At 30.8% G+C, this 72,089-nt stretch overlaps 7 protein-coding genes across 9 annotated transcripts; 4 read left to right on the top strand and 3 right to left on the bottom strand.

Annotated features, from left to right (window-relative positions):
* Positions 1-39,975: 39,975 nt before the first annotated feature.
* On the top strand, positions 39,976-46,871 carry LOC119612253 (glycosaminoglycan xylosylkinase homolog). Of its 3 annotated transcripts, none has more exons than XM_037968025.1 (5): positions 39,976-40,177; positions 42,049-43,497; positions 44,945-45,522; positions 45,583-45,783; positions 45,854-46,871. In XM_037968025.1, the coding sequence occupies exons 2-5, from the start codon at positions 43,222-43,224 to the stop codon at positions 46,059-46,061; spliced, it is 1,263 nt and encodes a 420-aa protein (XP_037823953.1). In that variant the 5' UTR covers positions 39,976-40,177; positions 42,049-43,221; the 3' UTR covers positions 46,062-46,871. The 3 variants fall into 3 exon arrangements, with proteins under 3 accessions (XP_037823953.1, XP_037823946.1, XP_037823955.1); XM_037968018.1 differs by having other exon boundaries at positions 39,976-40,190; XM_037968027.1 differs by lacking the exon at positions 39,976-40,177 and adding an exon at positions 41,109-41,512.
* Positions 46,872-46,882: 11 nt separating this feature from the next.
* On the bottom strand, positions 46,883-50,275 carry LOC119612245 (exosome component 10). Its single transcript, XM_037968006.1, has 4 exons — positions 50,030-50,275; positions 48,172-49,971; positions 47,219-47,962; positions 46,883-47,141 (listed from the first exon to the last, which is right to left on the bottom strand). Exons 1-4 carry the CDS (start codon positions 50,132-50,134, stop codon positions 47,064-47,066), a joined length of 2,727 nt encoding a protein of 908 aa, XP_037823934.1. The 5' UTR covers positions 50,135-50,275; the 3' UTR covers positions 46,883-47,063.
* A 287-nt stretch (positions 50,276-50,562) lies between these two features.
* LOC119612305 (phosphatidate cytidylyltransferase, mitochondrial) lies at positions 50,563-52,643 on the top strand. Its single transcript, XM_037968072.1, has 2 exons — positions 50,563-50,710; positions 50,764-52,643. Exons 1-2 carry the CDS (start codon positions 50,574-50,576, stop codon positions 51,770-51,772), a joined length of 1,146 nt encoding a protein of 381 aa, XP_037824000.1. The 5' UTR covers positions 50,563-50,573; the 3' UTR covers positions 51,773-52,643.
* Positions 50,587-54,092, top strand: LOC119612315 (GPALPP motifs-containing protein 1). Its single transcript, XM_037968086.1, has 3 exons — positions 50,587-50,710; positions 52,689-53,449; positions 53,510-54,092. Exons 2-3 carry the CDS (start codon positions 52,752-52,754, stop codon positions 53,895-53,897), a joined length of 1,086 nt encoding a protein of 361 aa, XP_037824014.1. The 5' UTR covers positions 50,587-50,710; positions 52,689-52,751; the 3' UTR covers positions 53,898-54,092.
* LOC119612317 (cyclin-C) lies at positions 54,022-55,329 on the bottom strand. Its single transcript, XM_037968102.1, has 2 exons — positions 54,605-55,329; positions 54,022-54,333 (listed from the first exon to the last, which is right to left on the bottom strand). Exons 1-2 carry the CDS (start codon positions 55,190-55,192, stop codon positions 54,118-54,120), a joined length of 804 nt encoding a protein of 267 aa, XP_037824030.1. The 5' UTR covers positions 55,193-55,329; the 3' UTR covers positions 54,022-54,117.
* A 4,412-nt stretch (positions 55,330-59,741) lies between these two features.
* On the top strand, positions 59,742-61,973 carry LOC119612286 (mitochondrial-processing peptidase subunit beta). The gene is made up of 5 exons (XM_037968046.1): positions 59,742-59,969; positions 60,269-60,481; positions 60,543-60,871; positions 60,939-61,315; positions 61,379-61,973. Exons 1-5 carry the CDS (start codon positions 59,901-59,903, stop codon positions 61,813-61,815), a joined length of 1,425 nt encoding a protein of 474 aa, XP_037823974.1. The 5' UTR covers positions 59,742-59,900; the 3' UTR covers positions 61,816-61,973.
* A 394-nt stretch (positions 61,974-62,367) lies between these two features.
* Positions 62,368-64,205, bottom strand: LOC119612274 (2-(3-amino-3-carboxypropyl)histidine synthase subunit 2). The gene is made up of 3 exons (XM_037968037.1): positions 63,898-64,205; positions 63,671-63,823; positions 62,368-63,602 (listed from the first exon to the last, which is right to left on the bottom strand). The coding sequence occupies exons 1-3, from the start codon at positions 64,054-64,056 to the stop codon at positions 62,424-62,426; spliced, it is 1,491 nt and encodes a 496-aa protein (XP_037823965.1). The 5' UTR covers positions 64,057-64,205; the 3' UTR covers positions 62,368-62,423.
* Positions 64,206-72,089: the final 7,884 nt, after the last annotated feature.

Here is a 72,089-nt window from a genome sequence, read left to right as displayed (position 1 = left end):
TGAGTTTTCTTTTTACAAAAGGTACTTTTTGAAATTTCTATAATATTGAACCTAGAAATATGAAATTAAGCATGAAGAATGTATAAAATGGGATACAATTGGTATTTTTTGATTTTTTTGTAATAAAATTCGTACTGACTGTTTTTTAACACATCATGGTGAAGGGTATATAAGATTCGGCACAGCCGAATATAGTACTCTTACTTGTTTTTATTACTTCTTGCAAGAAAATCTTCAGAAATATATGAAATTTTAAAGCGTTAATTATATGAATGGAAGGTGATGGATACCATAATATATGTACAACGTACAAAGACTGACTTGTCTTGTTATCATAGGCTCTATGAACTCAACGTCTAAAGGTCCATCTGGAGACAATAATACACGTAAATGCCCTTTATATATGTACTATATACAAAATTTTGTTTACTTTTATAGAAAATTAAAATTGATTTAAAAAGTTTTTAATGTTTCAGTTTTTTACGTTCAATATCACATGAATAAATTCGCATTCAAGAAGAATCTTGTATTTTTAGTTTCATTCGTTTAGCTGCCACATTATAGAAAATTTTAAAATTACTACTTGAAAAAAGTAGTAATTTATAGAGAAACCAAAAGGTACCATTTGAAAAAAGTACCATTTATGAGATAAAAAGTACTAAAAAGATCTGTCTTAAAGAATCTTATTCAATGAGGACCGTGTATGTTTAATAATCATGTGTTTTGAATTCATATTATAAAACATACAGAGTATCATTTGAAGAAAGAAAAAGTACCAAAAGTGAAATAAATTCTACCTTAGTGAAAAGTACTAATAAAAATAGTTCGCTTAGAAATATACTTTTTGAGAATTAAGTTTACAAAATGTTCCGTATTTAAATCCATATATCACAGATAAAACACAAACGATTCAAATCTGCATTCATTTGTTCCAGAAAAATTGTGCTTTCAAAAAGGTACCAAACAATTTACTCGAATTTGGTCCTATATAGGCCTTAGTACTCGAATTCCAAAATAATATACCAATAGCTTATTTTGTGTGAGTAAAAACTACTTTTTTAAATTTTATAAAAATTGGCTCAATGAGTTTGAATAAAATTAAATTTCCCGTTTTTCCCTTTTTGGTACTTTTCTTTCTCCCCAGTGAAATAGCAAATATTTTGTTTCAACAAATATTACAGAGTTAGTCCGTAATTTAATAGGAATACTTCAATAAACCGAAAAAGTTTTCTTAAAGTGCTAAAAAAAAGTACCAAAAATACAGTTTTCTCAAAATATTTATAAAAATATTATTATGTTAATTAGTACAAAAGTTATAAAGGGCCAAAAAGGTACCAAAAACACGTTTGTTATACATTCTTACCCCTTAAAAGTACGAATTTCGAAAAAGTACCAGACACCCATCTGCTCATTTTAAGAGTAGATACAGGTGAATTTAAAATTTTTCTTTTATCACTAATATTGTGTAAGATAATTAAGAAAACCTGTTTTACCCTTTTTACCCCTAAATGTACAAATTTCCAAAAATCCCTCCTTAGTGGATCTACATAACCAAAAGCACATCTACTGTCAAAGTTTCATGATTCTAGGTTCAGCCGTTTGGGCTGTGCGATGATGAATCAGTCAGTCAGTAACGCTACTCTTTTATATATATAAGAAGATAATAGGTCAATGGCACCATACTATAAAAACGATTTAGACCGAATTCGAAGCAGTAGACGTATTATACATATGCTACCAGAACTCAACTTTATTAGGTCCTTCCGTAACATTTTAAGTAATGTGAAAGAATATATTCATATACATTAGGGTCTCCCGTAGATCGCTTTTTTTATCGGAATGTCTCTCAAACGATATTAGTCCTATTGGACAGTAGTTTCGACAGCATCGGTCAAGAACTTTCTGAGTTACAGTAGGTCAAGTTTGATATTTATGCCAAACATATGTTTCTTAATTTACGTAACTTATTACCTATTGTGATATCTGAACTATATACATATATCCACATAGTTCAGATATCAATTTCTTTAATTTTTCGGTAAAAAATATTTACAAAAATGAAAAATCAAGAGTAAGGTTTTTCAATTTTAAGCAAAATCCAGAAAAGATGCCAGATCAGGTTTGTAATTTTTTGAGCAAGAACATTTAACATAATTATGATCTCAAAATTTTATACACATCCGTTGTCTAAATGTTAAAAAACGTGGTAAGCTCACTATTGACAAACAATCCGTTTCCAATAGTGAGCTTACCACGTTTGTTAACATTAAGACAACGGATGTGTATAAAATTTAGATTTCGACAACGAATTGTTGCAATGTTGTCAACATTGCAAGGTGTTGTCGTACGTATGTATATTATTTGACAACGGATGTTATTGAAAAAATTCAAATTGACACCAAAGAGGTCAATTTAGTACCAAGCGTTTATATTTCCTTGTCCCTCTGTTTACATATGAGAAATAGGTCATGAATGACATTTTAATATTAAACTGCAAACAAAAGTAATAGAACTTATTTGAAAAGTTTAACAATCTAAAGACTCCACTTTGAGAATTGTTTTTTAATTTTTCCTTCTATATAAAAAGTCTTTAAATACTTAAAGTTATACAAATCCATTACTTCAATTATTATTATTTTTCATAAAAGGTATTTTTATATAAAACCTTGAACAAACATAAATACTTATGAATGACTAATTGTTTCAACAATTTTCTTATCACGATGACACTCATACTTTTACTTTTTTTAATGTTAAAAAAAAAGTAGAATTATAAAATTAATAAGTAATAAAAAATAGAGTACAAAAACGCAAACAACCACATATGTATGTATAAGTATTTAAATATTTATTATTCTAAATATAATTAAAGGGAAGTTAAGTTGTCATATGGTTTGTAGTCGTAATTTATAATTAAACAACACGAAATAATTACAATTTTTGTTTCCAAGTAATTAATTATAATAAATCAACCAGATGATAAATACTACGTATGAGTAATAAAAAGTAAAAGAAAACAAATGGTAACAGAGCGTATGATTAATAATTAATTTCACGCATAGGTTTTACTAGGCGTATGAGAAATTTAATTTATTTTTTTTTTTTATAAGAATATAAAGAAATTTTAAATTTTAACAAACTTTAATAAGTTGAATTTTTAAAATATGCTAAGTATTTAAATTAAATTTTAACACTGACCAACAACTCATTTATATTTATTAGTAAACATTATAAAGTTGGCGTATCTTTGTTGAGAAATCTAAAACTTAAATTTCCTGGAAAATATGTTCTTTATTATTTTCGCTGTAGATCTGTGCTTTTAGATTTCCATGAATTCATTTTATTCTTTTGAAATGTTGTGGTGAACGATTACAATATATGTAAATAAAGGGATTATTGATGTTGAACAGCTTTATACATTTAAAATTTTTGCTTTGAAGTAAAGATGAAGAATTTTTTCAAAAATACAAGATTCATATTTTTATTTTTACAATCAAAAGGACATTTTTTGTGTTTATTGTTCATATTTTAAAGATATTGTCTTAACGCAAATGCTCATATTTGACATAAACTTAGTTTTAAGTTTATGTGGGCGGTAATACTATGCTGTACTTTGTATTTTGAATTACGGGTTTTGAAAATGTTCTTAAACTATATTTTACTAAAATCAGCATTTTGCTTCACAAATTTAACTAAAATATTAAGTATTGACCACGCCCACTTTTAATACTTTGAAATATATTCTTTAATGTTTAAAATAATCAACTATTATCATTAATATTATAAATTTTTATATACATTAAACCGTTTTACTAAATTATTAACAAAATAATAACGAAAAGTGGGCGAAATGTTTGCTGATGGGCATGGTTACCATAAACATTTTATTAGATTACGGTTATATTTTTGACTACATTTTAAAAATAATTTACAAAATTGACACGTATTTTTTCTATAAAAAGTAGGCGTGTGGCCATTACAACTACGCATACTTATTTAAAGCATTTTGATCTTATAAGGCTTGATTCAGTTTATCTGTTTTTAAGTTATTGCTTTTTAGTGTACTCAAGAATACCAAAATTAACACTAATATACGAAGTGGACGTGGGCAGATATAACCGCCCATTTTTTAGTATGATTGTTCTAACTTTTAGTTAATATAAAGTCTGTACTTCTAAAATTAAACATTTTACGTTCAATATTATTAAAATTTATCACGTAAATAAAATCGCATTCAGTAAGGAACGCGTTCGAATTTCGAATGTACTATTTGAAGAGGGAAAAAGTACTATAAAGTACCTCATAGAGATTTTCATTCAATCAAAAATTATATGTTTCTATGTTCAATATTATAGAAAATTAAAAAAATATAATTCAATAAACGAAAAAGTACCAAAAGTCCCTTTTTATACCGTCCACCACCATCAGTGGTGATAGAGGGTATATATAACTGTGTTCGTCCGTCCGTTCGTCTGTCTGTCTGCATAAAACACACTCACGTTAAAACGAAGCAATAGAAATTCCCGAAATTCACCCAAAGCATTCTTTATTATACGTTTGGTATTGAAAATCAGCAAAATCGGTTCACGATGTAAATAGTTATAAGTAAAAATTTTCCTAATTCTTAAGTAGTTTTCTCAGAAACTACCAAAGATATTTCGATGAATTTTGTCACACATTTAGGGATCAAGTATGTTAAAACTCATAACAATTGATCCAATATTTTCCATAGCCCCCATACAAAGGTGTATATTCCTGGAAATTATTTTATCGTTAACAACTCTCATATATATATATATATATATATATATATATATATATATATATATATATATATATATATATATATATATATATATATATATATATATATATATATATATATATATATATATATATATATATATCGGTATCTACACAAAATTTTGTACATGCAAATATAATACAAACAGAAATCAGACTATCAACGTAGATCTTTGTCGGTTCATAATTGGTCATAGCTACCATATAAGGCCCACTTCCGGAAATCACCTAAACACACATATTTCATTGATAAATAAAGCTATTGTGATAAAATTCGAGCTGAATATGTTTTGTGTACATACAAATTATTCTACCAAATTGTTTTTGGATCGGTCTATTAATAGTCATAGCTCCCATATAAGGCCCACTTCTGAAAATCACTTAAACGCACATATTTAATTGTCAAATATAGCTATCTTGATAAATATGTTTCGTATATATATATAAATCACTCTACTAAATTTTTTCCGTATAGGATCTTAATTAGTCATAGCTCCCATATAAGGTCCACTTCCGAAAATCATTTAAACGCATATATTTCATTGATAAATAAAGCTATCGGTATATAATTCAACATGAACATGTTTTGTGTACATACAAATCATTCTACCAAATTGTTTTTGGATCGGTCCATTATTGGTCATAGCTCCCATATAAGATCCCCTATCGAAAATCACTTAAACGCATATAATTCTTAGAATAATAAAGCTATCGGGATGAAAGTACTACTGGAATATGTTTTGTTTGTATAAAAATTTTGTCAAGTTATCTAAAAATTAGACAGTTAAATGGGCTTTAATAAAAAGAAGCTTACTGGTGGAGGGTATTTAAAATTTGACATAGCCGAATATAGCACTCTAACTTGTTATTCTTAACTTTCGACTAAGGCACTTTTATTTAAAAAAATTACCTTTAAAGCAAAACATCTGATTTTGAAGTATTTCTTAAATACAATAATTAAATATCTACAACTTTTGTTTTTATAGAGAAAAAAAAACTTCCTCTTAAGCACTTGAGAATGTAAATAATTTCTAAAATTAGAAAAAATTCCCAGAAATTGTTCACCAAAATATAAGCAGATATTTACAAAAAGCCCTTACAAATTGTGTAGATTAAAACTGGCAGGCTCTTATACCCAAAAAAAACACAAAAAAATAGCTTCTATATACCGAAAAATTTATGTTGGGCTAAAGACTTAACAAAAATTAAACTAATATTAATATTTTATTTTATGTATTTTTGTTTAGGATTATGTTTTACTTATCCTAAGTTATGTATTTGCTTTTAACTTTCCTGCTCTTAATATATTTTTTATAATTTTATTTATACTTTTATGGGTAACTTTGTTAATTTAAAATGCACTCATAAACAAATTTACATTTTGTAGAATTGTTTGTTGTGGCTGTTGGTCGTAAATATCTAAGTAAGGCCCTACGATTCAGGGTTAGTGTTTGAAGTTATTAGAAAGCAATTGGTACTATTCACAAAAACTAACCTACATTTACAATATCATTGTAAAAATGTCAAACTTTTATTATATTAATGAAAGATATTCTAAAGTTCTATAATCAATGAAACAAATTCATGAAATAAATGATTTATTTCATTTAATTATTGAAAGCTTTTCATGACATGTTGACGAAATTTTATCCTTGATTTAATGATATCACAGTGGGGCAGAATGGAAATTTTTTGGAAATAAATCTGGCATTTCTAAACGGCTGATCCGATCGGGATAAAATTTGGCGTGAGCGTAGCCAAGGAGTATTCGAGTTTAAGTTTTGAAGATGAACCCTGCAGATGCCCCAGGGACGGCGCTGTGGCGGCTCAAAGTAGGGTACCTACGACATGTAAAATTTTTAAACTCGTGCCATTTTTTTGTTTTTCACCCAAATACAAAGATTTTTATATGTGAAAGCGCTCGACGAGATCTTGAAAAAACATGCTTGGACATACTACTTATCTCTTATAATATCCGAGTTATAGGCATTTAAAAATTTAGTGATACAAAATTTACCATACCTTGATCCGCCTTTTTTTGAATACCGGGCGTAATTTTGGACCAAATGGACTCAATTAGTTAGACAACAAAATTTCCAATAATATACAAAAAATTTCAGATCAATATCGTTTACAGATCCAAAAATATACGTTTTTTAATTTAAAAATTCAAAAAATTTTAGATTTTTGGCGTTTTTTTGCCAAAAATGTGTCTTAACTCTTTTATTAATAAAATAAAATTTTTATTAAGAACATATAACAATTTTATAGTTTTCTAAAAGGTATCTTTACGCAGAACGCTTTGGCGTAAAAAACTTGTCCTATTTTTTGAAAATGTTGCCACTGCGTCCTTCCGAATATGACCTATTTTTTATCAAAACTTCAACTTTGGGCGACATGTTCTAAAATCCCAAAGCTGGGATCAGAAAACTGAAAGCAGTTTTGGAAACCTCAATATGTTTTCTATTTACTCCAAAAGTATTTTCCCAGCCCTGAAAGAAATGTGGACCCTATGGGCAAAAAAGTAAAAAATCCCATTTTTGGGATTTTCATTCCTATTTTTGGGAATTGCGGGATGCCCTTTGACCTTTTCAATTTTTTTTTGCATATTCTTATTTGAAATGACAAATTTAACAAGCGTTGAAAATTTCATTGAGTTTTGTTCATAAATAAAGATTTTGTCATATATTACATATTTGTTTAATTTCTAAAACTATGATTTATATCAAAATTTTAATAGGATCGCAGATAGCTACAACAATTTAGTCCATATTTATCCCTTAATGTCATTTTTTAGTTAGATATGGAAATTCTCGACCCTTTACAAAAAATTTCAAGCCAATATCTCAATTACATTCAAAAATATGTTCATTTAAACCTGTGTCCTTTAATTTCATCTTTTTCATATTTTAGTATTAAGTATGACAGCACATATTTAAATCTTATATTTACCTATTTTCTATTTGTTTGCTTATCCTTATAATTGAAAGGTCCTATTATGCTTGAATTTTCAAAAATTTATAACCATTTTTTACCTAAATTTTTTCGACAGATCATTTCGTTCTGTTTCGTTTATGATCATGTAGGTAAAAATATACAGGTAATGATAATTTCGATTCATTCACTAATAAGAAATATCAATGACTGAATTACAGGTTATAGTAATATAGTCCTAAATGTTAATAGGTAGACAATTCGTAATTTTTTACTTTGAAATACCTGTATCGGAAATGACAAGAATTGGTATATAAGTAAACTTCTCAGATTTTAAGTACCATATTTAATAAATCTACAATGAAGATTACATTAAAGTACGAAGAGTTGTGTTCCGTTTTATGGAGTATATCTTCAAAAGGGCCAGAAAGAATTGAAGACATTTCAAATTATATAAAAACTACATATAGTAGAAAAGTAGACAAAACAGGCATATCAAAAATTGAAAACTTTTTAAAACTTTTTGATGTAAAAAGTAAGTCTGTGGATGGAAATCAAAAGAAATTTCGATTAAAATTTTGTAGTTGGATGGAAACTACTACGGAAATCTCAACTTACAACACATCAACAGGAGCGCCTTGCAAGTCATACGAAGACTTATGTTCAAGGTAAAAAAAAAGAGGGTCACACAAAAACTTTTTTCAATCTCAAATGAGGAAATTGTTGATACATTTAACGAAATGCTGAAAAAGGAAAACCAACATATGGATGTCGTACATATTGCAACTATTCTTCCTAATGCATCACCAAAACGACTTAAGCGAATTGTGGAAAGTATACCAACTCCAACATCATAATCAAATTTTACTGAAGAGGAAGCAATAGCGCTTATGTTGGAACTGGGTCTCAGTCGAAATAAGTACCAAATATTAAGGAAAGCTCTGCATGAAAAAGGACACAATATATTACCATCATACAAGGCGATCCAAAAAAAAAACAAACTATCCTACTAAATCAACAAAAAATAATGAAGAATTGAAAGAACTGAGAGCTGCGGAAAAAAGCATATTCCAAGAAGAATTTAAAGTTCAGATGGGATTAAACATCGACAAACCACTTTCAAGTTGCGGTAGTACAAATGACGGTAATACGTCGAGAAGGTTTTTTCGTGATTTTGAAATTACTTCAAAAATAACTGGAATCGACAAGGAGTTGCTTCGAAGAGTTAAAACTATTTTAATGGCACTGAATAGTAAACATAAAATTAATGAAAATCGATTTGGGGAATACACATCTGAAATTTCTAAATTACTTGTATCTCTGTATCCATGGAGGGAACTAACACCAACAGTACACAAAGTATTGTGTCATGGTCAAATAATAATTGAATCGAATATTCTTCCACTTGGAGAGTTAACAGAAGAAGCCCAGGAAGCGAGGAATCGAGATTTTAAGCATGTTCAACTATTCAGCTCAAGAAAATGCTCCAGGCAATCACAGAATGAAGATATTTTTAATAGTTTACTTCTATCTTCTGATCCTGTTCTTTCAACTATGCGAAAAAGATGGATTTGTTATGAAACTCTATCATCTCAAAACAAGGAAGATTTAAAGGACTTATATTACCTTCTGGATATGTATACCGATATGACAGATTATTTTATAGAAAATAAGTAGTGTTAGGAATTAACTATATAAGTAGGTTGTAAGAATTAATTGTATTATGTTTAAGATAAACAGTTCAAATAAAAAAAGCTATTATACTAACTGATGATATTGTATTAAATTGTGTTTTATATTTCGGTGGGCGGGAAAGGTAATTTGTGTGGGGTGATTTAGGTGTTGTTGTGCGTGGCTCATAATAAAATTATAATTTTTTTATTTTATATACAATATTATAATAAAATAATTAACTAAATAATTTTTAAAAATTGTCCAAATATTTTATTCAACACCAAATGTATGTTCTGTCATACTTAATACTAAAATATGAAAAAGATGAAATTAAAGGACACAGGAACATATTTTTGAATGTAATTGAGATATTGGCTTGAAATTTTTTGTAAAGGGTCGAGAATTTCCATATCTAACTAAAAAATGATATTAAGGAATAAATATGGACTAAATTGTTGTAGCTATCTGCGATCCTATTAAAATTTTGATATAAATCATAGTTTTAGAAATTAAACAAATATGTAATATATGACAAAATCTTTATTTATGAACAAAACTCAATGAAATTTTCAACGCTTGTTAAATTTGTCATTTCAAATAAGAATATGCAAAAAAAAAAATTGAAAAGGTCAAAGGGCATCCCGCAATTCCCAAAAATAGGAATGAAAATCCCAAAAATGGGATTTTTTACTTTTTTGCCCATAGGGTCCACATTTCTTTCAGGGCTGGGAAAATACTTTTGGAGTAAATAGAAAACATATTGAGGTTTCCAAAACTGCTTTCAGTTTTCTGATCCCAGCTTTGGGATTTTAGAACATGTCGCCCAAAGTTGAAGTTTTGATAAAAAATAGGTCATATTCGGAAGGACGCAGTGGCAACATTTTCAAAAAATAGGACAAGTTTTTTACGCCAAAGCGTTCTGCGTAAAGATACCTTTTAGAAAACTATAAAATTGTTATATGTTCTTAATAAAAATTTTATTTTATTAATAAAAGAGTTAAGACACATTTTTGGCAAAAAAACGCCAAAAATCTAAAATTTTTTGAATTTTTAAATTAAAAAACGTATATTTTTGGATCTGTAAACGATATTGATCTGAAATTTTTTGTATATTATTGGAAATTTTGTTGTCTAACTAACAAGAAAAAATTGAGTCCATTTGGTCCAAAATTACGCCCGGTATTCAAAAAAAGGCGGATCAAGGTATGGTAAATTTTGTATCACTAAATTTTTATATGCCTATAACTCGGATATTATAAGAGATAAGTAGTATGTCCAAGCATGTTTTTTCAAGATCTCGTCGTGCGCTTTCACAAAATATAAAAATCTTTGTATTTGGGTGAAAAACAAAAAAATGGCACGAGTTTAAAAATTTTACATGTCGTAGGTACCCTACTTTGAGCCGCCACAGCGCCGTCCCTGGGGCATCTGCAGGGTTCATCTTCAAAACTTAAACTCGAATACTCCTTGGCTACGCTCACACCAAATTTTATCCCGATCGGATCAGCCGTTTAGAAATGCCAGATTTATTTCCAAAAAATTTCCATTCTGCCCCACTGTGTGATAGCTTACATGAAAAATATGTTATTTATGACATAATTTCATTATATATCAACACAAATTTTAGATTAATAAAACCATTTTCATTAGGGCAATGGCATCGATAATAGGACTGACTATATACCTAGCAAAATATTTGTTCGGTTCAACCTAGTAGCTAAACAGTAGGGAAAATAATATATCGACTCCTTATAAAACTGCTGGGGTATTTATGGACATACATTTGTATGTATGTTAATTTGTAATTTTGCCTTTATGTGTGTGTCAACTTGATAATTATTATGGCTGAATAAAATGGCTTTGTTTTCTGATCTTTTATTGCTGTTGTTTTAATTCAAATTCGTTTCAAGTTTTCACTTTAAAACCAAAAGAAACAACCAAACTAACACCAGCTGCAAATGATGTTGATTCCAAAGAACCCAGTTAAAAACATAAAGCAATAAAAACAAACACTACAATAGATAAATACATACACGAACACATTTTTTTCATCTTTCTTATCCGGGTAGAAAAGCGGAAATAAAAGTATGATAACTTGTTTTAATACAACTATACACTGTTTTTTTTTTCTTGTTTTTTTTTTTTCTATTATTTACACAGAGTACGTGAAAGTACGTGAAAGACTCGCAATTATTTAACAAGCACAAACATGTTTGTTTTCAATTGTTCTGTTAGATTTTTTTTCTGATTTTTCAACACTGTCAACAAAATGTAAGCTTATACTCTTCATTATTATTTATTTATTTTTTGACATACAATTTTTGACTTTCTGAAATCATTTTGAACTTAAAAACTCTTTAAACACTCTGCTAAAAATTTAAATTTTCTAACAACAACGTAAGCGCGCTACTTTGAACATAAAACTGCGTGGCTGTTTTGGCCAAAGGATAAAAACGTTATGTGAAACATGTTGCTGCTGTTTGGTTTTATTAAAGCAACTGTTGCTCATTTATGTTCAACTACTGCTATTGTTGTTGTTAGTTTTGGCTCTTCTTTTCGTTTTTCCTTCTATTATGTCTTTTCGTAATGTTATTTACTGGTAACATCCAAGTTTATTGGCTCAATGTGTCAAGGGAGAAAGGAGAAAAGAAAACATGTAAACAAAAATACAACAGCAATATTCATAATAACAGTTATGTTAATGTCGCAAACTCATATGTAATTTTAACAGTTGCCACAAAAATTGGTTGAAATTTATTAATGTTTTCAAAAGAAATGATCGAATTATATGCGTAAATGCGGTAAATTTATAATCGTATTATGATAATGTTTCAAAGTTAAATATTACAGTGTTATATAAACAAATTGAGGAATAGTTGTGCTTAGCAATTTTCGTAGAATACTTAATAACGTAGTTGACTAACTAACTAACTAACTAACTAACTAACTACTAACTAACTAACTACTAACTAACTAACTAACTAACTAACTAACTACTAACTAACTAACTAACTAACTAACTAACTACTAACTAACTAACTAACTAACTAACTACTAACTACTAACTACTAACTAACTAACTAACTAACTAACTAACTAACTACTACTAACTACTAACTAACTAACTAACTAACTAACTAACTAACTAACTAACTACTAACTAACTAACTAACTAACTAACTAACTAACTAACTAACTAACTAACTAACTAACTAACTAACTAACTAACTAACTAACTAACTAACTAACTAACTAACTAACTACTAACTAACTAACTAACTAACTAACTAACTAACTAACTAACTAACTAACTAACTAACTACTAACTAACTAACTAACTAACTACTAACTACTAACTAACTAACTAACTAACTAACTAACTAACTAACTAACTAACTAACTAACTAACTAACTAACTAACTAACTAACTACTAACTAACTAACTAACTAACTAACTAACTACTAACTAACTAACTACTACTAACTAACTAACTAACTAACTAACTAACTAACTAACTAACTAACTAACTAATACTAACTACTAACTAACTAACTAACTAACTACTAACTAACTAACTAACTAACTAATCTAACTAACTAACTAACTACTAACTAACTAACTAACTAACTAACTAACTAACTAACTAACTAACTAACTAACTAACTAACTAACTAACTAACTAACTAACTAACTAACTAACTAACTAACTAACTAACTAACTAACTAACTAACTAACTAACTAACTACTAACTAACTAACTAACTAACTAACTAACTAACTAACTAACTAACTAACTAACTAACTAACTACTAACTAACTAACTAACTAACTAACTAACTAACTAACTAACTAACTAACTAACTAACTAACTAACTAACTAACTAACTAACTAACTACTAACTAACTAACTAACTAACTACTAACTACTAACTAACTAACTAACTAACTAACTAACTAACTAACTAACTAACTAACTAACTAACTAACTACTAACTAACTAACTAACTAACTAACTAACTAACTAACTAACTAACTACTAACTAACTAACTAACTACTAACTAACTAACTAACTACTAACTAACTAACTAACTAACTACTAACTAACTAACTAACTACTAACTAACTAACTAACTAACTAACTAACTAACTACTAACTAACTAACTAACTAACTACTAACTACTAACTAACTAACTAACTAACTAACTACTAACTAACTAACTAACTAACTAACTAACTAACTAACTAACTAACTAACTAACTAACTAACTAACTACTAACTAACTAACTAACTAACTAACTAACTAACTAACTAACTAACTAACTACTAACTAACTAACTAATCATCTAACTAACTAACTAAGACAACGGTGTAATACCTTACACCGTTTATGTCCAAAATGTGGATTATTTTGTTTAATAATAAAATATTGAGCTGCTTTTTGCCTTATTTTCGAAATACTTAAACAATTTGTAGACAATAAAACTGATTTTCTTAAATATGGGTTAATTTTGACTTATACAAAACTAAGTTGTGCCGATTTCTGTCGAGATACCTAAAATTTTAACATAATTATGAGCTTAAGAGACCTATTCGGGGGATTCGGTTGTATGGAGGCTAGGTGAAATATTAAACCGATATCAACTATTTTCAATAGGATTCCTCATTGGAAGGAGTATGTGTCAAATTTCATCAAATTATATTAAAAATTATGTCTGGAAAAGGTATGTCATTGTCCAATGCATCCATGGGAAGTTACAATTTTGTATGGATTTTAAATTGACTTTTCGAAAACACTGATAGAAGAGCCATTTCGGTCAACCGAAAAGCCAAAACAGCTAAATTAATAATGTGAATATTTTTTATTTAATTTAATTTTATTTACTTTAAACTAATAAAATACATGAGAATGACTATAAGAAAGATTTTTGAAAATTTTACAACAAAATCAACAAAAATGTTTGAATTATCTAAAATTTTTAAATCTGGCCATATAGAATGTTAACTATGAAAATATGGTATTGTATTGCAACAACGTGTTGCCATTGTTACAACTACCACCATCTTACCTGAGATATACCTTAGTGAACATACATACATATACGTATGTATGTATGTATGTACATATGTAAATATGGCGTATATATATATTTACATATAGAATAGAATACATGAAATATTCCTAAAAGTTGTTGTAAATTCTATAGAACAACCGCTTTTAAAATTTTCTTTTCCACTTTATTTCTTAATAATAATAAAGACCTTTAACAAACTCTCAAGTTAACAGGAGAGAGCAACAGTCCCTGAGAGTACATAATCACTAACAGTAAAATACTCATTAACATTAAATACTCAGCTAAAGGACGATTTATTCAGTTGTTTCCTACACATACAAGAGAACACAAAAGATGCTGTAAATTGCTGTGTTAACAGGTTGCCAAGGATTTCGAGAAAAAAGAGCAAAAGAGAGACAGAGAAAACATTAAAGTAAAGCAAAGTTAAGCAAAGAATATGATAAATTAGGTCAGGAATAGCAGCAGATGATAATAAATCAATAAGTGTTGTCAAATCGATATTAAGTTTTAATAACTGTTTTTGAATTATGATTTACGACCACATTTATGTGGGGACATTTGATAGAGTGTGTTTTCTGTTATGACTTAGATTTTTAATTAAAAGAAGAAAAATATGTATAAAATAAGCTGACATAAAAATGTCATAACTTTTTCTTATTATATTTTCATTTCAGCATATTCCTATTGGGTGATATGAAAGTTGATAAGAGTTAATAAACAAATCGTATTTTGCTAGCAAGTCTGTAAATTTAATGCCATATAAAGTATGTACTGGGTTGATGTTATGGAAAGTTATTTGTTTAAAGATTGGTTGGAATTGAATTTAACATACATATTTTTAGTTTAAATAATATATTTAAGCCACATACTAGGTAACTCATTTATTCGGATCTTTGTCTTATTTGGTTTTTGAAATTCGGCCGTTTTAGGGCGGGAATTTTTAATTCATTCTTAACTTATCTAAAAAACTAAGAATATAAATTTAGTACTTTTTTAATATTCGGAGGTTTAAGGGGTGAAAAGTTTACCTATTTTAGGAACTTATTTCATAAAACATTCTGTCCTATTTAATGACTTATAGATATGAATATTTAAAGATGCATTCCCACTACGATATTGCAACTTTTTGGAATACCATTTTTATTTCTTCAATTGAGAGAAAAAAGTACCTTAAGGGGGGAAAACGGGAAATTTGAGACAATTTTGATAAAATTTGGAAAATTGGTTTATATACTAGCACCAATTATCCTAATGGGTACCAAAGACTATTTTTTGATACTTTTTCGTTCTTCAAACGTTACTGACTGACTGATTCATCATCGCACAGCTTAAACGGTTGAAACTAAAGAGCTGAAATTTGGACAGGAGGTTGGTTTCTCACCAAATAGATCCACTAAGACGGGGTTTAAAAAAGGGTAAAAACGGGTAAATTCGATAACCTCATATCTCCTAGACTAGAAAAGATACAAAAACAGTTTAAAGCTTATCGTCGTTCATTAAAAAAATAAGCGAACAGGTGTCTGGTACTTTTTTCAAATTCGGCCCCTTTAGGGAATAAACGTATTTTGGTACTTTTTTTTGCACCCCATGTATCTTTTAAACTAGTGAACATTCAAACAATATTTTTAACTCCTTCATAACTTGACGAAAAAATAAAAATATGAATTTAGTACTTTTTGAATATTCGGACGTTTAAGGGGTGAAAATTGTACCTATTTTGTACCCTTTTTCATAAAACATTGTTTTGGTTTATTAATTTATACATACTTTATACATACTTTTTATACTTTTTCGTTCTACACAAGTATTTTTTGAGTTTTCTTTAAAATTAAACCTAGAAACATGAAATTAAGCACGAAGAGCCCGGAGTAAATGAGAATCTATAAAAGGGGACTTTTTGGTTCTTTTTCGTTTTTCTAAAGGTACTTTTTGAATTTTCTATAATATTGAACCTAGAAACGTGAAATTAAGCATGTAGAGCCAGGATTAAGTGAGAACCTAAAAAGGGAGATTATTTTTGGCACTTTTTTGTTCTTCAAAAGGTACTTTTTGAATTTTCTATAATATTGAACCTAGAAACATGAAATTAAACATGTATAGCACGATACTTTTTCTTTCTTCGACTGGTACTTTTTGAGTTTTCTACAAAAATTGAACCTAGAAACATGAAATTAAGCATTTAGAGCCTGGAATAAATAAGAATTTATAAAAGCGGACTTTTTGGTACTTTATCGTACTTCGACTGGTACTTTTTGAGTTTTCTATAAAATTAAACATAGAAACTTAAAAACAAACATGTAGAGCCCGGAGTAAATTAGAATCTATAAAAGGGAACATTTTGATACCTTTTCGTTCTTCAACTGGTACTTTTTGAATTTTTTATAATATTGAACCTAGAAACATGAAATTAAGAATATAGAGCCCTATAAAAGGAGACTTTTGGTACTTTTTCGTTCTTCAAAAGGTACTTTTTGTGTTTTTTATAATATTGATCCTAGAAACATGAAATTAAGCATGGAGTTAATGAGAATCTATTAAAGAAAATCTATAAAAAGGTTCTGTCTGGTACTTTTTTGTTCTTCAACTATTTTTTTATTTTTTGTAATATTGAGGCTGGAATCATAAAATCAAACTTAAAGAGTTATCTAAAAGGGAACTTTTTGATATTGCAGATACAATACAATATCGCATAGCACCCATAAATGTGGCCCCTGTATGGGTGCTATGCGATGAAAATTTTGTGTGGATCGGTCCATAATTGACCTTACCCCCCATATAAGGTTCGATTCAGAAAATGACTTTAACGCTCAGTTCTATCTCAGAAATGGGACTACATGAAATTCGACATAAAAAAGTTTTGAATAAGCCAAAGTCTTTCTGCCCACTTTTGTGAGGATCGATCCATAATTGACCCTACCCCGCATGTAAGGTCCCCTTCATAAAATGACTTTAATGGTCATTACTGGTTTAAAGCGATGAAATTCAACATAAAAAAGTTTTGTACGAACCAAAATATTTACAAAATTTGAAGAGGATCGGTTCATCGGACAATCCCCCTCGCATAAGGTCATCTTCAGAAAATTACTTTAACTGGCTTAAAAATGCGAGTACAGCGATGAATGTTATTATTAAAAACAAAACAACTTAATCAACAACTTCTTTGTAAGCGAAATTTCAAGTACTTCATTAACTCCCTATTTGTAAGCGAGCGTGGAAGTACTTGTTAAAATAATGAGTTAAAATGCTAACGAAGAAGTAATGTAAAGAGGTTTTATAAGCATTTTAACTCATTACTTTTCAATGTTAGTTTTTCCTGGGTATGTATGTTTTTTTCAAGGTTGGCAAATAACGTTATCAATATTCACATTATCGTTTAATATCTCTAATTCTTTTATATGCTACTTTTTGTATAACATTACGATAAGGGTAACAATATGCAGATTTTTTTTTTAAATAATTGACCATACCATCTCAACATTCAATTAACTAAAATTACAAATAACAACATTTTCAATTTAACCCTAAAAACGCTTACTCTTTTCTTATTGAGGGGAAACAAATGGGAGACAATGTGTCACATTTGACAAGACTATTACCATAACATGCTAAAGCAACATCAGTTTCCTGGGTCAAAGTGGATTATTTTATGAAAACTTATGCTATTACTTTGAAGTACTATACAACGAAAATTTATTTATGTATTTAGTATTAAGCTATAAATGAATATACTTGAAGTGAGGTTAAATTTATGTATATTTTCTATTGGTGAACGGATGGATGCTTGGTTGAATGTATGGTTAGTTGGTACAACTGTCAAAAAAGATGCCATTAACATAATTGAATTGACAGTTGACAGTTTTGTTGCTTTACAGATATAAAAGTTTTTCTTTTATTTTTATTGATTAGTTTCTATTTGTCACACGTTGATGGATTTGTTTCTTGTTAACAAATTGATTTGTTTTCAATTCTTTTGTTTTGCTACGATTTTGTTGGTTTTAGATTCTATTTTATTTATTTTTATCATCCTTATAAGAGTTTGTAATATATATTTTTGTTATTATTAAAGTTTATTTTTGTTGTTGTTTTATATACAATTGACGCAACAGTTATGTTAGCAACCAAAAGGATTTTTAAGTTCTCTCAAATTGAGAGCTATGTAAAAATAACAGTTTCTTTTTTAACGACGACACCGGGTCTAAACAATCGAAAATGTTGGTAAACATACAGACAAAAATGTATGTATTATTAACAACAACAACAACAACAACAGCTCATTGACTTATAAGTTTAGTCTAAAAAATGAACGCTTTTGAAATATTCACAAAAATCAAATGGTCCAAAAGGAAATTGAGGAAATGGCAAAACTTTAACAACCACAAAAACAAAACAAAAAATAGATTCTTAACATCTTTGGGGAGATTAACACTAAAAAAAAGTTTTAAAAAATTGCACACGTGAGACAAAAGGGTAAAATAAATAAATTTTCGTGGAAAGGGTTGTTGTAGTTGTACACAGTATTAAACGGAAATAAGCCAAGATAAATGGAAAACACTCAATATTTACAACATTAGGGTGGTTTTGTGAAATTTTAAATTTTGGAGAACAAGTCGAAATAAAAGTAAAACATCAAAATCGGAAAAAAAAACCAACCATTGATACATTCGTTGCTAAAAGTAAGCACACTACGTTTGTTAATTCTGACAAAAGATGTGAATAAACTTTGATTATCACCTAGTTGTGATTTTGAAAACCATTGCTATCATTTTGACAACTAACGGTGACCACTTTTACAACACATTGTTGTCAATTTGACAACGCATCGTTGTCGTTTCCTCCATGCATTGTTGTCATTTAAACGACGCGTTGTGCACAATTTTCTCCGATTTCATGAGAGTTAATATTTTCCAATTTGACTCAAATTTATAGAGTATTATGATTTTTTAACTTCTACTTCTTGCAATTAAAAAATGTTATGAAAAATACCCTAATAAAAAATACAACGTTACACAGTGGGGAAAATTTGAAAATAAGTGGTATAAAATTAACAAATATCTAACATATAAATAGAACACTTCATGTTTGCGATCCGATTTCAAAGATTTTAACTCAATAACATTTACTTTCAAATTATAGAAAATCAAGGTATTAAAATCGGAACAAACGATTAGAAATTACAGATTCCCCCCACTGTGCAACATTCATAGCACAAAAAAAAGGAAATACAAAACAAAGCAACAAAGTTAAAAACAGCATCATTGTATTTAGCAAAGAACAACAATAAGACAACAGCGAAACAACAAAATCAGCCTAAAGGTAGATAACAACAACAATAAACCAAACATATATACAACAAAAACAAACATTAACTTTGTTTTTGTCGAGCCCAGGAGTAGCAAGCGAAAAGAAAATATGTACCATGATAAGGATGTTAGAGGCACAAAAAAAGTTGCCGGGGTGGGAGCTTATAGGAAAAGCACTTACACTCACACCAACACATATACACACATACAATGAAGTAAATGAAGATGAGACGAGATAAAAACAGCAGAAAAAAATTAAATGTATTAGAAACGTTTTCAGTTTTTTTTCTTTTGTATTTTGCGCCATTTCCAAACACTTCAAGTACAGCAACAACAATAAAAAACAACAAAAGGACAAAGTAACAAAACAATGTTTTAAATTCTGTGGAAGTATGTGCTCAAATGAATGAAGGCATGTGTGAGTGTGACAAATAAATATAGGGTCCTTTTTCTCCTTGAATTGAACATAAACATTTATACATACATCTCGTTTTAATGGTATAGGAATTTGATTTAAAAGTGTATGGAAAGGTAGATTGCTCCAGGATAATTAATTTGTTAATTTTGATTATAATTTTTACCCTAGAATCATTCCTGGAATTAAATACAATCTTTCCTGGAGTAAGTTTACGAGGAAATAAATATTTTTTTTAAAAAATTGCAAATAATATGTTAATGAATAAACAATATCCTAATTATTTAAAATCTGCAGTGAATAACTTTAACTAAATAGTCCAAATAATCCAAATCCGTGTTCTCCTAGGGGTCCATAGCAACAATCCAGCAGGTCCACAAAATGGTGTACCAAAATGAAAAGAATTGTGAATATTCAACATTTGTTAAAAAATACCATAACAATTTCTTAATAACATATATAATCTGAATTATCGTGTACTCCGTATCCCTCTCTCAATTACCCGAAAACGTTAATTTTCACTACTTTAACTGACTATTTACTTACTAAGTAATCTCATGTAACATTACTTAGCGAAGTAGCGAATGTGAAATGAGATGCTTAGAGCACAAGCCGTTCCATTATGGGTCATAGATAAAAACCTTACTCGTTAGATTAGAGTGGAAAAATGTACGGGTAAAAGTTCTCATGATTATAAAGACGTCATTCGGACTTAGCTGGAGTCTGTTCCAACATTTGTCCTGCAAGGTCTTCAATTGTAAGAGGCATGACTATTCCGGCTATTCACCTGTTCGCCTAACTCCTCTTATGGACTAGGCCTATAGGAGTATCACAACTTCTAGTCCTTTTTATTTTTTTAGAACCAATGGGAGGTTCGCGATATTAAATATATTCCTCAAGGGGTCTATGAAGCAAAAAATTGTGGGAACCCTTGCCCTACTTTGTTTGGGGGCTAAGGTCAAATGAGTATTATTTAAATATATGCATATAAAAATAATTGTGCCAATTATTGTAGGGATATTAGAATTCATATTTAACATAATTATGTGCTCTAAATCCCTAGAAGATCATATTCCAAATTACGTTGTATTATCTTCATTAATTTGATTACATAATGTAATTAAACGGACAGGCGGACGGATATAGCAAAATCGATTTAGAAGGAAATTGTGAGTTTGATAATACTTAGTGCCGTAACAAACATTTTCACAGACCCATTGACGCCCTACTATTGTGGTGAACATATATACAAATTTTGAATGGATCTGGTCCCCTCGGTAACAAAAATTACATAACTTTTGTTCGCTAAAAATATTTCTTGCAAAGCAAGCTTTTTAAAAAGTATAAATACGATCATATTTCATAGATAAGAGCTTTTTAAATTGGATCAGGAACAAAGAATTGGGATCGTTTTCTATTTTGGGAGCCCATGCATGTGGGATTATTCAAGACTTTTGAATTGACATTTTCATAGATATGAGCTTTTTAAATCGGATCAGGAAGAAAGAATTGGGATCTTTTCCAATTTTGGGGGCCTCTGGGCCTGTGCAGGTGGTATTATTAAAGAATTTGTTTTTTTTTTCAAAATTTCACACAGTGTATTGCTATTCTTATAAATTCAATAGCTGCCCCTAAAACTATACTAAGTAATAAAACAGGAAATTAAATATTTTCTTGAAACGGTTGTGTAAGTGAAAAATGTATGATAAACTGAGTTATGAACAATATTATATTAGCTGCATTTTTGGATCACTCTAGCATTTCTCCCACCAGATGGTGCTGATTATACTCCATACACTCTCACATGTATGTACCACAATCTTTATACAAACAAATTTATACATCCACACATACTAATAAATGTATGAAGGAATCAAGGAATGTTTTTTGCAACATTTTACTGCCAACCAATAAGTGTTGTATTGCGGCCATTAAATAATTCATGAGTTTTCTTTTTTGTTCTTCTGCTCTTCAGTATTGTTTTTGTTTTATTTATTTTCTTTAATCGAATACTAGAGTTCAGAATTGTTGCTTCAGTGTTTATTATTGTCATTCTTTTCCATTGTATTCTAAAAGAAAACTCACAGGCACCCACATTCAAGGTAAATTGTAAAAAAAATAATAATAAGGATGAACATGAAATTTTATTGCAAAAAACCAAATAAATATGTGTATATTTTTCTTTTATTGAAGAAAAGAAATTGTCGTATTTACTTTTGTATTTGTCATTTGCTCATACATAAATAAATACATTTTTGAACAATGGACCTAAAGTGCAGGGCATTTTCCTGTGGTGTGATAAAGATCTTAAAATAAAAATTACAGTGTCACTTAAATGATGTGAAAGTATAATATTTTATTTAACTAGACAAGCTTAAAATTTTTATAAATAATCACAGTGGGTAAAAATAATTTGGCTGTGGTGTATTTAATATTTTTATGCATTCCAAGGACCTGAAGTTCTCTTCTGTTTGTACTCGTTCTAGAATAATTTTTTTAATCATATAATTTACTTACATTTATAATTATTCTTATTACTTATTCATTATTTTTATAAACGTCAGTTCTACGAATGATAAATATGAATTCATTTAAATTAATATTAATCATTCGTCAACAGGATAAATTTAGATACATACACAGTGAGACAAAATAAACGAAAATAGAAATACCAGGAAAGTGATACTATTTTTCTGAAAGGTAAATCCGAGTAGAACAAGAATCTATTTTTGAAATTTGCCAAACACCTACAAAATCTTAAGATACGGAAAAAAATCGGGTTTTCGTATCTTTAAGCACTTATAAGTCAATAACTTTGTTGAATCTCAACCGATTTGAAGTTTCTCAACGGATTTAGAAGCTGAGGTCTTTATAATGACATATAAATGTTGAGATAACCTGGAGAATTATGTGTGCATTTCATCGACAAACATACATTATTTTGATTTTCAGTAGTTTTGCGCCGTTTTCCAAGTTTGGAGATGTTTTTACAAAGTATTTTATATAGGAACCGTATGTACCAATAAATTTTAACCTTATTTTATGAAATATTTTGATACCTTTCTTTCTGAACATATCGACCTTAGCATCCGAAATACATATATTCAATATTTTGGAAAAATCATGAGTATTTTCGATATTTTGTTCATATTTCCTTTATTTATGAACAGATTTTGCAGGAAATTTCTCGATGTCTCATAGAATTATTGATATGCAGAAAAGTTATTTCTAGATATATAGAGACAGTGCTATTTATGTGGATTCACAATATATAAACTTTATAGGATCGAAATTGTGGAAATTAAAAACGTAATGACAAACATATATAATAATATAATAATAGTCCAATCAATAGATCTGTGAATAGACTAGTTCATAGATAAGTCTATGAACCAACAAAATTTGAAAAAAAGTATACATTTCTGAATATGGGCTCAGAATTACCTCACATAATTTTTTTGATATATCGTGAGAAATTTTGAGAAATCGGATCTTAAAAACTGACATATTTGAGAACTTATATCTTCAGACCTTAAGAGGTCTGAAAGTCTAATATGTTGACTTTAAGCTTTAAACATTTATTTTTAAGTCAACATATTGGTCTATTGTTGTACCAAAGAGTTGGTTCCTTGAAAACTCCTTAGAAGTACATATTTTAGAATATCAAAAACCTTCTAGAGAATGTGTTCTAAAAGGAATTGCAATATCACTAGTTCCATGGAAAATATTTAAGAATATGAAGTGGTGCTGGTTGCACTAGTTTTAGAATTATTTTCTTACACCAAGTTTTTATATTTTTTTTTAAATTTACTTATTCGAAGAAATACATATTCTTTAAAATTTAGTTATTAAATTATTATTTTGTGAATGATTTTCTAAAAATAACTTAAGTAATGTGTGAAGTAATCTCTTGTTAAAATGTAAACTTACTTTGTATAAAATTTTCTAAGAAGTTGTCGATGCAAACTTTTAACACAATTCAAATTAAAAATTATGTTTTATACCTAGTTTATTATGTTATTTGTCACTTGTATTTAAATTTATTTTCAAATCAATTTAATTTGAAAATTGTATTTAAAAGCTTTTGCTAATATTCCGCAATATTAACAAAAATTAATTTTTAATGAATTTTAATAACTTGTTTCATCTACTCATCTACAAGTATTTAATTTTTGTAAACTACAATTTTAATTTTCACCAATAAAAATCATTTTATTTTATTTTATAATTTGCAAAATTTTTCATAATTTTAAATTTTAATAATATTTTCACTTTATTTGATAATTTTTTATTAAATATTTCTTATGTTTTATCTCTTTTTTCACCCGTTAAATACAATGTTTCTTCTAAAAACACACGCGATAGTCAGCGCAGTACGTTCTAAACTAAACAACAACAATCCGGGCACTGAAAATTTTCCCTCAAAGATTAATAAAAAACAGACATCAGACTCACTCACAGACACACACGCAGGCACTAGTAATAAAATTTACGTATATTTTCGATCTCAATAGTTTAAGTTTAACAGTTTGGTTCGGTTCAGTTCAGTTTGCCTGGATGTTTTGCTTCTATTGTTCCTGTTATTTTAACTCCCAGGAGTTTAACAGAGTCGTACGAAAAAAAACACAAGTAATGGTTACAACAACAAAAACGAAAAGCTTTACAAGTATATATGTATATGTGTGTTAGTATATGCGTGACAAATATGTATGTATTTGTGAGTTAATATATATATGAGTAGTCACCCAATATTCAACCAAACCATTATAAATGTACATTTATAGACTGTTGCTTGTTACGAGGTGTGATTTTAAGTTAAGGTAAGAAAGTTTTGAAATCAATTGCTGATTCAGATTAGTGCCATTGACATTGTCGAATGATTAATGTGCCTTCTATTCTAGTAAGAAAACCTTCGGAAAGTGATGGTGTCTTAAACCTTATATTGTACACTAGATGTATGAAGCAGATATAAGACCTATTCTTACCTATGGTTTACTATCACATCTGTCCAAATTGTACAAGGTGCAAACATAGTCTTTGTACCTCGTATTGCTATTTCATAATTTATGAGCCCAGCGGCTCATTCCCGTCTGCCCTTCGGGACAACGGGTTCTCTCAGTTCACACTAACTGTTCCATTTCTCCGATATGCATTGTCTCCTTACCTCCATCAGATTTGCTTTATTTTTATGACAGAGTTTTCGCTATCGATACGAGTCTCTATAGTCTCGTCTATGGTCTTGTCTATAGTCTCGTCTATAGTCTCGACTATAGTCCAGTCTATAGTCTAGTCTTTAGTCTATAGTCTAGTCTATAGTCTAGTCTAGTCTAGTCCTATAGTCTAGTCTATAGTCTAGTCTATAGTCTAGTCTATAGTCTAGTCTATAGTCTAGTCTAAAGTCTAGTCTATAGTCTAGTCTATAGTCTAGTCTATAGTCTAGTCTATAGTCTAGTCTATATTCTAGTCTATAGTCTAGTCTATAGTCTAGTTCTATAGTCTAGTCTATAGTCTAGTCTATAGTCTAGTCTATAGTCTAGTCTATAGTCTAGTCTATAGTCTAGTCTATAGTCTAGTCTATAGTCTAGTCTATAGTCTAGTCTATAGTCTAGTCTATAGTCTAGTCTATAGTCTAGTCTATAGTCTAGTCTATAGTCTAGTCTATAGTCTAGTCTATAGTCTAGTCTATAGTCTAGTCTATAGTCTAGTCTATAGTCTAGTCTATAGTCTAGTCTATAGTCTAGTCTATAGTCTAGTCTATAGTCTAGTCTATAGTCTAGTCTATAGTCTAGTCTCTAGTCTAGTCTATAGTCTAGTCTATAGTCTAGTCTAGTCTAGTCTATAGTCTAGTCTAATAGTCTAGAGTCTATAGTCTAGTCCTATAGATCTAGTCTATTAGTCTAGTCGATAGTCTAAGTCTATAGTCTAGTCCTATAGTCTAGTCTATAGTCTAGTCTATACTAGTCCTATAGTCTAGTCTATAGTCCTAGTCTATAAGTCTAGTCTATAGTCTAGTCTATAGTCTAGTCTATAGTCTATCTATAGTCTAGTCTATAGTCTAGTCTATAGTCTAGTCTATAGTCTAGTCTATAGTCTAGTCTATAGTCTAGTCTATAGTCTAGTCTATAGTCTACTTAGTCTATAGTCTAGTCTATAGTCTAGTCTATAGTCTAGTCTATAGTCTAGTCTATAGTCTAGTCTATAGTCTAGTCTATAGTCTAGTCTATAGTCTAGTCTATAGTCTAGTCTATAGTCTAGTCTATAGTCTAGTCTATAGTCTTAGTCTATAGTCTAAGTCTATTAGTCTAGTCTATAGTCTAGGTCTATAGTCTAGTCTATAGTCTAGTCTAGTCCTAGTCTATAGTCTAGTCTATAGTCTAGTCTATAGTCTAGTCTATAGTCTAGTCTATATGTCTAGTCTATAGTCTAGTCTATAGTCTAGTCTATAGTCTAGTCTATAGTCTAGTCTATAGTCTAGTCTATAGTCTAGTCTATAGTCTAGTCTATAGTCTAGTCTATAGTCTAGTCTATAGTCTAGTCTATAGTCTAGTCTATAGTCTAGTCTATAGTCTAGTCTATAGTCTAGTCTATAGTCTAGTCTATAGTCTAGTCTATAGTCTAGTCTATAGTCTAGTCTATAGTCTAGTCTATAGTCTAGTCTATAGTCTAGTCTATAGTCTAGTCTATAGTCTAGTCTATAGTCTAGTCTATAGTCTAGTCTAGTCTATAGTCTAGTCTAGTCTATAGTCTAGTCTAGTCTATAGTCTATAGTCTATAGTCTAGTCTAGCCTATGGTCTAGTCTAGTCTATAGTCTAGTCTAGTCTATAGTCTAGTCTAGTCTATAGTCTATAGTCTAGTCTAGCCTATGGTCTAGTCTAGTCTATAGTCTAGTCTATAGTCTAGTCTATAGTCTAGTCTAGTCTAGTCTATAGTCTAGTCTATAGTCTAGTCTATAGTCTAGTCTATAGTCTAGTCTATAGTCTAGTCTATAGTCTAGTCTATAGTCTAGTCTATAGTCTAGTCTATAGTCTAGTCTATAGTCTAGTCTATAGTCTAGTCTATAGTCTAGTCTATAGTCTAGTCTATAGTCTAGTCTATAGTCTAGTCTATAGTCTAGTCTATAGTCAGTCTATAGTCTAGTCTATAGTCTAGTCTATAGTCTAGTCTATAGTCTAGTCTATAGTCTAGTCTATAGTCTAGTCTATAGTCTAGTCTATAGTCTAGTCTATAGTCTAGTCTATAGTCTAGTCTATAGTCTAGTCTATAGTCTAGTCTATAGTCTAGTCTATAGTCTAGTCTATAGTCTAGTCTATAGTCTAGTCTATAGTCTAGTCTATAGTCTAGTCTATAGTCTAGTCCAACGGTTCCCAAAAGGGGGTCCGCGGACCCCTAGTGGTCCGTAGCAAAATCCTAGGGGGTCCGCGAAGGCGAACGAAAAAAATCATGAATAAAAAATATTCTCTATATGTTACAAAATATTAAAAATATCTCCAAATTTTTCATAAATACTAAAATACACAATTTTTATTCAATAATCCCAGATTTGTTGGTGACTCATTGAATTTTATTGTTTCGGTCGTTTATCAGGATGAAGCTAGGCGCTACAAATTTATTGTTTCACTTTTATAAAGTAAAGTATTACGTGATTTGTAATTTTTATAAATATATATGTATCGAAATAAATGTTTTTATAGCAGACGGATAATGATTTGCCTTAGAATTAAATACTGATACTGGTATCCCGGAATATGAAGTTAGGTCACAGTTCATAATATTTTTTTAAATTGTAAGCAAAAGTGTTAATCTAGTTAATTTTAAATATAAATATTCCATTCCAACGTGATACACAGATTTTAACTTCATTTTGTTGTCCAATATTATTAAATCAACATCAGAAAATTCATAGCGTTTTGCGTAAATAGTCAAAACCACGCAGTAAAATAATTCGTAGGTATTTTAAAATTCAAATTTAAGATCCAAATTCACAGTACATTCGCAAAGAGTTCAGGTCATATTTTATGTAGGTAACGCATTCCGCAACAACATCGAAGAAGTCTAACTTTCACATATTTTCCCGAAAACTTAGCTTACATACTCAGCTCACTCCTATGCAATCGCAAAAAAATTTAGAAACATGACTCTTTAAGCACACGACGAAATACTAAATGTTCTCAATGTACGGGAATATTTTATAGGGTTTATGGACCAGGACTAAGGCAATTTTCGGACGAACAATTTCACAGTGATACAGCAAAAAAATGCAGGGGTTCTCATATACCAATTCCATTTCGTTATAGTCCATAGAGTAGGAATTTTTTTTTAATTTTTCCCGATCACTTCGTTTAGTTCCTTTTTAAGAGCAAAAGTTGTGAAAAAGAGCTATTTTTGAAGTTTTAACTTTAAAAAAATATATGTTTGGTAGTTTGCAACCGATTTTCAAATTGTTTTAAAGATACAAGTGTTGTCTTTCAACCCAAAAAAATAAATCCAAAATTTATGATTAATGTCTTGGTTACGGCCATTTAAGTAAAAAAACTCACACTTTTTTCACAATTTTTAATTATCATACTGCTCTACGTTGGCCATGAAGCAGTAACTTTAGCTTTTATTACAGTTGAAAAAAGACACATTAAGTTGGGTTTCCAATGATGGTAAATTTATGATAATCGATGAAAAAGGTTATGAGTTGTGCTAAGTTTTATAAAAATATAGCATATTTCTTCCATACAAAAACGTTCATGTTTCTGGTTTTCTTTGTAACAAGTTTAAAAAATGTTTATAAACATTTTTATACAAAAATTAATTTGTATGGAGAAAACCAAAAATTCGAGAAACATGCTATTAGAAAAATTGGCATAAATCATCCAGTTTTTCATAGATTTTTATGAAATAACAAGTTTTAGAAACCTTCCTTTATGTGATTCTTCAAGAAAGTAATAAAAGATGAACTCACTGCCTCATGGTCAAAGTAGAGCATGATGAAAATTAAAATTTTTTAAAAAAGTGTGAGTTTTTTTACTTAAACGACCGTAACTCAGACATTTGACCATAAATTTTGGATTTCTTTTTTTGGATTAAAAGACACTTGTATCATTAAAAAAAAATATCGGATTTGAAAATCGGATGAAAACTACTAAACTTATGATTTTTCAAATTTAAAACTTCAAAAATGGCTCTTTTTCGCATATTTTGCTCTTAAAAAGTAAGTTAACGAAGTGATAGGGGAAAACTAAAAATATATTCGTACTCTATGGACTATAACGAAATAGAATTGGTATATGAGAACTCCTGCATTTTATTTTTCTTCACTTTTGTATCACAGTGTTATTTATAACAATAAGATATCAAAATATGTATGGGGGTCCGTGAAATTAAATAAATTCCTCAAGGGGTCCGCGAAGTAAAAAATGGTGGGAACCGCTGGTCTAGTCTAGTCTATAGTCTAGTCTATAGTCTAGTCTATAGTCTAGTCTATAGTCTAGTCTATAGTCTAGTCTATAGTCTAGTCTATAGTCTAGTCTATAGTCTAGTCTATAGTCTAGTCTATAGTCTAGTCTATAGTCTAGTCTAGTCTATAGTCTAGTCTATAGTCTAGTCTATAGTCTAGTCTATAGTCTAGTCTATAGTCTAGTCTATAGTCTAGTCTATAGTCTAGTCTATAGTCTAGTCTATAGTCTAGTCTATAGTCTAGTCTATAGTCTAGTCTATAGTCTAGTCTATAGTCTAGTCTATAGTCTAGTCTATAGTCTAGTCTATAGTCTAGTCTATAGTCTAGTCTATAGTCTAGTCTATAGTCTAGTCTATAGTCTAGTCTATAGTCTAGTCTGTAGTCGAGTCTATAGTCTAGTCTATAATCTAGTCTATAATCTAGTCCAAATTTTTTTTAATGGGTATAAAAGACAATTTATTAGCAATTCTTTTAGATATTAAAATTTGTTAATAGTTCCTTTGAATTAATAATCTTCACTCGTATAATAATATTCTATATGTATGTATGTAAGTACAAAACAAAAAGCAGCTGTATCAAATATTAACCTCCCCCCCTTCCACCATTCATGTTTAGACATTTTCTATCGTAGTTATATTCACTCGCTTATACAATCAACAACAAACCAAATCTGCATGATTTCAACAATATTTTCAAATGGTTAAGAAAGGGGATGTAGTAAAAGTAAAAACAAAAAAAGATAAAGAAAAAAGAACAAATACACAATATGAGGGGTGGTTTTTTGTTATACATATTATCATATAACTGTTGCTCCAGTCTGTTGCTTCCATGGTATTGAACTTAACGTTACAAATTCTCTTTGTTAGCATTCTCTCTCTCTTTATTACTCTCTATTAATGCTTATAATAAACAACAGTTAAAAAGCACCTGTTAACTCGTATAAGTGTTTAGATATGTGTGAAGATACTACTAATTTTGTATTTTTTAGAGAAAAAATTCCTTTACATTTCTATACTACAACTACTATTTTTCATTTTATTTGTATCAGAATGAAAGCTCGTGGAGTAGAGCTTTTACTATATTTTGATATTTCAAATTTAATGTTATTGTGGGGGAGTGAGTGCATATTGTTTGTGCGTGTGTGTTTTTTTCCTCTTGGTGTTTCAATATTTAAAAGGAAATGCTATTGTTATTTCCCCTAAATGTTTGTTTATAAAAAATTTACGTTTTTTTTCAAAATATTTGCATTTAAATGCAAATTTAAATGTAGTACTACATTTGCCACATTACTTATATTATCTTATTAGCTTAATAAATTATAAGTATTGTTAAGAAAATTATAAAATCAGGTTTTTAGAAAATATTTTTTTAAGGAAATTCTTGATAAATAAACATAAAATCCGAAGAAATACACCTTGGCCACTATCGGTACCGTTGTGCATGGAAATGATCATATATATATATATGTGATATCTGGATTAACATCGTTCCCAAGATATTTAGTTTTAATTTTGATGAAAGTCTGGCAATGGAAAATAACGTTTTGTTCTCTAGATTCGTCTAAATTCGTTCGTCCGTTTTTTATAGTTTTCCCCGATAACCATCGGTGTCCCCATACATACCATAATACTAAGCTCAGACTTGCTCATTTTGAGGAGGCTTGTCGTTTTTTTTTCGTTTGGGTTACCCCATAGGATTGTTGTGGTTTAAGTCCATATTTCATTATTCCAATGAACCATACGGAATTCTCTCGCCTATGTTTTTAATTCGGTTTCATCGAACAGTTTTGCATTCAATGGATTAGTTTCCTCTAGTTCCCTTCCCATTACAGCATGTACATTTCGTTGCCAATTATTCCCGAGTAGCCTGGTATATGTATATATAATGCAATGCTGAAAAAGTTTTTTAATTAAGTCTCTAATATCCAATAAGGTCTTAAGGTCCACAGGTAGATCCACAGACCCGTTTTCTCCAACTTTTTCCAAATGGTATGCGATGTGATTGTCCTTTTTCTCTATTTAATTTAATGAGAATCGATTTAGATAGTGATTGCCATGAATGTTTTCTTACAATGAAACTAAAATAAATTGAGAAAATGTTTTAAATATTAATTTGTGATTGTTCCAATCTTTAGATTGAGATATCTCGAAAAATGAAGAATATATAACAGAGATTTAACCTATAATAAACATAATAAAACAGATTAGGGCATCAGGTGACATATAAGATTTTAAAGTCTCGAATATGACCTAAAGTGCAGTTTTTTCAAACTTTAGGACACGATGTCCGATATGATGAAGATATTCTGAGCTCGAATTTGGCGCAGCTCAACCCTATAGAAAATTATACTTTAGTCTTTATATGTATATATCTATTCAAGCATTACAAATATTTTTTTTTTTTTTCTTTTAACTTTCGTTACTGAACAGAACTTTGGGATATTTTTCATTTATTCCTGTTTTACTAATTAGAAAGTATTAATTTGCATTAATTTATTTCTCACCTTCTCACTTTTGTAACTTCCTGCTTCGTTCAATTACTTTCCAGAATAAGAACTTTTTATAATAAACACCGAATATTCAATAAAGAAAATCCAATTTTCCCGCTATTTGTTTTTTTAACCGTTTTTCTTTCAAATTTCCTGTTATTTTACTTTTTTTTTTTTTGTTCGAAATAATTATACTCTAGAGATTGTAATATATTACATTAAGAAAAACTAATTTGAATTTAATTAAATTAAATCGGTATGATGAGATCTCGGTTAAAGTAAAAAGTTTTGTAGAATTGGTTACACATATGACGAGGTGCCAATACATTCTTAAAACATTAATATTATTTTATTATTTTATGTCTTAAAGAATTGTTTTTTATAATACCATATAAAAAGTAGAAATTTTTTAGAAAATTAAATTTGATTTGATATTACATTAGTGTCAAATAACATAACACGAAAATACATTTAAAGCTGATGTTAAGAGAAATGATTTTGGGACGCAAATAAAAATGTGATAATATAATACCCCCACCCTCGCAAAGACACTTTTTTCCATATATTTTAGTGATTTGTTTGACATTTCCCTTAATTTCAAATTACCGCTCTTTTCAAATCACTTTATTTACCATAAAAGGAGTAAAATGCCTACATATTCTCTCACCCAAATATCTAGATAAATATGTATACACCCATTCCATTTTAGATTCTTACTATCTACTTTATATGTATGTGTAAATTATCATATTAATGTTAATTACTTGATGACTTTCCTTACAAATTAAATATTAATTAATCATTTTCCGCGCAAAATGCTAATGAGAAAAAATATATATATTTAATTTTATTCAATTTCTTTTTTTTTCATTTCCCCTGTGGGTAGTAATTTCTGTAACTGTTAAAAGAAATCACAATAGGAAATAACAAATAAATTAGCACATTTGAACCCTAAAAGTATACTCAAGTTTGTGTATATTAAAGATACGAAAATATTACAGTTAGTGACCATAAGGATAAGTACGCATTGAAGATAATTTCAATAAATGAAAATAAATAGCATACATTAAAACCTGAATTGGCCTTTATGGTCAATAACATGTTGATATGGTGTATAAACATGACAATCCTATTCAGTGAAAGGTTATAAATTTAGCTGTTTGTGAAATATGAGACCCTAGCGGGGAACATTTACAGAGTATATTATCTAAGATTCCAAAAAAATATCCACCTATACAAGGTACTGCTATTAACCCTCTTTCAATATTGCAAAACCATTTTAAGATCCTCAGTATCAAAGAAACTCATATTCAAACTGGTTCATACTTTTCCTGACATATCCATAAGGGATATGGCCAAAGTGGCCAAAGGGTAAATCCAAGCAAAACGGAACTGGTACTATTCATAACAAAGGCCAAGATTTCGAGCTTCAACCCTTCGCAGCTAAATAACTGCAAAATTCCTTTAACAAACAGTGCTTAATATCTAGGAATTATCGTAAACTCCAAATTAACATGGAAACTGGATTTCTGACAATGAGTCAGAAAAGAAACAGTCACCTACTATACCTGTCGTACGATGTTCGGAATGAACATCCCCACACAAGTACAAGATAGAGGATAAGTTAACAAGCGAATACAACATGATTTATACAGATGGTTTTAAAATGATCTGCGATGTTAGTTCCAGTGACTTTTGCGAAGAAGCTGGGATTAGTATCTCTAATCGTCTCTCCAACAGCTGCAGTGTTCTTCAGGCTGAACCATTTAAGATAATGACCACTTGTAGGTCACTCTATGTCCCCAATTTTGGAGACAATATGAGCATTTTTGTCGATAGCCAAGAGACTATTCTTTCAAAAAGTAGTAACCTCAGATGTAGAGAGACCAAGTTAATGTAGCCTTCTTTCAATGAGAAATGCACTAGGCAGCTCATAACCCGAAACTTGTGGGATATATCGAGTTTGCAGATGTAGAGAGACCAAGTTAATGTAGCCTTCTTCGTCGTGGCCTCCCTTTAACGAATTTTGTCGCAGCTATAATGACAAGGATAAAGAGGAAACTGTCTTCCACCCGCTCTATGAATGCACTGCCCTAGCTGTCAAGAAGAATAAATTCCTAGGAAGATACACTGTACCCATTGACCTATTGAGATATATCACTGCTACAGGCTGGATCTAATACTACATTAATATACAATTAAGGCTCTTCTTGACAGTTTGCGCCTAGTATAATAACACGTCAACCAACCTTTTTAGATTCTAAGACCATCTAGCCATGTCTGTTTAAAAACGATATGATCTAAGGAGATAAAGGGCTGACATTTTTCACAAATATTCTCTATTGTGGCAAACCGTTTATAATATTACGCTAACGTACATACATCACAAAGAATTTTTTATGAACCAAAACATCTACCAAAATTCAGCAAAATAATATTGGATCCCAGTTCCCATAAAAGTCCTCCTTCGGCAATCATCCTCAAGACCATAATTGTATGTATAGTGTTCTTGAAAATACACCCAATCACTGTAAATTTGTTGAACCAGAAGTATTTTATTATTAGGGATGGGAATGTTGAGGTTTATATGGCTTCCAACAACAACAAAAAGTCCAAAAAAGAACCAGAAGTCAAAAGAAAGCAGCATAATTAAAATAGCACAATTAATGGAAAATTAAAACATTCCAGAGTTGACAATCAATCTTAAATAGCAGGAAACAAAACAAATAGAAAGTAAACGTTAATGATAATGATAGGAAAAATGTTAACGAAATGGTTTGACTTTCATGTGCCAAAGATAAAAACAAGTTCAATCATTTATTAAACTTGAATTAATAAAGGGGCAGTGTCGTAATTAAATATTTATATAACTAAAAAAACAAAATACAATTAATAATTATAAAGATCTATTAGCTTTATATTACCTAGTTACTGGCAAATTATATTATTTGTGCAAAGGATTATTTTGTTAGAAGTGAAAATAATAAACAACATAAAAATTTTAGTTTAAGTACTTTTGTATACTTTTATTTTAAATAAATTATGTTGGCTTTTTGCCAAATAATGTTTCCTTTTAAACGACTATAAAGTGCCATTGTTTATGTTCTAAATTTAGTTGTTAAAAGTCAATTAAAACATTTATTTTTATTTTATTTTTGTTTATAAAAAAAAACCTTTTTGTTTCGTTTTTGGAGCCCATAATGACATCCGTTTTTATGTTTATTCGCGTCTTTTTATTTGTTTTTCATTATTACATGGCATAAACAAAAATGGACATTAAGTTTATAGCTCTCATTACAACAATAATTATTTTCAGCGGATTCATAGTCGTACAGGATTGGATGCTAAATATTAGGGTGTTCTAACAATTATCTATTCTGAATGTCACAAGTATTTTATAACATCAATATCTAAATCCCAAATTTTGTCTACATAACAAATATTAACAATATTTTAGTGAAAGGATTTAGACCAATGGAATTTGATGGTTATCCGGGAAAAAATTTGCTGAATAATTTGTACTAGAGTTCGCCCGGCGGTCGAAACTCGACCAGAACCAATGCTGGAAAAATTGCATAAATAAGCTAAAATAAGACCCTATTTTTGTAGTTCAAATCTGTGGTAAAAAATTAACTTTATTGATATTATCAAAGTGTATAATTTGCTTTGAATAATGTTTTGTTTTAGAAAATGTGATGGGTTTTAGTAAAAGTCCCATCAGAAGTTTAAAACCTCAATTGTCAAAATTAGTTATACAACTTGTTTTACAAAAGTATTTCAACTGTTTTAAAAATAATAAAAAATAACGAACATTTCTTCTATCGACTTATTATTCCCTACATATTTACGCTACGTTCACAATGCTGGAGTACTCTAAAGTACAGTGCACACCAGTAAAAAAATTTTAGCTGTTCAAAATACAGAGTGGAAATGTTCTAAATAATTTGTCAAAACATATATGCAAGTTTAATAGCAAGTAAATGAATAATAAACGATAAATTGCTAAGTACGGTTAAACACCCTTCATCCCAAAAGACATGATTTATTTAGCAGTTTCTACTTTTATCTATTTTTATATAACATATAACCATCACCTATTCAACTTACAGTTTTCACTTTACACTACTATTTCCTAATTGGTTAGAATAACCCAAAAAAGAAGAATATCATCAAATCCTCTCTGTGCTAAACCTGCGATATACCTATCCATTTATTGCGGTGTGTCATGTACCGGCATGACCAACTAAACTTTACTTATATTTTTTACAGGCTTTTTTTATTACTTACTGACACGGAATCCATTCGTTAATCCATCATTTAAATCTTCCAAATCAATCAAAACTAATAATTATGTTAATAATTTTATATTTTAAAAATATTTCAATACATAACTTTTGACATTCTTATATTTTTCCGATCTTTGTCTTTAAAATATTCTACGGTCGTTAGGGAATTGAAAAATCGTTAATGTAACCCCTATTTGTCATTACTTTACGATATCAATACTTAAAATTAAAAAAATTACTGAATTCCGGTACTTATGTCCTACCAATATTTTTCTAGGTCAAACACCAATATCAGTACATTGTTTGACATATCTTGAGGTGTCCCCAAGCTTTATTTACACATGTTTTTATATTCCCAGTTCGTTGTTTCCTCGGGAATGTCCTTCAATTTAAATATTTTGAACAGTTTAAATAACGAAAAACCTCCAACCGAAAACTCTGAATATAAAACTGAAGCCCTACTTCTTATAAAAATATTCCTTTCGATTTGGTAACAATCGTAACGATGTTATAACAAAATAGATCATTATCTCATTCGCAATTTAGCACTTTACACAAAAATATAAAACAATAAAATCCTATTTTCGCATTACCTAAGCCTGTTTACATACTTATTTGTTTACAAAAATCTTATTAAAAACAACAAAAACAAATATCATGCAAAATACAAAAAGAAAACAGCAACAGAGAAGTTAAACGTTTCTGCACTCTCCTCTCTTTTATCAAAAAGCCGTGTTGTTTACTTTTTTGTTTTGTATCTTGCTTTGTTTGTTTTTAATTTCAAGAATACGTACGTGTGACTATTATTTCTATGTATTAGTAACAACTTTAAACGCTTATAGCTCCTAAAATTCTTAACCGAAATCATTAATAACTATATTGTGCACATCTGTGATCAAGTACCTTTAAAATGACATATTTTTTGCCAAGATCAGATGTATACTGTAAGAGTAAAAGGGGTCACAAAAAATCGTCTTGCCTATTAATTATATAGATATTACAGTACATATTCTTGTTAAATTCTGTCCCAATTAGTTAATAAATTATATTCGTTTTTTTAATATTGAATTCTGCACTAAAGCCCTGCACAAGACAACAATAATGCGACAATTTGTTAAAAAAAATATCGTGTGCGCAACTTAAGCACACAAAATTTTTTAGCAAATTGTCGCATTATTGTTGTCTTGTGCAGGCCTTTATTCTGTACTCAATCGATAGTACGACAGTGAGTATGATTAATATTAAATTAATACATCAATACTTATACGAGGTATATGACAAATAAATATTTTAAATTAAGAAAATTATTTTAATTAGTGACTTCAAAAACTCAATTGGAAATTTCTGAAATAAAATTACAAAATACTGAAACACAATTGAAATGGTGCATATCAATTTCATTTCTGTAATTTATCGTAATCAAGAATTTGTATGACCCTAATATGCAGCAGTATCATCATTATTTTAATATGATAAAAATCTAACACATCCGGTATTATGGGTGAAATAATTCTTATTGTTGTATGAACAAGAATACTACTACTGTGTATGTACGTGCAAATTAGAATTGTTGTCGAAATATAATTGTCACAGCAGTCTTAAATATTTGATTCCATTTCCGTTATGTCCTTTTCAAGCACGCATATACATACATGTACACATTCGCACTCCTTTCTCTGTCTCTCTCTCTTACAGTCTAACACAAACAATAAAAAGTTGACAACATTTACCAAATACTACTGCCAACCAGACCTGGGCGATTTCCATTAATTTTGCATTAACATTAAATTAAAAAAAAATTAATTTAATGTAAAAAATATTGCATTAACATTAAATTTTTAAAATTTAATGCATTAAATTTCCATTAACATTAAATATTTTTGAATTTAATGCATTAATTTTACATTAACATTAAATATTTTTCAAATTAATGCATTAATTTTGCATTAACATTAAATATATCTGAATTTAGTGCATTAATTTTACATTAACATTAAATAAGCAATAAAATTAATGCATTAATATTCCATTAACATTAATATATATAAAAATTGATAAACATAAATAAAAATACAGCTCAAAAGACCTCGATCTAACTAAACAACTAAAATTAAATAGGTTAAAGTCCTTTCTAATAACTCCTATATTCCATTCAAACTTGTGTGTTTTAAATATGATATTTATATAAGATTCCACAGACAAAATAAACTAGAAAAGGAATATCTGGGAAGTGATATTATTCTTCTAATATGTATTATCGAGTATAGGACTTATTAGAAAGAACTTTAACAAAATAAACTAAAAATGGAATATCTGGGAAGTGATACTATTCTTCTAATATGTATTATCGAGTATAGGACTTATTAGAAAGGACTTTAACACATTCAATTTTACTTGAATTTTGTTAGACCGAGGTCTTTAGCGCTGTATTCTTATTTTTATAAATTATTTTATACATTAATGTTAATGGAAAATTAATGCATTAATTTTATTATTTATTATTTAATGTTAATGGAAAATTAATGCATTAAATTCAAAAATATTTAATGTTAATATTTAATGTTATTTCGCTAATTTGTCAATTTTTTTTTAATTTTTCATATTTTATATAGGTTTTTTTCGTAGTCTAGTCTGTCAGTACGGAGGTCGCGGATTCGATAACTTTAGGTAGAATTTTAAATTGCTAATCATTTGTTAGTGTATGTGGCTAAAGAGAAATAAAAAAAGCTCAGAGTATAAAGTTTTGGTCTAAAATGAACTATATCTAATTAAATACAAGTATAAATTTTTTTAATTTTACATCAAAATGGATGATATTTATATCAAAAATCAGTCGATATAAATATTTTCTCAAATTGCTAAGAAAACTTATTTTGCAAATTAAAATTATCAAAAACAACACAGGTCTACAAATTTTTAACCCAGAAACAAAATATGTATACTTTTCTAAAGATTTGAGCTGTGCTGAATCCGGCCGTAGCATTTTAGATATTATGTCCTTAAAATCGAAAAACCCCCGATTTTGGCCATTTTTGGAACGTCATAAAAGCGCTAAGACATCTTCATTAATAAAATTTGTTGTGTCATCTGAAAGTCCAATTGTTTAACCTCTGCAAACTCAAAACGAAGTTTTTTAATTATGCCGGACTTGTAATATGTATATAAGCAATATGTATTTATGTGTATATGAGATAGCATTTTTTGTATATTAATTTGTGCCATATTGAGCTCAAGAAAATCACGCTTTCATATTAAATTTCCTGTTAAAGTGCTTAAATTCACTAAATAATGGTTTTACTTACTAAAGATACATTTTTCACAACATTTCCTATTAGAACTCTTATTAATTAAAACTATGTTTCCAATTAGATTGCCAACTTTTAATAGGTATTGTCGAAAAACGTAAAAATATAAACAAAAATAAATTTTCAACATGAATAGTCATCGAAAAAAAAACACACACATCACTAAAACTGAAACTCACCACATGTAAACAAACGAATGTCAACAAAACCAGCTGATTGTTGTTTTCATTTTTTTAATTTCTTTTATCCCGGCATATGAATTTAATAATATTTTTCAGTACAATTTAATTTGTATTGTTGCATTTAGTTTTAAAAAGAAATAGTTCTAATAATAAAATAAAAAGCATGTAATTAAAAAAAACACACAACAAATACGTAACTAAAGGAAATGTGCAAAAACAACATAGAACGCGGAATTTAATCAATGAGTGCTTGCTTCCCCTAGACAAGGTTAATCATACATGTTAAGTATTTTTATAATAAAACAATAATTATTTGAATTAAATAGAAATATGTATATGTGCATAAAGACACAACAAAATTTATGAAAAATTGCTTGCATTTACATATTTTGCACTTAGTATTGGCGCAAACACGTCATCATTTTATAAGGTCTACCACTAAATGCACGTTTGTAGAAATGTTTTCCTCTGTACACACACTGCTCGTAAAAGTTGCTGGCATAGCAATCATAACTACATACTTGGCATAATGATTTTGCCAAGAAGAGGAAAGACACATGTTTTGTTTCAACAGCATTTTAGTAAATTTATTTGCTTTTATTATTTGAATTTTGGTGATAGTACAATTATTACTCGTACATAAGGTGAGAAACACAAATGCGTTTTTAAACGCATTGCTGCCAAACAATAGAACATTTGTTCATTTTCTTTTCTTATACCCTACACAACTATAGTGGAAGCGTAATGAGTGGTTGTGCTGATGTTACTTTAAATCCATCTCGCTGTCTAGAAGGATCAATGTAAAGGTTGCTACATTTATATATCAAAAAAAATTAAATACCAGCATAGTTTTCTTTTACAAAAATAACTTTCATATCTACAGAAATATTGTGGTGATCTATAGGTCTTTCTAAAATTATTATTTGAACGTTGCAGGGCATCATAAGTCGAATAAGACCTACTATATTTATTCTTACTTATTTTATATTAGTGTCATAATTAATGAGCATTTGTTTATTTTTTATATACATATTTCGCTTCTTTTCGTTTGCAATTTATTTATGTATGCACCACACTTTTTTCAAATTAAAGGGCTAAAACATTATTAGCCGAAATATTTCGCATTTAGGTGATCTTGAGCATTTACGGTTAGTTGCACGTCGAAGGGAGTCGTCGTCGTTGTCGTATACGTACAGGTCTCAGTGTCTCGGCGAAAGTTGCAGCGTGCGGTCGCAATTATTATACACTAAAAATGTGTTTTAATTTTGTAACGGAAATATTTATTTGAAATTTTTTATTTATGAAATTAAAAGAAAGAAAAAAGATTGTGAAACTGTGATTTATAGGTGATCTAGATTTTGATAAATGCTCAAAAATATTTGCACGTATTTTAGAAGAAAATTAAAAATGAATACAAAATCTGTATGAATTTTTAACGCAAATAAATAGATTTCTGCAAAATAAAATTGATTAAACCAAAACGATATTAAATAACCTATATACAATTTTTAAGTGAAAAGAACTTAATTTCTTTAAAAATATATAACTAATTTTATTTATATATATAAACAGTTTAATAATTAAATGGATTAACTTAAAAAAGGTAAAACTTGCAATAAGAAAAAAAACAGATTTTATCGAAACTTTTTTAAATTTTTCGGATAAGAACAATTTTAGTTATAGGTATTAGAAGGTATTGTCGCTTATTGCTTAGGTTTTAAACTAAGACCTCGTAGACCCAACGAGGGATGGGTCAAAGATACAAAAAGTGGTACACTTTGTAATAAGTTAAAAAATGATTAAAAACGTTATTTAACTCCTTAAAAGTTCGTCTGATATCAATAAAATCGATCATGCTTAGAAAGCAGGTACTGTCGAGCTTAAGTTTTGAATTTGATCATCGTGGATTCACCGTGAAAACATTTTTCCACTTAACGGCTTATTTGATATCAATAAAATCGATTATGCTTAAAAAATGGGTATATGAAAAAAAATTAAAATACTACTCAAATCCAATTATTACAAAGTTCGAAAATTAGTCATCTTGATAAAAAAATTATTATTTATAAGAAAGAGAAAACTTTTTAAATTGTTTTAAAATTTAGGCTAAATAAGAAATTTCTTTTATTATCTTTTTAGATAAATACTAGAAAGCTATACAATCATCTATATACATTCCCTGACAAATTTTCAAATAATAATGTACAACTCCAAACAAATACATATGCCGAAAAGTATATATTAAAAGATGTCATTATTTTCTTATAAAATCATTATCTGCCAGTTAAAGAAACAAACAACAAAGTTATGAAATTATTTTATTATTATAATATACTGAAAAATCTGTAAATACTCGATAAAACTTAAGCTGCAGCTAAAAATAACCGAAAACAATAGATACCAATCAATAACAAAAGGAAGAAAAAAACTCAACCAGAAATTAAAATTCTAATCGACCTAAGAAAACTGTGTACATTAAATAAATGAATCAATCTTTTGCAAATCTACAAAGTCATTATTGCAGCAAACAGCAGAGAAGTGTATTAATGATTAAACACAACAGCTAAAAGAAATTTTATTCATATTTACAAAGCAAAAAAAAATGAAATAATTAAAATGCGTATATGGCTATGTATATGTTAGAAACAATGACCAACAGCTGTTGAATGTCTTTTTAATTTAAATAATTAAACAAGAAAAACTAGTGATCAACCAACGAAGCAACTAACAAACAAACATAATAAATAACAACTAGAACCAAACGTACGAACACAGCCAGCCAAACTATAACAATTAAAACTAAGCAACAACAATATATTTATATTACATACATACATTTAAATATAAGCTGCCAATTGCAATTTGTTGTTGCATACATATGTACATGCTTTCACCAACAACATTTCAAATGACGAATAGGCCCTCAACATCATCAACATTTACGAAATCTTCTTATACTATAAATAATTCATTTGTATTTTACTGCAATTACAACAGTTCTAGCGACACTAGCAAAAATTCCAACAACAACAACAACAACGGCAATATTAATAATATCAGCAACAAATTGTCAAAATTAATTAAATCATTGTGGTGGCTATTCTTGCAACATCATTGTGATTTTCTTAATATTTTACAAAAGCCCTCAAAGCAGCCTCTTCTACATAATTATTTTTTAAATACTACAGCAATTCAACAAGAGAAAAATAAAAATCTTAATACAATTAAAGCCGTTAATTTAAATTTACTTTTAACACCTTTCTTATTATTCGTTAACATCGTCGTATCTAACAACACAAAAACTAGCTGACTATGAATAAACGTACCGTTATAATTGTAGCTCTTGTGAGCGTCCTATGCTTGGGCATTGGTGGTAATTTTTATTTTATGTATTATTTAAATAATACCGAAGCACCATTATCCAGCACACGTGCCTTAGAGAATGTTATACGTTCAAAGATACGTCATCTGAAGCCAGCCTATTTAAATCGTAATCCTCGTTTCTTTATGTATCGCAATAAATTGTTGAAGAACTATAAGCCAGCGTCGTATGAAAATGCCTCTGTTTTATGGGATATTGCTAATTGGGTGAGTGAGTAAATGTAATTATGAAGGGATTTTAATTTAAAATAATTGATAATTTATATGCAGAGAGATTTGTTTTAATTGACCCTTTTTATGTACTGAGAATAGTAGATAAACCACTAAATAAACAGTTTCGTAGATTAGACAATAGACTAGTAAAGAGACTAGTGAATAGTCAACAGACATGTCCACTTACAAATCAATAGACCAATCAATAGTATAATCCACAAAGTAGCCAATAGAATAGTCTATAGATTAGTCAATAAACCAGTTCATATATTAGACAATGGACTATTTCATTGACTTATCTATAGGCTTCCCAGCAGTTCGACAAAGAGTCAATGCATACGTAAAAGAGAGTCATTTACACTAATGTATAACCACATGGTTCGACACCAACGTACTCTTCGTAAACGAGAGTGAAGACAGTCGTCACTTTACTGTGCCCTAGGTAAATGAGTGAGGGGACACTTAAAAATTGTTTTTCCATTGTACTTCAGAATGTAGAAAATAACAATTGTTATTTTCTACTAAAGTCTAACCAGTTGGTTTTACACTATTTGAATGTTTTTGGTCATGGATCTAACACAGTCGCCACTTTACTGTACACTAATTAAGCAAGAGAGTAGTAGTCGTCACTTAACTGTCCCCGAGTAAACGAGAGAAGGGACACTTGAAAAAACTTTAATCTAGAAATAAAAGTATATTTTTTTAAGTGTTTTTTATTGTTCAAAAGTTTTTAACCTACAGCAATACCTGTCCATTAGACAAGCTACTTGGGGACACTTGACTTTCCCCTAGTACACGTCAATAGCTAGTAAAGTAAATAGTAAAAGTGCTTGTAATGTGACTGACTCCAAAGAACCTATTTGGAGATTACCATCCATTGACTACTTTTGACTACCTCTTGACAGTTTCATTGCAGACTGTAGAGTGACGATTGACTTCCTCGTAGGACAAGCCCATGTTAAAATGGTTGATCACTTAGGTAGTCGGGTTGCCAAGTGGGTAGTTCGGGACTGTCCCGTCGAACTACTGGGTAGTTAATAAGCTAGTCTATAGACTAGTAAACACACAAGACCTTATACAAGTCAATACATTAGTGAATAGATTAGTTAATAGGCTAGTCCTTAGTCTTGTCAGTAGACTAGCCAATATATTTGTCCATTGTCTATACCCTTATAACTATACTAGTCAATAGACTAGCTTATAATCTAGCCAACAGACTAATCAGTGGACCTGTCTATAGATTAGTCAACATTCTAGTCAGACAAACAGACGGAGATAGCTTAATCGACTTAGAAATTGATTCTGATTGGTATACTTTAAAGTGTAGGACCAATATTTTTGGGTGTTACAAACATCAGCACAAACGCATAATACTATAGTGGTGTAGCGTATAATTATGTTATTTACGTACAGATATACATAAATATTTTTATACTTGCAGTGGCCTCATGAAAACGAAATATATCCACAATATGATTCATCAATGGGTCAACTACTGCAAACATTGCGTTTAGAACCAATTACAAAAGTTAGCAATTTGGCAAGGGGCACACAGCTAAAACTACTTGTACGTTTGTCGAATCAACAGAAAGTCATCTTTAAACCGCAATGGTATCCACGCGATATTGTGATCGAAGGTCCGGTCTATGGCGGTAAAGATCGTCATGTGGCCGAAGTGTATGCCTTTTATTTGGGTGCAGTTTTAGACTTTCGCTGGACTCCAATTGTAGTGGGGCGAGTAGTGAATTTAAAAACGGAGATTTATGAAAAAGGTGATACAGAATTACAAAATACCATGACCATAACGGAGGGTGAAAACGGTACCGAACAGTATTGTCTATTTGGCAAATGTCACTATTGCAATGAGGAGGAAACTGTATGTGCAGATGAAAATAATAATATTGAAGGTGTTTTAATTTACATAATCCCGGGTCAACTAGCCAAGAGGCGTTCACCCTGGCAGAGAACGTATAAAGAAGATAAAAGGGCACCTTGGGAAGATGACATGAACTACTGCAAGTAAGACCATAAAAATAGATAAAATGCTTACACATGTTCTTATGAACTTTATAATTTTAGGAGTTTAAAAGGCAAATTGGAGACTGAAAGACTTTTAGATTTAATCGATGTTGCCATATTTGACTATTTAATACAAAATGGTGATCGCCATCACTTTGAAACGCGCGAAGAACGTGTGGTGTTAATAGATAACGGTAAAGCATTTGGTAATCCCAACAAAGATCATTTGGATATATTGGCGCCTCTCTACCAATGCTGTTTGTAAGTTTTAAATCATTAGTTATTTAAAATTAAAAATAATTTCCATTAATTATTTTACAATTCATTAAAGATTACGTGCTTCCACCTGGGAACGTTTACAAGTGTTTTCGGGCGGCGTTCTTACGGAACTAGTCGATCGTTTAACAAAAGCCGATGCTTTATATCCATTAATAACAGACAAACATAAACGTGGCGTAGAACGACGTCTGTTAGTCGTATATGCGGTGGTTGAATACTGCATGGACCGTGAAGGTGAAAAGATGTTTAAGAATTTATAAAACTATAAATGCTCTACTTTCTTTCTTCCTTTATTTAAATTTAAGCATAACATATCAGTACTTTTTAAGTAACAGAAAAGACAATTATTTTAGAGCCTGATATTATTAGGTCCCCCACACTTCACTCTAAGTAAAATTTGCATATAAGATTTTAATGAAAATATTAACAAAGTGAAGTGCTTTATAAAGTAAGGCTTTTAATATTTCCCACAATATTAGGTTTTATAACTAATTCTTCTCTGTTTTAGATTTTTAATTATTTTAAGTAGTCAATTGTGTTAATAGGTTTTTAAGTATGCAGCACTATGGTTTAAATTCATTTTGTTAAGATATCATCATTCCTTTTGCTCTCTTGCCAAAAAACATGTATGTTTTTCATTTAATTTTACATCATACAAAATCTCCCATCCCTGACAACCGCTAACTTTGGCAAAAACAAAACTAAATTTGGTCTTTATGAATGAGCAAAATAAATATAACAACATACAACATATGATGTTATAGGCTTACATTTCATCTCATGTTCTTAATTTTGACATTCATTAAATTCTAAAGAATGACTAAATCATAGTAAGATACATAGTAAGACTTATCCAAAGGTTCTTTAATGAAATTATAATATAAATTTCAAAGAATCAATTATATTTACCTCAACATTCTGCCCAGAAATTAATTCCTTTGAAATCCTTAATTACCATCAAAGTCATCAGTGACTCATTATATGTATACATATCTTGATAATTTGAGTTATAAATACGACCTGCAATTCTTTGTTTTTTAATAATATTCCTTTGGGAAAATACGCTCAAACTATATTTGTTGTTTTTTTAAATTAAAATATTTATTTCAATATTTTTTAAGCTGTATAGAGATACATAAAATATATCAAAAGAGAAAAAAGAAAAAAATAATTTTAATCTAGTAATTGTGTTAATATAGTTAGACAAATTGTAAAATCATAATATAAAACCTCGACAAAAAAAAAACTTTAATTTAAATAGTTTATTTTTTATTCGCCTTTACATTAGAAAATGTAAATAGTTTATTAAATTTCTTGTTTTGAGCCTTGCTGGAGTTGCCCTGTAAACATAAAAAAGTAAAATAAATATATTTAAAAAAATCTATAACAATAATTTTATTAATATAAGTTTATATACCTTGCCATGAAATTGAGGTTTCAATTCTGTGCCTTTAGCTTTCTGAGCTCCTCCCTGGAATTTCTTAAAGTCCACCTTTTGATAATCGAAATTTGTTTGCACAGGTTTGTCAGACGATTGATAAGCTTTGCCAGAGTTTTGGAATTTTCCTTTCTTATTTTTATTTTTAAATTTATTTTTCGAAACTTGGCCATCAAGCGGACGTGAAGAGGTGGGTCTTTCTTCGGGTGGTCCATCCTCTACATCATCGTCTTCTACAACTTCTTGTTCGTCTTCATCGTCGGATATTGTAGTGGTAGAATTATCTTGGGGAGCTGGTCTTTTAAGTTGTTTTTGTTGTTTAAGTTCTTTTTTGGTTGGAGGCAAATTAACAAACTTCAATTTATCATCTGTTGGTGTTGTCGTCGTTATACTATTCTCTTCGGTTTTAATACGTTTAGCTGCAGCAGAATTTGCGGCTTTCTTAGCAACTGACTCTTCGTATTTACGTTTCAGCATTTCCCTGATAGGCATACTATACATGTCATCTTCCTTTTTGATATTAATGGCATCTTTAGAGTCTTTTTCGACTGGCATAAGAGTTGGTGCTTGTGGACATAATTGCCGTTTCTTATTTTCAGCATCTATGCGAGCTGCCTCTTCACGTTTCTCTTTTTCTACCATAGGCAAAACCGCCATATAACGCTGATAAGGTAAAAGTATTTTTTGTTTTTCAACAAGTTGATGACGTATCGTTTGTTCATCCTGGAATGAAAATTAAAATTTATGTTAATTTGTTTGCTAACTTTTAGAATTAAGAAGGTCTTCATTATTGCATATTATGTATATCTTAAAAAATTTCGAAATTTCAATAAAATTCAAATTGATTTGATTTCGATCAATTTGCCCCCCTGATAATATTTTACACACATTTTTCCATTATTCAAAGAATAAAAAAATATATTTAAACTTACCTCTTCGGAATTCTCTGGTGTATCGAATACACTTAGGACCGGCTTTTTAATCTTTGTTTTACCCAATGATTCGACATCGGTATTGAACTTGACACCTTTTTCCTTATCGAAACTAATCAAAGTTGGCAAATCATCTCTAAACTCTTCATGATGCGACAAATCGTGAGGACAATGTAATTTACTATTGTAATCTTTAACATTCGCATAAGCCACGCGGTGACTAGCTTCAGCTTCTAAAATTGGTTTAACCAAAGGTTGGTCACGAGCCTTTAAAATAATTTGATGAAGAGTGTGTAAATGTTGTCGTACCAATGGCGGTATGGGATTACAGCAAGCTAAAATACCTTGCATTTCACGTGGTAAACTTTCAGATATTTGTAACATCATGTGATTAGGTAAGACGTAGCCGTAACTTTCATCTTCCAAACGGGCTATGGTATCACGCCACTTAAATATTTCGCTATAAGCATATAGTTGACGATTGTCAAAGATTCTTTTTGATTTGCGATAAAGATCCATATGAGAATCGGCGTTAATTGTAGGTTTATTATAACGTTTTTTACAAATCTCGTTAGAGCGCTGGTAAATCGAGCGCAATAATTGTGGTTGTTGATGAGCTGCCTCCAAGAGATCATTGGTCAGACGCTCATAAATGTAGATGAGGAAATGTGTATCTTGTCTGGCATATGCCACCAGTTCTTGGGGTAAAGGTCGTATACGCCAATCGGCTAGTTGAAAAGTTTTATCGATTTCTATGTCACAATAATGTTTCATTAAGTATGCCAAGGATAGACGGGCAAAATTTAAAGCTTTCGCCGCCTGGTGAGTATCAAACATATTAACAATGTACAACGATAGATCGCGCTGCAGCCATTCAACATCCGAATCAGCACCGTGGAAGATTTTTACAATTTTCGGATTGGTAAAAACCTCATTGAGCAGTTGCATTTCTTCCCTCAATTCCAGAGCATCGAAAATATAGTCTTTAGTGCGGCTGGAAATCTGTACCAAACAAGTGAAACCCAGGAAAGTACGATAGGAATGATGTTCAACATCAATTGCTAATTCTGTAGCTGTTCGCAACTCTTCCAAAGCTTGTCTTAGCTTAGCAGGTGAATCAACATACATCAGTTCTGTTTGGGCAGTATCTTTTGGTTTTTGTGGTTGCCGCGGTTTCAACAAACTGTTGGGTGCTTCAAATTTCATTAACTCATATTCATAAGGATGTAGATAGCTGACCACATTGCCATGCTCATCGTATTCGGGCAAAATAGCCAAAGGTTTTAGAGAATTTGGTTTGTCCTTAATTTTGGGTACAAATGGTGTTTCGGCACTATTGTCCACTGGTATTTGGAATTTCACCTGTGGTCTGGCAATATTTTTGGCTGTAATCAATCTGGCAGCTATTGTAGGACTACTGTCATTATTTTTCAAATTCCAACTGCCAGCACCTTTGCCGGGAGTCGCTCCCGTTGATATGGAATTGAGGCGCGACTCTACTACTATGGTTTGTGGATTCTTTTTGATGCCAGCTAATTCATCTAGATTAGACTGCAGTCTCTCAAACATGACATCGTTGCACTCCAATAGCATTTCGAATTGTTCATCTGGCTGGCGGCGTTGTATGTTGCCCTTAACATTTTGCCACTTTAACACGTGCGATATAAGACCTAATATTCTATGCGATTGTTCATCGATAACACGTCCATAAGTAGGATAAGCACAATAAAGATCTCTAGAGGCTCCTTGAGGAAAGGCGTTGGCACATTTCGTGGCTTCTATAATTTCTGATAAACCTTTCTGCAATGAAAAAGAAATCTTAGAGTAATTGGGTTTTTTAGTTGAGAATTTTTCTTGCCTTAGTAAATTCTTCAATGCTTTTAAATTCTCCTATGGCAGTAGTTTTAGACTTTGTTTTATTTTTACCAGCTACGCTATTTGTTGGACTTTCATTGGTATCCATTATATTGTTATTAAAAATAAATATTCTTTAAGAAAACACAATTTTTTGTAGAAAAATTTACACAAAATGCTAACGGCGTGGTGGTGTATGTGAAATATAATTCTACATTGACAATGCTTGTTCTTGCTTGTTGTAAACACTGATCAAAACAAAGAAAACGATAACACATGTTGCAGAGTTGTACAATATTGTACCGAAAGCACCAAATTAAATCAGCGATTTTGGGAATCAATTAATATTATTTATTATTATAAAAGAAAGATCTGACCAATTTTTCATAATAAGAATCAAATTAAAATTTGTTTCTCAGACCACTTTTACAAAAAATTTAAACCCAAATAAAATAATAATAATTCCTTTTTTACTTCCTAAAATCGCTAAAATATTTTTTGTTGCTGGCTTCACTTTAAATTATCTTACAGAACGTAATGAAAAACATATGTTTGAAAAGTGTTTAACACTGAATATACCGCTTGCCATAAATTTAACTGTGCCGCTGTGTTTGTTGGCCTTGGAAATTTTTCATCATCAACGGAAAAATATTAGAAAAGGAGACATAAACTGTTTAAAATACAAGTAATTATTTTAATAAATTAAAATAACATAAATCTAAATTAAGTATTTTTAAGAATGAGTATATACAAAGACATTTTGGTGCGGTTTCCACGCGGTGGACTTTCTTACGTATTCGCCTATGGCTCTGGTGTTAAACAGCAAATTGGTTACGACCAAGTTGGAAAACAAAAAGACTGTGTCATCGATTTAGTATTTTGTGTACGCGATCCTTTAGGTTGGCACGCTGAAAATATAAGTCGCCATGAAAGCCACTACTCGGCCATGAGACACTTGGGACCCAAATTAATCATGAAATATCAAGAGAATTTAGGGGCTGGTGTATACTTTAATACCCTGGTACCGCTACCCGATTTAGGAGTACAAATAAAATATGGTGTCATATCAAAGGAACAAATGCTACAAGACTTACTCGAGTGGAGACATCTTTATATGGCAGGACGTTTGCACAAACCTGTGCAAGATATAGTACCAGCTGATGATGATAAAGAAATTAAAGCCGCCTTGGCCATGAATTTACGTAATGCTTTCCAAGTGGCTTTACTCTTATTGCCTGAAAGATTTACCACATTTGAATTGTTCCACACCATTTCTAGTCTAAGTTATAAGGGTGATTTTCGCATGATCTTTGGTGAGAATAAAAACAAAGTGGCGAATATTGTAAGGGCTCAAGAGAAGGACTTTTTCCAATTGTACGCCCCCGTCATGAAAGATTTATCCCAATATGTGGCTGTCGATTTTGCGGCTAAAGAAAAAGGTTCCGATCGTGTAGTAACCCAATTTGAACAGGACAAGTCTGAAAAGGCTTTGGAATATCATCTGCGCCAAGCACCGGCTGAATTAAGACGGCGTCTTATACGTAATGCTGCTTTCACCGGCAGTTATATAGACATTATACAGAATTTGGCTGCTCTGAAAAATCTCCATAAAATTGTACAAGTATCAGTAAATGATATTGTTTGGCGCAGTAGCATAAAACAATCGGTTAAGAATATACCCAGTGCCGGATTATTTAAATCGATTGTGTATAGTTATCGCAAAGCGTTGAAAACTTTTTCCCACTAAATTTTGTTGGGAAAGGGTCTTTGGAAAGTGCTCTAAGTCATCGTTCATAATGTTTTGTTGTTGTTTCAATAGTCGTAATGATGTTAGAAAAAGTTGCAATTTTTTATATTTTATAAAAATGTGTTAGATTCTGAAATATTTCAATTTTTTTAGGAAACTAATTTGTTAAAAAGTTATAATAATTATGGATTTAGAAGTAAGTCTTAAAACGTTGAACTGGTTTTTGCAGTCATTTTTCCTATCGTTTTTCTTTCAGATTCTTCAGATTGTGATTAGTTTATATAACAAATTTATGTTAAACGATTCTCGAAACATAAATTCAGAAAACGAAAGAATTGAATATGAACTACATATTTATAAATAAACACCAAAAATTAGATTAATCTAATGATAGCAAAAAAACTATACTTACACTTATTAAAGGCATTCATATTACAAAATGTTTAAGCCTTTCAGCAAAATGTTTGCTATTTACCAAGGTCAAAACTCTGGTGACGTGATTTCCGTAAATTAAAAATGACAAAATGAATGCATTTCAATAAATTATTGTCCTAAGTAGATCCTAATAGTTTAACTATTTTATCCTATAAGCTTTTAAAATAATTAACTATTGTTTATAATTCTCTTTATACAAATAGAGTAGTTGATTCCCTAATAATTGTAAAAATATTAAGACAAAATAATGCATTTCCGCACAATCTTAAAGTTTTCCTTTAAATTAACAATTAAAAAGCTTTATTAATAGTTTAACAATATAATTTTTTATTTTCTCTCTTTTTATAAAAAGTTGTTAAATAATAAAAAACAGTTGCAATAAATTAAGCCAATGTATATTTTGTAAAATTTATATATTATTTTAAATAAAAGAAAATATTCCTTATAAAACCAATAACTTATCAAGTGTTTTTCTTTTTAGTCTAATCATCAGTTCTTGCATTCACCACACAAATCACTTTAACACAACTTTTTTTGAACAAAAATGAGCAGTGAAACAGATTCTAGTAGTTCATCATCCTCATCATCATCCGAACAAGAACGGAAACGTAAATTACACAAAAAACTAAAGAAGAAATCTGAGAAAAAATCCAAAAAACATAAAAAAGAGAAAAAGAAAAAAAGTCACAAGGAGAAAAAACGTTCCCGCAAAGAAACAACAACTAGCTTTAGTGAAGAAGACAAAGTACCAAAACCAATATCACCTCAATTAGGACAAGAATTGAGTTTTAACAAAAATGAATTAGATGATGCATTTGGTCCCGCGCTTCCACCACATTTAATAAATAAAAATGATAAAGACAAAGCATTAGTTATAGGACCTATTATTCCAAAAGAGTTACTGGGAAATTTAGAACAATTGGATAAGCCGGATGTAGCAGATAAATTGCCTACATCTAGTGAATCAGAAGATGAAGAAGAAACACTGCAGGGCTCTTATGGACCTCTACCAGTGACCAATGAACGTGAAATGACTGCTGCCCAAATTGAGTTGGAACAACGGGCTTTAGAGTTAAAAATGGCTGCCATAGATGGCATGAATGTAACAACGACTGAACAAAATGTACGCGAAGAATGGATGTTGGAATTACCGGATGTGGGTTTAAAGGGTGGCTTAGCAGCATTAAACAATTTAAAACGTGGTTTCCATCAGGGCAAAGAGAAGCCTGACTTTAGCGATAGGTAATTAATTTAATATCAGCTAAAATAATATATTTAACTTATTAAGTTTTATTACCACAGATCTTCTTGGACTAAAACACCTCAAATGGGCATCGAAAAACAAAAACCTACAACTTCGAAAAGTTCCAAAGAAGAGCTGGAGCTACAAGCTCAAGCCTTGTATGAAAAACAACGAGATGCCGAACAAGAAGCCATGGCTAAAAAGCACAAAAAGAAACATAAACGTGAGGAGTCCTTGGTGGAGATACATCAAAAGAAATTACGCAAAGAGGAAAGACAAAAGGCCAAGGAATTAAAAGAGAGCGGTGCCAAACCCGAAAGGCGTCCCTTTACACGAGACGTTGATCTGAAATTAAACAAAATCGATCGTAATCAAACGAAACAAATTGTGGATAAAGCTAAAATCTTAAATACAAAATTTTCCAGTGGTCATTCAAAGTACCTTTAGTTACACGTACAATTTTCAACTTATAAATACATAAAAGGTTTTCATAGATATAACTTTTACCTTGTATTTTTGGCATTTTAGTTGATGCTATTTTATTTATAAGAATGTTTTCTGTGTTTATTTGTGAGCTCATAACTTAAAAATTATTTTGATGATAAATAAATTTTTCATATTTTTTTTTAATTTTCATACATATGTAAATGCTGTTAAATAAATTGTTTTAACGTTGAGGTGCTGGTTTTGGTTTAGGAATTTTAGCCAACAACATTTGTATTTCATCTTTTTCTTTCCAATCTTTCCATAGCTCAAATAAATTCACAATTGCTCGTACTATTTCTTGCACCTTATCGAGATCAACATTAAGTTCGGCAAACCACTGTTTCATAGAATCTTTTTGCAAAATAACACAGGCAATTTGTAAACATGCAATAGCAATCTGTAATAGCAAAAAGTGAAAAATATTAAACTAACTACATATACATATGTAGGTGCTATAATGTTAAAAGAGCTTTGAGTATAAAACTACTAGTTTTGGTAATTTCTGACCTCTTGGTGGTTCTGTGAGGTATATAGAATCTTTGGATTATTCTTTTTTGTTATAACTGAACAATCTGCAATATTTTGTTGCAAATAGTATCATTGATACTCCATTCAACATGTAAACTTGTAAAAAATTACATATTTTATATGACCTATCTCTTTTTTACCTGATATGGTGGATACAGCAGACAAACATCGGTCCTTAACGAATCATTAACAATACGCCAGCTCAATGTCAACAGTTGGTCCTCTTGACCCACATCTTGAACTAATTGCAAAAGTGGCCTATAAGGCTGATACACGATTAGACAACAATCCAGATTTTCCAACAAATAAAATTCGCACTCCAAAATATGATTTGTACGATAGGGAAAATCTTGGGTGTAAGCATAATTAAATTTGCTCTTTATAACTGATTGACAAATGGATATCAAGCGAGAATTTGAGATCACACCAAATTCTTCCACCTTCGACGCCAATAATATACAAGTGGGAGCCAGCAATAAAGGATCAATATTTTTCAATGAATTTCTTGCGTAGAAACGCTTAAAGTACACTGTGGCGGTGGCAATGACCTGTTGACGTAACTTTAATTGTTCGCCCAAAACTTGGATAACATTAGCGAAAAATATAAAAACTTTTTGATACTCCTCTTCGGTGAGCAATTGCAGGTCATATTGTCGTTCTCGTATAAGATCCTGGCGATCCAGAATCCATTGCTGAGAATGGGAACTTTGCCAAAAATTACCAGCCATCAAGAAATCGAAGGAAACTATCAGCAAATTTGTGTGAATAAAAATTATAATATTTTTCTGATTTTACTAATATGGTGAACAGGTGAAAATAATAATAGCGGCTGCTGTAAAAAATGTAAACAATTGAAAACGTAAAAAAAGACAGCAAAACACTGAACATACAACAAATGGATGTTGCCATATTGTTTGTTTTAAAAAATGTCAGCAATACTTAAACGATATTTAGTTATGTATAATAAATTTAATTCATCTTGTTTAGAATTCTATTACAAAAAACTTGAAACCTTTTTTGTTATGTTGTTCAAATTTTTATTACATAAAAACTTGATGCAATTTTTGTTATAAAAAGTATCAAGTTGAAAATTATAAATGATATATCCGGTCGCCAAGAAACTAACGGTCTACTAGCGATGCTAGATATCTGTTTGTGACCATCTGTTGATGTACGTCATTCAAGGAAAACGTATAGATACATTTATCTTACAGCCCATATGGCAAACTATAAAAACCCCTAGTTTAGTGGATTTATGGGTTTGAATCTAGGACTTCTTGGTATCTCATTCACAGAGACAACCTATGAGAGTAGGGCCTTCTCATGGATTTTTGACGAACGCAATTGCTTGCTTAAGTAGCAAAGCAGACCTTGGGATACATACTTATTATTATACCATTGATCTCAGCAGAATCACTAACATACACCCATAATAGAGCGCGATGTCTGTCTGGTGTGCCTTTCAGTGAAGCTCTTGTTGTCTCCAAACACTATGGTGGCCGAATATTTACAAGAAACAATTGTTAAGCCGCCTTTTATACAAATTTATAGCTTTGTAGAGAATGTCTTCACGGACCTAGAAGATATAGCCTGTCTAGGTATGTAGATGTTGTTTGGGCAAAATATTGGTACTAACCATTGTGGGCTTTATGTTGACTTTAGATCCCTTACAGTTGTCACACTATACCAAATAAAGCATTCTTGCTGGAATTAAAGTTTAAAACAAGTTTAATTCCAGTCAAACATTCAAATTTCAAGTGTTGAAATACACTTTCATTACACTTTAATTCAATAGCATTCTCCAGTGAAAAGGAAACTTGAATTCAAGTCGAACACTACAGTGTTTTTACAGTATAATTCAATGCACGAAATCTATATACATACGTATATAAAATTCTAACGTTACTGACTGACTGATTCATCATCGTAGAACCTAAACGGTTGAAGCTTAAGAGCTGAAATTTGGGCAGAATGTTAGACTCCCACCAAATGTATCCAATAAGACGGGATTTTTGGAAATTCGATTTTTTTGGAGGCTAAAAAAGGGTAAAAACGTAAATTCGGTAACCTCAAATCTCCTAAACTAGAAAAGTTACAAAAACAGTTAAAGCTTATCGTTGTTCATTTAATTAATTTTTTTCAATTTCGGCCCCTTTGGGGAATAAACGGGTAAAAACTGTAATTTGGTACTTCTTTTGCACCCCATGTATCTTTTAAACCAGAGAACATTAAAAAAATATTTTTGAATCCTTCATAACTTGACGAACAAATAAAAATATGAATTTAGTTCTTTTTGGATATTCGGACGTTTAAGGGGTGAAAATTGTACCTATTTTTTTATAAAACATTGTTTTTTTATAAAGCATTGTTTTTGGTTTATTAACTTATACATATGAATACATAATAACGGACTCCCAATACGATGTTGCAAATTTTTGGAACAGAATTTTTATTTCGTTAATGGGGAGGAAAAAAGTACCAAAAGGGGTAAAAACGGGAAATTTGATTTTATTCAAGAAACACTAAATATGCTAATGGGATGTTATTTGGAACACAGGTACCAAGTGATATTTTTTGGTACTTTTTCATTCTCCAACTGGTACTTTTTGAGTTTTTTATGATATTGAAATCGAAACATGAAATTAATAATTAAGGGACTTTTCGGAACTTTTTGGTTCTACAAAGGTACTTTTTGAGTTTTCTATAAAATTTAACCTAGAAACATGAAATTAAGCAAGGAGTAAATGAGATTCTATAAAATGGGACTTATTGGTACTTTATCGTACTTCGACTGGTACTTTTTTGACTTAGAACTTAGAAACATGTAATTAAGCACTTGAGAATCTAAAAAGTGGACTTTTTGGTACTTTTTCGTTCTTCAAAAGGAAATTTTTGAATTTTCTATAATATTAAACCTAGAAACATGAAAGCGTGTAGAGTCCCGATTAAGTGAGAACCTGTAAAAGAGGACTTTTTGGTTCTTCAAAAGGTACATTTTAAGTTTTTGTATAATAATGAACCTAGAAACGTGAAATTAGGCATGTAGAGCACGGATTAAGTGAGGTCCTATAAAAGGGGACTTTTTGGTACTTTCTGAGTTTTCTATTAAATTTAACATAGAAACATGAAATTATGCACGTAGAGCCCGGAGTAAATGAGAATCTATAAAATGGCACTTTTTGGTACTTTTTCGTTCTTTGACTGGTACTTTTTGAGCTTGCTACAAAATTTGAACCTCGAAACATGAAATTAAGCACTTAGAGTCTGGAGTAAATGAAAATCTATAAAAGGGGAACTTTATCGTACTTCGACTGGTACTTTTTGAGTTTTCCATAAAATTAAACCTAGAAACATAAAAATAAATATGTAGAGCCCGGAGTAAATTATAATCTATAAAAAGGTACTTTTTCGTTCTTCGACTGCTACTTTTTCAAGTTTTTATAGTATTGAACCTAGAAACATGAAATTAAGAATGTACAGCCCGGATTAAGTGATAACATATAAAAGGGGACTTTTTGGTACTTTTTCGTTCTTCAAAAGGTATTTTTTGAATTTTCTATAATATTGAACCTATAGACATGAAATTAAACCTGTAGGGCATGGAGTAAGTTAGAACATATAAAACGGGATTTTTTGGTACTTTTTCGTTCTTCAACTGGTTCTATTTGAATTTTCTATTATAATGAACCTAAAAACATAAAACTAAGCAATCAGGGACTTGAGTGATTGAAAATTTAAACTGGAGTATTTCTGGTAATTTTTCGTTCTTTAACTGGTACTTTTTGAATTTTCTAAAATATTGAATATATAAACATAAAATTAAATACGCAGTATCCTAATTGAACGAAAATTTATCTCGTCCATTTTGCAAAAAGGGCTCGATATCAATCGAAATCTCAATAGGCCATAATTGACCCTGCCCCCTTCAATAATTGATTTTAACGTTTTCCACGTACTTAACATAATAAAACAATTTTTGTTGGAACGAAAATATGTAATGTAAATATGTATATGAAATCTTCTTCAGAAAATGACTTAAACGCACATAAATGGCTTTCAAATGTCGATGTCGCCGAAAAAAACATTTTTAGGAACCGAAACCTACATTTATGAAAAATAAAATTATGCGGATCGGTCCGCCAATATAACCCTCTTACAGAAAATCAGTTTATAGCTAGTACATCATTCCAAAAGTTATCATTATGATAGAATAAAAAAAAATACTTTAAATTATAGAGAACTTTGTCCATAATTGACCCAATTCCACATTTAAGTCCCTAATCCGAAAATCACAGTGACGTTCTTATTAATCTAATGATCAAAGTCCATATATATATGTATATGACCACTTCCGAAATTTGCTTTTTTACGACAAATGATTTTACTCCTTACTTATTTTAATCATAAAGAAATTACCGCTAAAATAAGAATAGTCTGCCTTTAGAGTTGCGAGTTTTCATACACTCTAATAATGTTTTCAAAGTGAAACTTTTGGAATATTTTTCAATCTCTTTGTGATCCCTTTAAATGATGTTGTTGTAGAAGAACTTTAACATCCATGTAAACATTTTGGGTAATAAATTGGGGGACTACCAATGAGGGGAGCGGAACCTCCCATATGAATTAAATACAAAAATTCGTTTATCTGGGAAACTAATAGAACTAAATTCTTCAAATTATGCACGAAGAACTTTAATATTCATCTGAACATTTTGGAGAAAAAAGGGCGTACTTTCATTTGGGGGGCTTGGAGCTGCCATATGAACTAAATAGAAAAATTCGTATATCAAATTTTACTGAAGAACATTTAGATAAATTGCAATAATTTGCGTGGAATCTCCCATATGTAACAAATTGTATATCTGGAAAACCATTGTAGTTAGAATCATCAAAATCGTTAAGTGGGTTTCTTATTTATATTGCTTTTAGGATAGCACAGCACACTGGGTATAGATAGTAAATAAACAAATAAAATATCTTTGTTTTTACGTTTTATATGGAGGATAGGGTTAAATATCGGCAGATCCTCGTAAAACTTGGAGAAAGGATTTGTTTTTGATTTTTAAGAATTTTTTATTCATCCCTGCATAATTTCTCACACAACTTTTGAGATTGCTCTGTTTTGTTGTTATAAACAATATATTTGCTTCCAAAATCCCACTTTCTGATCTCTCGAATTCCGTTTTTATTTAAAATCGTTGAAAATTTAAAAACTAGACGTAGTTAAAAATTTAGCCGGCTTACACTCGATTTTAAGCCGCCGCCGACATATTTAGTGTCAGTCGCCGCCGTCGTTAATATTTGTCGGCGCAGGGCTTTGCTTTTCATACGAAGAAATTTTTTCTTTCAAAACCACCTTCAGTGGGCCCCCTTTTACGAGAGTATTTTGTAATTTTTAAGTGTACAAATAAATTTTAAATAAATAATCCTTACACAATGGCTATGCGTGTGCTTGGCATTTCGCAAAATTTGCGTCAACTCTCCAAAGGAGTCAATGTTTTGAAGGTATTCCAAAAAACATGTCGAAAAATTAAAAGATTTTCATCATCATATGAATAGATTACGGCACCGTGTTAAGAATTTTTCTTGTATAATTACGTAATGGAAAAGTGTAATATAACATACAAATTACAATATTTTGCAAAGTTTAATGAGTTTAAAGTGTGGAAAATAAGTTTTCTTTTAAAAAAATTATTATAGTAATAATTTCCGACTTTTAAAAATATGCAATTGAAATAAATGAGCTTGGAAAAAGTTGAGGTTAGGTTGAAAGTGATGGAATTAATTTGTGTTTTAACTTGCAGCGCTACAAGGCTTCTGACGCCGCTAGCTTGAAAAAGACTCTCGTCAACATCCCTGCCACTCAGGTCACCACTTTGGACAACAGTTTGCGTGTGGCCAGTGAAGATTCGGGTGCGTCAACTGCCACCGTGGGTCTATGGATTGATGCTGGTTCTCGCTCCGAGACCCCACAAAACAATGGTGTAGCTCACTTCTTGGAACATATGGCTTTTAAGGTACACTAGAGAATTTCTTATTAATATTTGCCTCTAATTCTGTGATATTACTTATTTGCAGGGCACTGCCAAGCGCTCCCAAACTGATTTGGAGTTGGAAGTTGAAAATATGGGCGCTCACTTGAATGCATACACATCCCGCGAACAGACTGTATTCTATGCCAAGTGTTTGTCCAAGGATGTACCCAAGGCTGTTGAGATCTTGGCTGATATCATTCAAAACTCCAAATTGGGTGAATCCGAAATTGAACGTGAACGCTCTGTAATTTTGCGTGAAATGCAAGAAGTTGAAAGCAACTTGCAAGAAGTAGTCTTCGATCATTTGCATGCCACCGCCTACCAAGGTACCCCCTTGGGACAAACTATTTTGGGACCCACTAAGAACATCAAGTGAGTATAATGTGTAAAGCATTTGTAATTTTTCTTTTTTTGTAAAAAATATTTCTTTGGCTTAAAGGTCTATTGGTAAAGCTGATTTGCAAAGCTACATTAGCACCCACTACAAGGCTTCCCGCATTATCTTGGCCGGTGCTGGCGGTGTTAAGCACAACGACTTGGTTAAGTTGGCTGAACAACACTTGGGTAAATTGGAAAACACCTATGATGGTAAGCCACCAGAGGTTACTCCCTGCCGCTTCACCGGCTCTGAAGTTCGTGTACGTGACGATTCCTTGCCCTTGGCCCACATTGCCATTGCCGTCGAAGGTTGCGGTTGGACCGATCAAGATAACATTCCCTTGATGGTTGCCAATACTCTTATTGGTGCCTGGGATCGCTCTCAAGGTGGTGGTATCAACAACGCCTCCAACTTGGCTCGTGCCAGTGCTGAAGACAGTAAGTTATTAATGGCTTATTAGTCTTTAAATAATTGAGTTGATTTTTATTTCATCTGTCTAGATTTATGCCACAGCTTCCAATCCTTCAACACCTGCTACAAGGATACCGGTTTGTGGGGCATTTACTTCGTGTGCGACCCCATGGAGTGCGAAAACATGCTTTTCAACATCCAAACCGAATGGATGCGCTTGTGCACCATGGTTACTGAAGCTGAAGTTGAACGTGCCAAGAACTTGTTGAAGACCAACATGTTGTTGCAACTCGATGGAACCACTCCCATCTGTGAAGATATCGGCCGTCAAATGCTCTGCTACAACCGTCGCATTCCTTTGCACGAACTTGAACAACGTATTGATGCCGTCGATGTACAAAACGTACGTGATGTTGCCATGAAATACATCTATGACAGATGCCCTGCCGTTGCTGCTGTTGGTCCCGTCGAAAACCTTCCCGACTACAACAGAATCCGTTCATCCATGTACTGGTTGAGAGTTTAAGTTACAAGATGTGATTGTTCAAAGAGAAAGAGTGACAGGAGAATACTATGTTGAGCGAGAGAGTTAAATTTCGAAACGAAATTTTGCGAAAATAACAAAAAATATGTAGAAGTTTAGTTTAATATTAAATAAAATACACAAAGAAACATCTTAAAAAAGTATAACTTGTTATTGCTTAAACCAAAAAATATCCTAAAAAACAAGCCATTGTCATGAGCTTAATTTGCAATTATTATATTAACATGCTCTATCAACAAAGATATAATCTAATCACAATTTTCAATTAAAATAAATAATTTAAAATATTAACTTTAACTGATTCACTTTTGATATTTATATGTTCATAAGGAATTTTCTAAACAAAATAACAGATTAGGTTAATTTTTAAAGAGTTTGGTTCTTCATAATGATGTTCAACTCGGATTGTAGTTTGACAAAAATATCTGATTTTTCATAAGGCCAATTCCAATAATAATTGGATTCTATGACACCACAAAATATTTATTGAGATCAAAAATTAATAACAAAAAAATAGAAAATATTTGAAACTAATTTGTAGAAAATATTCGTATGTAATTTAAGTCTTTCCAAGAAAATGCACAAATAATTTAATCATGAGAGTACTTAATTGGAATTCCACTAAGACCCTTTTGAAGTTTAGCTGGCTCGGTTTGACCAAGTGCTGGATCTAGACCTTGCCAAGTGCGGTCTTCGAACGTTAAACCTGTATTGGTGGTCATCACTTCCATTCTTGGCTGTGCTACTAAGGCCTGTTGTTGTTCGCTCAGAATTGATAAATTGGCCACTTCAACGTCATTACCATTGGTGCCATTCGTGCAATTACGTAAACGTCCAGTCAATAAACTTATATCATCTAGATTTATATTATTTGCATTGAATTCCAGAAAACTTTTTCCCTCTGGTAACAGTTGTTTGAAATCGGTAACATATGATGCAGGATAGCGCATGTGCCAGGCAGGATTTAAAGCCATTTCAGCTTCAAAAACCGATACCACTGGTTTATAGAATTCTTTGGACTCAAACATATTATTAAAAGCACAACCAATTAGAACGAAACAATCAATTTCTAAGAAATTTGCCAATTTAGCTGGATTAATACGACCTACAGAAATTATCTGCGTCTTGATACCACGAGATTTTGCCATCATTTGTAAACGTTTAACCACATCTAAATAACCATCTGCCGTAAGTGTGGCAACAATTAAGCCCAAAGTTACGGCATCTTTGCATTTTTCTATATAATAATAACGACGTCGTATATAGTTGGCAGTTAATGGATTTTTCTCACTGCCTCTGCCGGAGGAAGCTTCATATATAAACCATTTTGCTGCCTTTGAACTCAGAGATAAATTGAAAAATCGTTGATTGTCACCACCTACAAACAAACATAAACGCGTCTCATCTAATTCATTGACATGTTTGGCATAATCATCGAACATGGTGCTAATTTCACCACTTTCCAACAGTTTTCCAAATGTATTGCCACAATAGCAGACAATGTACACTTCTTTTGCCTCAAAGCCCTTTAATATATTTTTGAATTCCTCATTGGATTCATCGAAAATATGATGATAACCTATATCGAAATAAATGGTTACAATGTGGTCTTTAGCATTTTGACCAAATATTGCCAAGTAATCATAAAGTTTTGTCAATTCAATTTCAAATTGTGGAAAAGAATAGTAGACTGGCAGGCGAGACACTTTACTGCGACACGCATTGCCAAAATGTACCACACTGTCGGCATCAACGTGGGCAGCGGCAATCTAAACAAGTTTTATGAAATTTCGAAATCTATTAATGATAATTTATCGAGCTGACCTTTGAAACCTACCTCGTCCACACAACAGCTACCATAAGATGTATCGGCCAATATGAAGACTTTGAAGTCTTTGTCACCCTCCAGAGAGGTCACTACAGCCTTCTTAATATTTGTGGCAATGGCATCGCTGTGCTTTAAATAACTATCGGGAAATTGTAAGCAAACCTTAAAAAAATATGTACATATATATCGTAATCGTTAATAGTGAAAACATATGCAAACAAATTTTTGGCACTTACTCTTTTGTAACCATTTTTGCGAATCCATTCGATGCAATTTTTACTTTGTTCCTCATTCCAAATTTGTTCAAAAGTTACTTCTGCCTCGTCTGTTCTTTCGGTCTCTCTTTCTAGTGCCGCTGTTTCCGAACTGGAAAATGCTGAAGCTGTAGTCGACATTGTGTTTTATATTTTTTCCTTTTAATATTTTTTTTACTTTCAACTTTTAACTATATTTATTTTTGTTTTATTACTTTTCTTTGTTATTTACAAAATAAATCAACCGATCACGTAAACCCTGTCAGTGATGGGACGTTGTGCACAACAAGAACTTATAATACCTATACAGTGTAAATAACTAAAATGTTTACAAAAAGTACTAAATTTCACAGTTTATTCATAATATGCTGGCTTGATTCAGAATACGATTTGTTCCAAAGTTGAAGATGTGGTCCAAAGATAGTGACCACAGAAAGCCGTAGTCACAATCTAAACCAAAATTTACGGGTACAGAAACGTACATTATATGAAGCAAAACATAATATTGTTTATACATGTTATTTATCGTAAAAGTTTTATTTTAAGTGCAATTAATGGGATCCCTCTTATTTTAATTAACATCATTGCAGGATATTGACAGAAATATGAAATGTACGGCAATAAAATAAACTTTTAGAAATGCCATCACAGCTCCATGAAGTGAATTTACCACGAAACGTAACATAGAGTTGCCAATTAACAGAAGGAATTAATGGTGAATTACCAATGAAATTCAACAAAAAAGCTGTTAACATACAAAATTCATCTAAAATTATAATTTGAGTTATAAAACAACTAAATATTAGATCTGTTCGCGTACTTTCCAGTGAAAAATATCCAGTAACTTTATGATAGAGAACGCAAATTTGTAAAAAAAAATTGCATGTTTTTGTTTATAAACAAAGATTAGTAATGCCCTTTTGCTGAAATCTCTAACAAAACAGCAAAAAAAAACAAACAATCGAAACTATGATTTTTCTTTATTTAAAGTTAACAAAACATGTAATATCATTACAAATCTATTATTGTGTTAAAACTTCATGTTGCAAACATGTTAGTAAAATAAAAATTTACACAAAATCGCTAAGAGAAAGACAAACAAAGTGATTTTAAAAACGCTAGATTGACAATATTTGTTATGATTTTTCACAAAAAACAAACTCTTTTAAAAACTAATTTATGATAAATAAAATTATAATAAATCTAATTACAAAAAATTCTTTAATATTCGTGTGTTATTTAAATATTTCTTTAAAAAAATTTAAAATTTACCGATTTAGCGCTAAAGTCATTTTCAGATGGGGACCTTAAATAGGGGGTAGGAACAATTATGGACCGATCCCACAGAATTTTGTAGAGAGATATTAGCTTACACAAAACTAGTTTATGTCGAATTTCATAAATCTACTAGTATTTTTAAGTACTGAGTTTTAAAGTCATTTTCTGAAGGGGCCTTATATGGGGGTAGGGTCAATTATAGACCGATCCTCGTACAATTTTGTAGAACGATCTTGGTGTCTACAAGTTATGTTTATATCGAATTTCATCGCTTTACTCGTTTTTTTTAGCCCAGTAATTAATTTTCTGATAGGGACCTTATATGGGGGTAGGGTCAATTAAGGCCCGATCCACATAAAATTTGGTTAAGAGATTTTGGCTAGCAAGGAACTTAATTGAGTCGAATTTCATTACTATACTCGTATTTTTAAGCCAGTAATGGGCCTTAAAGTATTTTTCTGATGGGGACCTTATCTGGGGGGTAGAGTCAATTAAGGCCTCTTCCACATAAAATTTGGTAAAGAGATTTTGGCTTGTGAAGAACTTACTTCTGTGAAATTTCATCGCTATACTCGTATTTTTAAGGCATTAATGAGCGTTAAAGTAATTTTATGAAGGGGACCTTATATGGCGGGTAGGGTCAATTATAGACCGATCCACATAAAATTTGGTGGAAAGGTTTTGGCACCTAAGATACTTACTTATGTCAAATTTCTTCGCTATATTCGTATTTTTACGCCCATAATTAACGTTAAAGTCGTTTTCTGAAGGGGACCTTATATGGGGGGTAGGGTCAATTATGGACCGATCCACATAAAATTTGGTAAATGTTGACTCGTATAAATCTTACTTCTGTGAAATTTCATTGCTATAATCCTATTTTTAAGCCAGTAATGGGCATTAAACTAATTTTATGGGGGGACTTTATATGGGGGGTAGGGACAATTATGGACCGATCCACATAAAATTTGGTAGAGAGATTTTGATTCGTATAAAACTTACTTCTGTGAAATTTCATCGCTATACTCGTTTTTTGAAACCAGCTTTAAAGTAATTTTATGGAGGGGACCTTATATGGGGGGTAGGGTCAATTATGGACCGATCCACATAAAATTTCATAGAGAGGTTTTGGCTACTAAGACACTTACTTATGTCAAATTTCATCGCTATACTCGTTTGTTTAAGCCAGTAATGAGCGTTAAAGTCATTTTCTGAAGGGGACCTTATATGGGGGGTAAGGTCAATTATGGACCGATCCACATAAAATTTCATAGAGAGGTTTTGGCTAGTAAGACACTTAGTTAGTTAGTTAGTTAGTTTGAAAGGAGGATGTATATACATCAAATCCGAAGAAATACACCTAGGCCTCTATCGGGCCTGTTGTGCGCTCCTTAACCAGTGCCTCAGGTGGGAATCGAACCCACCACCTCCGGTCTACCAGTCTAGAACACTAACCACTAACCTACCGGAGGCCAGTAAGACACTTACTTATGTCAAATTTCATCGCTATACTTGTATTTTTAAGCGAGTAATCAGCGTTAAAGTCATTTTCTGAAGGGGACGTTATATGGGGGGTAGGGTCAATTATGGACCGATCCACATAAAATTTGGTGGAGAGATATTGGCTTGCTTTAAACTTATGGGTGTCAAATTTTATACCAATATTCATATTTTTAAGTCACTAATCAGTATTATAGTCATTTTCTAAAGGGCACCTTATATGGGGGTAGGTCCAATTATGGTCCTATGTCCGTCATAATTTAGAATTTAATTTCGGAAGTCAAAAAACTGACTTATGCGAAACTTTGTGGCATTTGCTTCATAAACAACGAATTTGTGAATGTTTGAAGCTTTTTACACAATATTCCGGGGGTACATTTGTATCGGGACTATGTGAAATCATTGACCGATTTTGCCTATTTTCAGTACCAAACATTTCTGATCAATAAGGAATATTTTGGGAAAATTTCATCTCCCTATCTCTATTTTTGTGGACGCTATCGTGCCAACAACAGACAGACGGACGGACATAGCTAGATCGTCTTAGAATCTGACGAGGTCCCAGAATATATATACTTTAAAGGGTCTTTGAGCAAAATTCCGATGTGTTACATACGGAATGACAAAATCAACATACCTCCTGTATGACCAAAATGTCCAACATTGACACCCTCTAAATCCGGCAGTTCTTGATCGATAGAGCTAAAAATTAGTGTCTGTCCTGCAAGGTTTCCTGAGAATCAATAAATTAAAATATCCATTTATTGTTTATATATCGCTCATTTACTACAATACTGGCACAATCCAAAAAAATCGTTTCTATAAAAATAACTTAAACCAGATTCAGATAGTAGAGGTCAATATGTTTTTCATCTAAATAGAAATTTTTATTTATCTAATATTCGTGAGAACATCAGTTTTGTACTACGTTTACATAGTTATGTCTTTAACGTGTTTTTTGAAAAACGCAATGAGTTTAAACAAAACCGTTCACATATTAAATTATATTGTTTTTAGCTTTGAAAGGTTTTTCCGACAAAAAAGTTTGCTTTTAAAAATAAAGATATACACTTTAATTTCACTGAATTGAAAATATTATCACAATTATTAATTAATTTAAAATATTTTAAACCAAAATAATAATATTGTAATTATGTTGTATTTTAAAGTCAAATGGATGACTGTAAAAAAAAATTTGTAAATGTACTCACATTGAGCAGCTGATGGTCTGCATCTGCCTCCTGTGAAGCGGCAGTTCGATATATACATATGGGGAATTTCATGTCAAGTGACCCAACTCAAAAAATCGATTTTGACGAAATTTGCACTTTTGAATAGTAGGTCAGATACAAATTTTCAGCTCTATCGATCAAGAACTGCCGGATTTAGAGGGTGTCAATGTTGGACATTTTGGTGATACAGGGTTTTATTAATTTCTTAATTTTTTCAAATCTTGCATTCCACTAAGTGACCACAAAGCTCTTAAAAAAAAATAGAACAAAAACGTCAATTTTGAAAAAATAGGGGAAAATTAAGTGCTAAATATTGAACAAAATTTTATTTTTGAGTTAAAAAATAATTTTTTTGATCGCATCCCATTATTGGAAAGAATGAAGAAATAGCAATCTGAAGAATTTTTTCTAGGACCAATAGGAGAAAAGTTACACTCATTTGAATAAAACCTTGTATGACCAAAAAGTCCAACTTTTACCCCCTCTGACTCCGGCAGTTCTTGAAACTCCAGCTTCAGGTGACGGCAAGGAGGTCCAGATTCACTCTACCACCAAACCGGTTTCCTCAGTGTCAACCATTATGCAAAAGGAGCATTCGAAAAAAGATTCGATGCCCCTCGAAGCATGACCATCGGCCTAAAATTCTATACTCTTAAGACACAAAAATCCAAGCCAGTCGATGAGCTCTCTACAAGTCAAAAACCCTCATTGAGGAACATAAAGGTGCCTCTCTTCCTACGGAGGATGGTAATCCTAAAGGGATACCATCGGAAGTAGCGACTAAAGGTACACTTACAGAAACAAAACATTTCAGAAACATGCGCCCACGGCCCCTAACGAGATCATTCTAAGAAGTGGTAAAAGACAGCGATGATGTCATACTTATTAGCGAAAAGTATTTAGATTCAATCAGTGCCACTTGATGGACCGCGGAAATAGCGGAAAAGCGCAAAGTATGCATGAATGGTAACTTTACCAAATATAAATCCTCCCTAAATGTGTTTAAAAACCTCATAAGTGCAGCAAAATGACAATCCTGTAAAAAGCAGCGGAATAGAAATTGCTTTGGAGACTAGTCGGCTGCGAAAAATACAAGCCCAATGATTCTATCATATATTCAGAAAATCGAAAACACTAGAGAAAATTGATGACTACATTAGATCACCTCTTAGGCTATCCAAAGCGCAAAATGCCTAGGTACACAAAAGGAAAATCTATCGAAACGACGCCGCAAAACAAGTCGTTGCAAACATCGCAATGCAACTCAAAGCAACTAAGGCATGGAAACATAGTACATATGGCCATTCCAAAACTTTAGAGCAAACCGATGTGAGGTTACCTGTCGACTTTGGGGAGAGTAATAAATATACATAATAGAATATCGATTGACAAATCCGTCCTCTCAACATACGTACATAAAGGGCAAATATGTTGAGACGGCTTTACATTTATTTGTAGGGTACATTGAAAAATCCATGGGCTATAGTTACCTTTCTTGACTTCGAAGGCGCTTTTATTAATGTTAAATCCGCGCCTATCTACCATTCAATATCTCAAATGGGATAGGAAGGATCTTCTCTGGGTTTTGCGAGTAATTTACTCTCCTAAACGATTATTGAATCCTTATTGGGTAACGTTAAAGTGTCTAAAAATTCCACGTGGAGTAGTTCTCAGGGTTGCGTGATGTCTTCGCTCCTATTCACTTTGATTTACCTTGACGCTTTATCTAAACTCGTAAGTGCCCTGGAAAATAAAAAATTCTGCAATTCGCATTTCCTCATCTTAACGACAAGGTTCTGACGCTTTCGGTTAGCGCAAAATACTTGAGCTTTGACAGAAATTTATCGAGGAGTATGAATATATTGATGTTAATAATGTATTTGTGTTAAGATTTAGTTAACAACCTTTTTGTAAAACCTTGTATTATATGTATTTTGTATTTGAGAAATGTTTTGTATTTTTATTAATTCGAAAAATAAACTTTTACAATAAAAGGTTATGAGCCCAGGAAGCTCTTGAAAAATAAGTATAATATTTTTCTGAAGTGAAACATTTTTAAAGTCAAGAAAAGAATTTTTTTAAGATAGAAGAAAAATTAATTCAAGACAAGAAGAAAATACAAAACCAAATATGGATTTTAGCAATAACATCAAGATACTTAAAGGTGAAACTTAATGGCCAATGTGGAAAAGAAATATAAGAGATCTTTTAGATTACCATGAATGAACATTGGATGTAATTGATAGGAAATTATATAAGCCAACTCCTCTAGAATCAACAGCCACAGCGGAACAAGAGAAAGAACAAAGCGGTTTGTACAGAAAAGCCAACATTTATGCAAAATCAGTGTTGTGTAGTTCAATAAGTGATGACATTTACCAAAAAGTTATGGATAAAGAAAGTGCTGCAGATGTGTGGGATGCTCTTAAAGATATTTTTGAAGCAACAGCAAAAGATCAATCGTTCATGGTATGTGCATACTTTTTTTCGTTCGTTTGGGATGACAATCAAGATGTCACAATGCATATTGCCAAATTAAAAGGATTATGGTTAGAATTCAACAATGGACTAAAAGAAAAGAATTTAAACGAATTGCATATACTACATAAGCAAAAATGAAGAGAAAACATTTGAAGAGCTATGTATGCAAATAACTATGTATCAAAGGAACTTTGGAAAAGTCGATACTACCTTAACTGAACAAGCGCTAATAGCAAAAACGAAATTTAAGAAAACTGAAAATTCTAACAAATTTAACAAGAAAAATAGTGATGTTTTCAACTACTGTAAGAAGAAAGGACATTGGGTACGTGATTGTCGTAAGTGGGCAGCAGATGGTAAGCCTACTAAAGAAGCAAATGAAGCCAAAGCTGTGAGTCAAAAGTGTTTGCCTGATTTTTGTGAGGAAGCAAATGTGGTGCAAGATGCCGATACCACGTGTTGGTGGATTGACAACTAATTGTAAAGACAATTTTAAAGATTTTGAGTCATTTTCAAGTCCAAATTTCATAAGAGCAGCAGGTAAAGAAGTAGTACAAGCCATTGGTAAAGGTACAATAGAAATTGAATCGAAAGTCAAGAACGAAACAGAGAGGCTGTGTTTAACAGACGTTTGGTATGTACCTAACATCACAAGGAATTTATTCTCAGTGCTATCAGCTCAGGATAAACAACCAAATAGCAGATTTATATCGACAGCAACCAATTGTAAACGACACATACAGAATATGCTTAAATTAGAAATGGGTATTAGTGTTAAAGATGATAAAACTGTTTGTGAGCCGTGTATCTATCGGTTGCCGTTTGGTCATAGCAATAAAGCTACTTGTCTCGGTGAACTTGTGACAGCTGAAGTCTGTGGGCCAGTTAGTGAGTCGTTGTCTAAAAAGAAGTACCTGGTGATTTTTAAAGATTCATATACGAAGTATCGTTTTGGACTTGATGTAAAACAAAAGTCTGAAGTTAAAGACTGTTTAGAAGAAGATCTGATGTTAGCAAATAATCGTGGTCATCATATAAAAGAATTATTATGCGACAATGGTGGTGAGTTTGACAACCATGAAATAAAGTCAATTCTAAAGAAGAATGGTGTCATGCAAAGACTAACAGCTCCCTATACACCACAACAGAATTGCGCTAGTGAAAGGGAAAAGCTTACAGTTGTTGAGATGGCTCGTACATTCAAATATTCCAATACAGAAGCAAAATTTTGAGATGTTATATGGGCTGAATTAGTAAGAACAGCAATATATGTACTAAACAGAACTGGCAAGTCATCAGAAGAAAATAAAAGTCCTTATGAGTTATGGAAGGGGAAGAAACCTGGGGTGCATTATTTAAGAATCATATCATGCGAATGTTATGTTCATATACCTAAACAAAAGAGAAAGAAGATGGTGACGATTATGAGCCTTATCGGGTTTACATCAAAGAGAAACAAGAAGTTATACTTTCCAGAGATGTCAAATTTATTGAGAAAAATAAATCATGCGTATCTGATAATCAAAATACCAAAGAAGATGACAACAAAAATTTAAATACTGAAGAAAATAATCAAGTTAAGCTTAAGTTTGAAGAATACAGATGTCAAAATGCAGATAATGAAGCCAATGAAGAACCTGAATTGATAAATGAAGAAGGACAAAATAAAGAATTAATAGAAGA

The sequence above is a fragment of the Lucilia sericata genome, unplaced genomic scaffold (genome assembly GCF_015586225.1).
Source record: "Lucilia sericata isolate MDLA Ls3-8-SP2 unplaced genomic scaffold, ASM1558622v1 Contig000034F_arrow, whole genome shotgun sequence".
In the NCBI taxonomy this organism is placed as follows: Eukaryota; Metazoa; Arthropoda; class Insecta; order Diptera; family Calliphoridae; genus Lucilia; species Lucilia sericata.
This window is presented reverse-complemented; position numbering and strand designations above follow the sequence as displayed.

Excerpts from the sequence above, each read along its gene's own strand:
- LOC119612253 (XM_037968025.1), top strand. The coding sequence starts at position 43,222 with ATGAATAAACGTACCGTTATAATTGTAGCTCTTGTGAGCGTCCTATGC. Across the intron at positions 43,498-44,944 it reads TATGGGATATTGCTAATTGG|TGGCCTCATGAAAACGAAAT; the intron begins GTGAGTGAGTAA and ends TTATACTTGCAG. Across the intron at positions 45,523-45,582 it reads GATGACATGAACTACTGCAA|GAGTTTAAAAGGCAAATTGG; the intron begins GTAAGACCATAA and ends TTATAATTTTAG.
- LOC119612245 (XM_037968006.1), bottom strand. The coding sequence starts at position 50,134 with ATGGATACCAATGAAAGTCCAACAAATAGCGTAGCTGGTAAAAATAAA. Across the intron at positions 49,972-50,029 it reads GCATTGAAGAATTTACTAAG|AAAGGTTTATCAGAAATTAT; the intron begins GCAAGAAAAATT and ends TTTTCATTGCAG. Across the intron at positions 47,142-47,218 it reads AACCTCAATTTCATGGCAAG|GGCAACTCCAGCAAGGCTCA; the intron begins GTATATAAACTT and ends TTATGTTTACAG.
- LOC119612305 (XM_037968072.1), top strand. The coding sequence starts at position 50,574 with ATGTTTGAAAAGTGTTTAACACTGAATATACCGCTTGCCATAAATTTA. Across the intron at positions 50,711-50,763 it reads ATAAACTGTTTAAAATACAA|AATGAGTATATACAAAGACA; the intron begins GTAATTATTTTA and ends AGTATTTTTAAG.
- LOC119612315 (XM_037968086.1), top strand. The coding sequence starts at position 52,752 with ATGAGCAGTGAAACAGATTCTAGTAGTTCATCATCCTCATCATCATCC. Across the intron at positions 53,450-53,509 it reads AAGCCTGACTTTAGCGATAG|ATCTTCTTGGACTAAAACAC; the intron begins GTAATTAATTTA and ends TTATTACCACAG.
- LOC119612317 (XM_037968102.1), bottom strand. The coding sequence starts at position 55,192 with ATGGCTGGTAATTTTTGGCAAAGTTCCCATTCTCAGCAATGGATTCTG. Across the intron at positions 54,334-54,604 it reads TGCTGTATCCACCATATCAG|ATTGCTATTGCATGTTTACA; the intron begins GTAAAAAAGAGA and ends TTGCTATTACAG.
- LOC119612286 (XM_037968046.1), top strand. The coding sequence starts at position 59,901 with ATGGCTATGCGTGTGCTTGGCATTTCGCAAAATTTGCGTCAACTCTCC. Across the intron at positions 60,482-60,542 it reads TGGAACATATGGCTTTTAAG|GGCACTGCCAAGCGCTCCCA; the intron begins GTACACTAGAGA and ends ACTTATTTGCAG. Across the intron at positions 60,872-60,938 it reads GGACCCACTAAGAACATCAA|GTCTATTGGTAAAGCTGATT; the intron begins GTGAGTATAATG and ends TTTGGCTTAAAG.
- LOC119612274 (XM_037968037.1), bottom strand. The coding sequence starts at position 64,056 with ATGTCGACTACAGCTTCAGCATTTTCCAGTTCGGAAACAGCGGCACTA. Across the intron at positions 63,824-63,897 it reads GCAAAAATGGTTACAAAAGA|GTTTGCTTACAATTTCCCGA; the intron begins GTAAGTGCCAAA and ends TATTTTTTTAAG. Across the intron at positions 63,603-63,670 it reads GTAGCTGTTGTGTGGACGAG|ATTGCCGCTGCCCACGTTGA; the intron begins GTAGGTTTCAAA and ends AAACTTGTTTAG.